At 51.5% G+C, this 68,515-nt stretch overlaps 2 protein-coding genes across 6 annotated transcripts; both read left to right on the top strand.

The window, feature by feature from the left end:
• The first annotated feature begins 5,705 nt into the window (after positions 1 to 5,705).
• APOBEC3A (apolipoprotein B mRNA editing enzyme catalytic subunit 3A) lies at positions 5,706 to 24,658 on the top strand. Of its 2 annotated transcripts, XM_078344548.1 has the most exons (6): positions 5,706 to 5,960; positions 15,012 to 18,712; positions 20,142 to 20,298; positions 22,973 to 23,261; positions 23,643 to 23,758; positions 24,045 to 24,658. In XM_078344548.1, the coding sequence occupies exons 2-6, from the start codon at positions 18,684 to 18,686 to the stop codon at positions 24,051 to 24,053; spliced, it is 600 nt and encodes a 199-aa protein (XP_078200674.1). In that variant the 5' UTR covers positions 5,706 to 5,960; positions 15,012 to 18,683; the 3' UTR covers positions 24,054 to 24,658.
• Positions 24,659 to 32,024: 7,366 nt separating this feature from the next.
• LOC118147216 (putative ubiquitin carboxyl-terminal hydrolase 41) lies at positions 32,025 to 51,825 on the top strand. 4 transcript variants are annotated; one of them, XM_078340939.1, is made up of 8 exons: positions 32,025 to 32,946; positions 34,505 to 34,602; positions 35,233 to 35,329; positions 44,579 to 44,725; positions 46,339 to 46,434; positions 47,229 to 47,396; positions 50,195 to 50,326; positions 51,319 to 51,825. In XM_078340939.1, exons 1-8 carry the CDS (start codon positions 32,911 to 32,913, stop codon positions 51,481 to 51,483), a joined length of 939 nt encoding a protein of 312 aa, XP_078197065.1. In that variant the 5' UTR covers positions 32,025 to 32,910; the 3' UTR covers positions 51,484 to 51,825. The 4 variants fall into 4 exon arrangements, with proteins under 4 accessions (XP_078197065.1, XP_035127700.3, XP_054097525.2 ...); XM_035271809.3 differs by lacking the exons at positions 32,025 to 32,946; positions 34,505 to 34,602; positions 35,233 to 35,329 and adding exons at positions 36,150 to 36,383; positions 44,214 to 44,293; XM_054241550.2 differs by lacking the exons at positions 32,025 to 32,946; positions 34,505 to 34,602; positions 35,233 to 35,329 and adding an exon at positions 43,068 to 44,293.
• Positions 51,826 to 68,515: the final 16,690 nt, after the last annotated feature.

Raw genomic sequence — 68,515 nt, forward strand, 5'->3', positions numbered from 1 at the left:
GAACTTAGACTTACAATTTTCATTGATGGCTACATGTATAAAATCATCACCCAAGAACTTGTCTGTCCTTGAATATGTAGTTTTGTGTTTCTTCTCTCTCCTTCGTTCGTTCCTTCCTTCCTTCCTTCCTTCCTTCCTTCCTTCCTTCCTTCCTTCCTTCCCTCCTTCCTCCCTCCCTCCCTCCCTCCTTCCTCCTTCCTTCCTCCCTCCTCCCTCCTTCCTCCTTCCTTCCTTCCTTCCTTCCCTCCTTCCTCCCTCCCTCCCTCCTCCCTCCTTCCTTCCTTCCTTCCTTCCTTCCTTCCTTCCTTCCTTCCTTCCCTCCCTCCTTCCTCCCTCCCTCCCTCCTTCCTCCTTCCTTCCTTCCTTCCCTCCTTCCTCCCTCCCTCCCTCCTTCCTCCATCCTTCCTTCCTTCCTTCCCTCCTCCCTCCCTCCCTCCCTCCCTCCCTCCCTCCTTCCTTCCTTCCTTCCTTCCTTCCTTCCTTCCTTCCTTCCTCTCTCTCTCTCTTTCTTTGTTTTCTTCTTTCCTTTCTTTCTTGAGACAGAGTCTTGCTCTGTCGCCCAGCCTGGAGTGCAGTGGCACAATCTCAGCTCACTGCAACCTCTGCCTCCCAGGCTCAAGTGATTCTCCTGCCTCAGCTTCCCAAGTAGCTGGGATTACAAGCACCTGCAACCATACCCAGCTAATTTTTGTATTTTGAGTAGAGATGGGGTTTCACCTTGTTGGTCAGGCTGGTTTTGAACTCCTGACCTCGTGATCTCCCTAAGGAGATTTAGTTTTCTTAAGAGAATGAGCCAAACATTTCAGGCTAAAACAGTCAACCCTAGATAGATGACAAACAGTAAGATATTTCCCCCGTAACTTGTTTCTTCTCTCACAGCGCTAACATGTCAACAGCATCTGAATAGTGGGAACTGGTGAAAGGATCATTCTTGGACCTGAAAAAAGTTGACATCTATTCCAAAACTTGTTTTATATACTCATAATTTTAATTTATAAATTTCAGATTTAGAGTAGTTTTGTATTGCCCAATAATTATTTTGATAAAATGATTTACTTTGCTTTCTGAGTGGTGGTTGAATAAACCTTTACAATCCTGTGTTCCAAAAAAAAAAAAAAAACACAGGAGAGAATTAGCGGTTGTAAACTCATACCTGCAGGAATGAGGTAGATGCTATCCTGTGTGTTTTATAAACAGGGGACATTTTACCCAGGGCGGAGGTGGGGGGAGTGGGGAGTTGACGTTTAGTGAGTACAGAGTTTCCATTTGGGATGATGAAAAAGTTGAACTGGATGATGGTGATGGTGGCACAATTCTATGAATATACTTAATGGTGAATTTGATGTCTTATGAATCTTACCGCACTTTTTTTTTTTTTTTTCCTGAGATGGAGTCTTGCTCTGTTACCCAGGCTGGAGTGCAGTGGTGCAATCTCAGCTTACTGCAACCTCTGCCTTCTGGGTTCAAGAGATTCTCCTGCCTCAGGCTCCAGAGTAGCTGGGATTACAGGTGCATGCCACCATGTCTGGCTACTCTTTGTATCATTAATAGAGATGGAGTTTCACCATGTTGACCAGCCTGGTCTCGAACACCTGACCTCAAGTGATCCACCCACCTCAGCTTCCCAAAGTGCTGAGATTACAGCATAAGCCACAAAGCCGGCCTGTACCACACTTCTTAAAAAAGGATTTTTGTGTGCTGATTCCGCTGCCTGCTCAGCCCCGTTTCTGCTCCTCTTGGCCCCAAGGCCACCTTCCTGCAGCACCAGCAGGTTGTCATTTCTGGCCTCTCCTCTCCCACACCTGGCTGCTGCTCGGCTCTCATCTCTGCTCAGCTCTACTTCCTGCCTGCCATGCCCTCCTCTTCCTCTTCACCTGCTCATTCCACGCACATCTTTCTGACTTGGGAACTGAACATTTGGGAATCACGTGCCTAAGGAAAACCAGCTGTGGGAGTCATTAACAATCTCAGCCCTTCCCCTTGCTTTCCTTTTCATTTGCAGCCAAGTAGCTATTAAGTCAAAAGGCACCGGGCAGGATCTGGGGACTCTGGAAGTAATTACTGACATTTACCTTGGCTTGGCCCCAGTAGCTTTAATGCAAATGCTCCCCTTCTTGGAAGCCCCATCCCCTGCCCCAAAACCCCCAAGAGCATCTCTCTCTCTCCCTCTTTCTTTCTTTCTTTTCTTTTTCTTTCTTGACAGAGTCTTGCTCTTGTTGCCCAAGCCAGAGTGCCGGGGTGCTATCTCAGCTTACTGTAACTGCTGCCTCCTGGGTTCAAGTGATTCTATCTGCCTCAGCCTCCCTAGTAGTTGGGATTGCAGGTGCCTGCCACCATGCCCTGCTAAATTTTTTGTATATTTAGTAGTGACAGGGTTTTGCCATGTTAGCCAGGCTGGTCTTGAACTCCTGACCTAAGGTGATCTGCCCACCTCAGCCTCCCAAAGTGCTGGGATTACAGGCGTGAGCCACTGCGCCCGGCCCTCAATAATCTTTTCTGATGATAAGAACAACACTCACTCATCATGGGCAATTTGAAAAGCAGAGAAAAGTTGCCAAAGGAAATGATCCCTGTTACTACCTAGAGATGGTGAACACTTGCATTTTTTGTTTAAACTTTGAATTTTATTTCAAGTTCACAGAAAGTTGCATAAAAAGAGGATCCATATAGCCTTTACCCAGATTCACGAGCTGTGAACATTTCCCAGCTTGCTGTAACCTTGTGTTTGTTCCACCAGTCGTTTGTTTCTCATTTGGGTTATAAAACTGACACTTGGCTGAATTCTGGTGTTCCTCAGCTTGGTTTCTTTAACGTTTGGCCGTGATTTTGTGAGAAGGAGCCTGGCCGTGTCCCTGCTGCACCCATTTGTACCATGGGGTGTGATCATCCCCAGCTCCTGGGCTCCGTGCTATGCCAAAATCAGGTGTGACAGTGCCAGGGCCATGGGCAGCCTGCCAACAAGACTGCAGGCTCCACCTCTACCGCAGGGTGTGCACCAGCACGTCACTGTTACTGCCTTCTGCCCTTGTGACCTGACAAGATAAGGGCATTAGGCAAGGAAAGTGCAGGAGAAATGAAGGAGATGTGAATGAAATAGTACGGTTTGGGTAGATCTGGGCATCGCCAGGCCCAAGGAAAGGCGTGTTTTCACCGATAAAGGAAACCATATTTTTGTTTGTTTGAGACAGAGTCTTACTCTGTCACCCAGCCTGAAGTGCAGTGGCACAATCTCGACTCACTGCAACCTCCACCTCCCAGGTTCAAGTGGTTCTCCTGCCTCAGCCTCCTGAGTAGCTGGGATTACAGGTGCACGCCACTACGTGGGGCTAATTTTTAAATTTGTTTGTGTAGAGACAAGATCTCGCTATGTTGCCCAGGCTGCTCTCAAACTCCTGGGCTCAAGCAGTCCACCTGCCTCCACCTCCAAAAGTGCCGGGATTACCAGTGTGAGCCACTCTGCCCAGCCCTCCCCCTACTTTATTTATTCAATGGTTTATTAATTTAGTCTTTAGACTCACATTAACTGAGCACCTAATGTGTGGTAGGGGTGGTTCAAGGCACTGAGGGAGCAAAGTCAAGTAAGATGCAGGGAGCTCCAGACCTCAGGGGGATTATAGTGGAGGAAGACAAAGGAAATTCTAACATATAGGAATGGGTCAAGCAACCTCAGATTGAGGCAATTGTGAAGGAAGTAAAGAAGGTAGAGACTGACTAGAGGCCAGGGGGCTATTTAAATAGGGTGGTCAGAGCAGATGACTTCTGCACTGACATAGGAGGAATGAGGAGTCACCACGGAAGACCTTGGGAGAAGAGCTTCCTAGGCAGAGGTAAGCCAAGTGCAAAGGCCCAGGGCATGAAGGAGCTTGGTGTGTGGGGAAGCAGAAAAGAGAAGTGTGTCTGCGGAGCAAGGCGTGGGGGCGTGGGCACAGGCAAGAGTGTAGATTCTTTACTATGTGCAAGACGGTGTGTGCATGTGTGTGTGTGCATGTGTGTATGTATGTGCATGTGTGTATGCATGTGCCGTGTGCACATGGATGTGTGCATGTGGGTTTGTGCATGTGTGTGGGTGTGCATATGTCTGCATGTGTGTATGTGTGTGTGCATGTGTGGACACGTGTGACTGCATGTGTGTATGCACGTGCATGTGTGCACGTGTGTGCATGTGTGTATGTAGGTGTGTATATGTGTGGATTGTGCATGTGAGTGCATGTGTGTGCACTTGGGTGTGTGCATGTGTATGCATATGGGGGTGTGTTGAGGTGTGTGCAAGCATATGCATGTGTGGGGTGTGAATGTGTATATGCAAGTGTGTATGTGGGTGTATGCATGTGTGTTAGTATGTGCATGTGCATGCATGTGTCGTGTGTGCATGTGTGTGAGTGTGTGCATGTGTGTGTCTGTATGTGTGCATGTGGGTTTGTGCATGTGTGTGAGTGTGCATGTGTCTGCATGTGTGTATGTGTGTGTGCATGTGTGGACATGTGTCACTGCATGTGTGTATGCACGTGCATGTGTGTATGTAGGTGTGTACATGTGTGGATGTGTGCATGTGAGTGCATATGTGTGCATTTGGGTGTGTGCATGTGTATGCATATGGGGGTATGCTGGGGTGTGTGCAAGCACATGCATGTGTGGGGTGTGAATGTGCATATGCAAGTGTGTATATGGGTGTATGCATGTGTGTGAGTGCATGCATCTGTGTGTCTGTATGTATGCATGTGTGTGTATGCATGTGTGTGGGTGTATGCATGCGTGTGAGTGCGTGCATGTGTGTGTCTGTATGTGTGCATGTGTGTGTATGCATGTATTGAGGGGTTGGGAAGTCTAGTCAAGGGAGGGACATGTCTTGGTCCTGTTAAAAGGCTTCCTGCAGCATCTCCGCAGACACTGATTATAGGGAGAAGATTGGGAGTCAGAAGGTTTTCCAGCATCCCAGTGAGAGGTGCAGGCTGTGGGGGTAAGTACGGAGGTGGCACTGGCAGGACTTGGTGATGAACTGGATGTCAGGAGAAAGAAGAATTCTGGTAACTCCTTGGGCTTGGGCTTAAGCTCGCTGGGTGAATGCTGGTGTCCTGTGTCACGTTGGTGAAGTCTGAAGAAAATACATGTTTGGGGGAAACTCACAAGAAGTCAGGAATGTGAATGATGATGCCCATCAGACGTCCAGCATAGATGCCCAGTAGGTAGCAGGTGTCTGAGTCTACGGCTCAGGCGAGCCCCAGGACTGGAGAGGTGAGTGGTGTGCATGTGGGGCAGGCTGAGGTCTCCTGGGAGAAGGTGGGAGACACAAGCAGGGAGGACCCCAAGTCTGGTGCCGGTGTTTACAGATCCTGGAGAAGAGGAGGAGCTACTGAGTGAGCAGAAGAGGGAAAGCTGAGGGACAGGGGTGTCACCAACAATGAGAAAGGAGGGGGCTCTGCCAGGTCATCTGCTGCCGGGTGGGGACAAGATGAGAACTGAAAAATAGTCCTTTCTCCTGGCAACCTGGAAGTCACTGGTGATGTGGCCAAGAGCAGTTTTCTTGGAGTGGTGGGCACCGGAGCCAGATTGCAGGGGGATGAAAGTGAACAGGAGGCAGGAGGCTGGGACAGAACATGTACAAAGATTTTATATCTATAAATCATAGATAATTTGTTTCTATGAAGGGATGGCAAGAATGGAGGAAAATGTGGTTCCAGAGGGTGGCGATCTCAGTCCATGTGGCTGGCTGATGGGAAGGAATCTCCAGTAGGGGAGATGGTGTGGAAAGCTGCAGAGAGAAACCCACTGAAAGAGAGGCTGAGCCCTGAGCAGGGGCAGACTGTGGCAGGCCGTGGAGTCAGGAATTGTGTCTGTTTTTGTTTGAGTCTGTATCCAGCTCCTAGAATAGCCCCTGGCACATGGTGGCTGCTCAGTAGAATAAATACTGCGTGAATGAATATGGACACCAAAGGAGGCAGCTTTTCAGAGGTGGAGTGAAGGTGAGTGTGGTCCTTCCTGCTGCTTGATGCTCACTGCCGGGTGAGGTGGGGTCGCCGGCAGAGGACTGGGAGGGGATGGGCAGGGAACTGGTGGCTGCAGGAGCAGCAGGAGAGAGGAGCTGCACTCACCGAGCCCCGGGAATACCATACATTTCTCATCCCCTGGGCAACTCCAGCTGAATCGAGGCCCATCTTTCCAGCCCTGAATTGCAGCCCCACCTTGCTCATTTACCAGCTTCTGTTTGTGTATGGCGTCTCCTCACGCCGTTCCTACTCTTGGTGTATCTTCTACTCTTTCGATTACAGTGGCTTTATCGCTCTCCTAGTATCTTTTCTTTTCTTTCTTTCTTTTTTTTTTTAGACAGAGTCTTACTTTGTTGCCCAGGCTGGAGTGCAGTGGCGCAATATTGGCTCACTGCCACCTCCACTTCCCAGGTTCAAGCAATTCTCCTGCCTCAGCCTCCCAAGTAGATGGGACTACAGGTGCATGCCAGGACGCCTGGCTAATTTTTGTGTATTTAGTAGAGACAGGGTTTTATCATGGTGGCCAGGCTGGTCTCAAACTCCTGACATCAGGTTATCCCCCAACCTCCCAAAGTGCTGAGATTACAGGTGTGAGCCACCGCGCCCCATCAGCTTTTCTAGTTTCTGATTATTCTAAGTACCCCCTCATTTCCTCCGATCACAACTACTCTATCACTTGGCCTTAATTAACCCATTTACTACTTTTTAAAAAGGAAAGAAAGCTAAGAGCAATCATGGCGATCCTGTTTGCATTTGTATGGTATTTCTATCAATGTATTTGGTACATTTTATGTCCGTTAGTAAAACTTCCCTTCTTTAAAATACAGGCTTTGTTACTTTCTTATTTTCTTTCAAAAATTTTTATATTGGAGTATAATTTAGAGTTAACTGCAAAAGCTGAGGTTTGCAGCTGATGTAACCACCAGCCAGATGGGGTGAAGGCTCTCTCCAGAATCCTGGTTGGCTACTGCCTGTCCCCAACTTGTTCCCCCTCCATGGGAAATTGGTGTTCTGACTTCTTTTTTTTTTTTTTTTGAGATGGAGTTTCGCTGTTGTGTTACCCAGGCTGGAGTGCAATGGCGTGATCTCGGCTCACTGCAACCTCCGCCTTCTGGGTTCAAGCAATTCTCCTGCCTCAGCCTCCCGAGTAGCTGGGACTACACCACCATGCCCAGCTAATTTTTGTATTTTTTTAGTAGAGATGGGGTTTCACCTTGTTGACCAGGATGGTCTCGATCTCTTGACCTCGTGATCCACCCACCTCGGCCTCCCAAAGTGCTCCCATGAGCCACCACGCCCGGCCTGTGTTCTGACTTCTATTATCATAGATTGATTTTGCCTGTTTTTGAACTTCATATAAAGTTCATATAAATTATACAGTAGGAATTATTTTATGTGTCACTTCTTTTGTTCAATATTTCATTTGTTGGGTTCACTCATATTTTATATGCCAGGAGTTCACTCATTTTTATGGCTGTGTAGAATTCCACTGATGGAGAGAGTACAATATATTGACCATGTGTAACATATTCACAATATGTTTTAATATACATTTTAAAATATATTAAAATTACATCATAGATAATTTATATATTAAAATAATTTAAGATAATATAATTTTAATATATGCCATTGTTGCTGGACAGACTGAATTATTTTGAGTTTTTGGCTATCATGAATAAAGTTCTGTGAACATTCTTTTTTTAGACAGTCTCACTCTGTTGCCCAGGCTGGAGTGCAGTGGTGTGATCTGTGCTCACTGCAACCTCCACCTCCTAGGTTCAAGTGGTTCTCCTGTCTCAGCCTCTTGAGTAGCTGGAATTACAGGTGCATGCCACCATGCCTGGCTAATATTTGTATTTTTTTAGTGGAGACGAAGTTTCGCCATGTTGGCCAGGCTGGTCTCAAACTCCTGACCTCAGGTGATCCGCCTGCCTCATCCTCCCAAAGTGCTGGGATTACAGGCGGGAGCCACCGCGTAGGGCCTGTGGACGTTCTTATCCATGCCTTTTGGTGGACATAGCATCCATTTCAGTCGGATATTATAATACCTAGGAGTGGCACTGCTAGGTCACGGAGTACATGTTTGTTTCGCTTTAGTAGCTGCAACTAGACATTTTTCCGAGGCGTTTGTCCCATTTTCTGCTGCCATCAGCAATGTAAGAGAGTTCCATCCTGGACAATCTTTGGTGTTGTCAGTCTTTTGGATTTTGGCCATCCTGATGGGGAGAGGGTAGTGGTATCTCGCTGTGATTTTACATTTTTTTTTTCTTTTGATTAACGATGTTGACCACCTTTTCATGGGTTCACAGGCCGTTCGATATTCACTGTTGTAAGCTGCTCCTTTGAGATTTTTGCCTATTTTATAATGGACTCTTTTTCTTACTGATTTTCTGGATCTCCTTATATATTTGGGAGATGAACGCTTTGATAGTAGATGTAGTGAAGACATCTTTCCCAGTCTCTGATAGGCCCTTTTACTCCGTTCATGGGGCTTTCTGATGAAAGTCTGTGCTTTTCTTACGAATTCCTGGTTATCCTATCGTTATATTTCACACTGTGGATGAGGTTAAAAGTTGCTAATAAGGGGGCCGGGCGCGGTGGCTCACGCCTGTAATCCCAGCACTTTGGGAGGCCGAGGCGGGTGGATCACAAGGTCAAGAGATTGAGACCATCCAGGTCAACATGGTGAAACCCCGTCTCTACTAAAAATACAAAAAATTAGCTGGGCATGGTGGCACGTGCCTGTAATCCCAGCTACTTAGGAGGCTGAGGCAGGAGAATTGCCTGAACCCAGGAGGCGGAGGTTGCAGTGAGCCGAGATCGCACCATTGCACTCCAGCCTGGGTAACAAGAGCGAAACTCCGTCTCAAAAAAAAAAAAAGTTGCTAATATAACACACACACGGTTAGGACGACATCGCGGAGAAGGGAACGTGAGCGCAGCGCGGAGGATTTTGCCCTCTAGGCTGCTTCTGGCTTCGGAGGGAATCATACTGACCCTCTGGTTTTACTTCTTTTGGCGGTTTCCTCTGGGAACCACTATCTCTTGATTTACTAGCTCTCGATGGTATCTACTGCCTTCCTGCCACAAATATGAGAGTGTAGCATTTATAGCTCTCCAGAACTTCCCCTCTCCTCCCTCCCCTCCCCATGAAGCTGTATCACTGCCCTCGGGACCCCACGGGAAACTCCCCCAGCTTCCAAGCAGCTGCTCCTGTTCCATGAAACTCAACTAGAGGCAGAATCACTTGACTCAACCTTGTGAATCAGCTGCTGACACTTCGCTGCCCCCTCTTCCAGCCTTCCTCCTCATTCTGTCTCCTGAACTCTCTCACTTTTGCCTTCACATTACTAAGGCTCAGAATGTTTGTGTTAATTCTGTGAACACATCTCAGCCTCCCATGTCCTGTCTATAGATTGAATCTAAATGTTGAAAACCCAGTGTTTGGGCGTTTACATCATTGTACTTAGAGGAACGTGCATCTCACCAAGCCCAGCCATGATTCCCCTCTTTTTCTTTTCTTTTCTTTTTTTTTTTTTTTTTTTGGGGGGGTCTCACACTGTCGCCCAGGTTGGAGTGCAGTGGCACTATCTTGGCTCACTGCAACCTCCTCCGCTTATAGGGTTCAAGCTATTCTCCTGCCTCGGCCTCCCAAGTAGCTGGGACTACAGGCATGCGCCACCACGCCGAGCTAATTTTGGTATTTTTAGTAGAGACAGGGTTTCACCATGTTGGCCAGGCTGGTCTTGAACTTCTGACCTCAGGTGATCCACCTGCCTCGGCCTCCCAAAGTTCTGGGATTACAGGCCTGAGCCACCGTGCCCGGCCGGAAATAGACATCTTGCAATAGACATGCATGAAACCGCTGCAGTTTGGGGGTTATTTGTTCCCTACACAGTGCCTCTTACCTCACCAGCACCCAGCCTACCAGAGAGCCTGAGCTCTGAACATCTTGTGTAGCTGAACAGAGGGACTAGGACGTGACACCACTTTTTGCAAGTCTCCCTCACTGAGTCATTCAGTCCTCATTCATGCAATGCTCATAAGCCGAGTACCTGGCACTGATGATGCAGAGATGACACTGCCTGGATCTAACAGAAGCCACAGCTCAGTGGGGAGAACAGGGGGAAAGTCCAACAGCCATGCCCCCTCTCTCTACTCACATTCCCCCAAGGGCTTCGGAGCTGATGTTTCTAGAGAGTTGAGGGAGATGTTCCAAGCTGAGCAGGTGAAAGGGACAGTTCCAGGGTGAGGGCTGTTGGCCAGAGAGGTCAGCGGCAGGTGGGAGCAGGGATGTGTCACAGGTGGAGGAGAGACGTTGGTCTTGGGGCTGCTAGGGACTGAAGTGCCGATGTTAACTGCCAGGATCACTGTCAGCCAGTCGGGGCTGCCATGTACAGTTGCTCAGCCTGGCACTGCACAAGGAGGATGAGTAGAGGCTGGCACCTGGGGAAATATGTCTGTTTTTGTTTTTGTTTCTGTTTTTGTTTTTTTGAGATGGAATCTCACTCTGTCCCCCAGGCTGAAGTGCAGTGGTGCGATCTTGGTTCACTGCAACCTCTGCCGCCCAGGTTCCAGCAATTCTCTTGCCTCAGTCTCCTGAGTAGCTGGGATTACAGGCACCCACCACCACGCCTGGCTAATTTTTGTAGTTTTTCTAGTAGAGACAAAGTTTAGCCATGTTGTCCAGGCTGGTCTCAAACTCCTGACCTCAAGTGATCCACCCGCCTCAGCCTCCCAAAGTACTGGGATTATAGGCATGAGCCACCATGCCCAGCCTGAGAAATGTGCCTGTACAGAGCGAGGGTGCTTTTCTCTGACTGTCACAAGGTGCCAAATGAATCAGGTACCCTGATGCCAGTGAACTCAGTGTCAGCACTTGAACTCATTGCTTACTAGTGATGAGAGTTCCCAGAGGCGGGGGTGAGAAATGGGGTTGGGGGTAGGAGAAATAATGGAGGCGCTTCTGCTGCTGCACCTGAGTAGCATCTTCTCGCTTAAGCCTCTTGGCCCCGCTGTGAGCCAGAGGTTCTTCTGGTGCAGGGGAGGGAGTTCAGGTTAGGTGGCGTGCCCAGGTCTATACTGGGGAATCTCAGAGCCTCAAGCTCCGGGTCCATGTAATAGTAATTGATAGGCTCCCTATGAATAGGGTGAACCTGTGTCCCTTTTGCCCTGGATGGGGCTGTTCTAAGCCTGCCGTCCCCTGCCATGGGTGACAGGACTCCTATAACTCTCAAAAGGGTCCTGGTCCTCATGAAAAATGCCACAGTGGCCCTACTTCCAAGGCAAAGTATGAGGCTAGAAAGTTTCTTATGATCAATTGCCAGAAAGATCTTGCCAGGTGTTGGAAATAGATGCTTGGTGCCACAAAGAGAAAAGAGCACCCACGAGGATACTTTTGTGGCAAGGTGGCTGTTGAGAGTCCCCTTCCTGCCATCCAGTAGGTAAAAACTGCATTGCTGAAAGATCCTTTATCTCAGTGATAATTCTTTGAGGCACCGATCATCTAGTTCCAACACTAGGGCAAAGGCATCCCCTGGCGATGTAGTCAGGGAGGACAGAGCCTGGGAGGGAGGTGCTGGGGCTACCTGGGGAGGCATCTATCCAGGAAGCTGCACAGAAGGGGCTGAGGGTGCAGCAATCACATGGATGTCCCCAGAGGTGGGTGAGGGGCCCACATGCCCTTTGCCACTTCCTCCCGTGTGTCCTTGGCCAGGGGACATCCCCTGCCTGAGCCTCAACATCGTCATCCGGAAGTGGGGGATAATGAGAGTTGCTCACCTAGGGGGATGGGGGGAAGATTAAGCAACATTCTGCTGCCAAGGTCCCCGGGTTTGCCCCCAGCTTCTCACAGCCTCCCTCTCTCTCCCACCTCCCTCGTCCTCCCTCCTCTCCCGTCATTGTCCCTGTCCCCAGGCCTCCTCCATGTGTTCTCTTTCCATTATCTCGCCCCCTGCTCCATTCAATTCCCCTTCTCTTCCAGAATCAGGGAAACTGATGGATGGGATTTGGCCTCAAAGGAAGGCAGAGACCTGGACTGAGCAGCCAAATAAAAGCTTTTCTTCCAAGGAATGCAAACAGCCCGTTCACCACCGTCTCCAGCTGATCACAGATGCCAGCAAAGCAATGTGCTCCTGACAAGTAGATTCTTTTAAAAATTAGAATGAATTACTTTTAATTAAAAATTTATCTTACGTTTTGGTCAGGAGTGGTGACTCACGCCTGCAAACCCAGCACTTTGGGAGGCCGAGGCAGGTGGATCACATGAGGTCAGGAATTCAAGACCCCCTTCCTTCCCATTGGAATCTGGGCTGGCCCAGTTCTCATTCTTTCTGGAAGCCCCAAGTCCTTCTTCCACTTCCAGCCACCCTCCTTGCCCTCCCCAGGCCCCTGTCTCCTGACCTGTCCTCTCTCTTCCCATAGACCCCAAAGTCAGGCCCAGAGTATAGCCCTCACCTCTGCAGGCAGCAGACCAAGGCCTCTCCCCCAGGGATGCCTGCCCTCCCCACTTTCTAGTAACTCCCCAGGGCCCTCTCCTGCCCTGGCTGACCCCACCCCACTCCAGGCTTCCATTCTTCTCTATGGCAGCCATGGTGGAGATTTGGGCCCCAGCTCCCTGCAGCATGTGCAGTGTCTCCTCAGTATTCAGCGGTAATCATATATGTGGGCAGGGAAGATGCGAAGGCTCCTGTCTGCTCTCCCGAAGGAACACAGTGCCTTCCTCTGCACAGTTGAAGCAGGGGCCAGGAGATGGAGCCAGGAGATGGGCCAGGTTCCCCTGTCAAGGAGTGGATGATCCAGCCTGGGCCACCCCAGCAGCCCCCAGGACTCCCAGCCCCAGGCCGTGCTCATGACCGGGGCTAGATACCTAGCAGCCCAAGATGGACTTGGCATCACATGGGGGTGGTGAAGGCTGCTCTGGGGATGCTCCAAGCCTGGCCACCATCAGGTGCCCGGAGGGGAAGCACACCCTCCTTCCTTAAGCTCCCACGGTGTGCCCAGCCCTTGATGGAAGTCCCAATTTAATTATAAATGCAGCCTTGATGTTGGTAGCATCAATTATACCCAGCTGATCTATAAATGAATGAAATCATATTAAAAATGTTGATAAGGCTTTACTGGAGCCTGACAAGCTGGTCATTGCACTCATAGAACTTGGATTCACTCATTTGATTTTGAAAACTACGAAAGATAAGGAGAGTTGAGGTCCAAAGGTCAATACATGACCAGGCGCGGTGGCTCACACCTGTAATCCCAGCACTTTGGGAAGCCGAGGCAGGTGGATCACCTGAGGTCAGGCATTCAAGACAAGCCTGGTCAACATGGTGAAAACCCATCTCTACTAAAAATGCAAAAATTAGCCTGGTGTGGTGGCTCATGCCTGTAATCCCAGGTACTCAGGAGGCTGAGGCAGGAGAATCACTGGAACCCGGGAGGTAGAGGTTGCAATGAGCCAAGATTGCACCACTGCACTCCAGCCTGGGTGACAGTGCCAGACTGTATCTCAATTAAAAAAAAATCAATATGATTTTAAAGTTACAGAATCATAAATGTGAGCATGGGGGGTGCAAAGTCTCAATACAATTATAAAGCGATAGCAGTCGGAAGCGTGTGTGTGGATGGGTGGACGGATACTCACACGGAAGCTGTAAAGCCACAGGGAGAAATTTCTCCCCCTTTGGATTGGACGTGGGCTGTGCCCTGGCAGACAGCACAATGCAAGGCGATGGCATTCTTGCCCACTTGGGAGCCATTGAGGGAGATCATATTACCTATGAGTAGCAATTTAAAAAATCTCATTAGAGAATGCCTGCTTAAATTCTTTATTTCTGGGCCACCCGGGTGCTTCTTCGTTAGTAAGGAGGAGAATTGGGTGAAGCTCATGGTTGTGGATTGGTGCAGTTTGCGCAGACTTTTAAAAAAGCTTCAGTGGCCGGGCGTGGTGGCTCACACCTGTAATCACAGCACTTTGGAAGGCCGAGGCAGGCGGATCATGAGGTCAGGAGTTCAAGATGGGTCTGGCCAGCCAACGTAGTGAAACCCTGTCTCTACTAAAAATGCAAAAAATTAGCCAGGTGTGGTGATGTGCACCTGTAATCCCAGCTACTTGGGAGGCTGAGGCACGAGAATCACTTGAACCTGGGAGACGGTGGTTGCAGTGAGCCAAGATTGTACCATTGCACTCTAACCTGGGTGACAGTGTGAGACTCTGTCTCAAAACAAAACAAAACACTGGGGCTTTCATGCTGGTATTGAAAGAGTGGGCATTGGCAAAGACCGTGGCTGAAGAGGACAAAAAGAAGAGCACAGAAAAGCAAACTGTCAGACACCCTTCATGGCCCGTGAATTCTAACATGTGTCCCAAGGAATGTTAGGAGACCCCAGCAGTTTTACAGTTGGTGCATTGAACAGGGTACATTAGTGTGAGTTTTTCATCCAATACTGAACACCCACCTGTGCACGGCACGCTTTCCCAGGGGAGGGCAGGGCTGTGTTCCTGCTGTATGCCCGGGAGGGAGGCAGACGCATGGGCTGTCATGGGAGAAGCTGGGCTCCAACAGCTCGTGGAAAGTGAGCCACGCACAGGCACAAAAGCCCTGGGGAGGACACCAGCTTGGTGCCCCTGAGAGAGCATCACCTACTTGGCTCAACAAAGGTTTGGTGGGGTGTGTGTGTGTGTGTTTGTGCATGTGGGTCTCACACGTGTATTTATTGACATATGCAAGAGGATTGGAGGAAATACAGGAAAACACTTTTGCCATCCTGCGATTGAGAAAGCTGGCATGAGCAAGGCACACAATGCCAACACTATGGCCCCCAGGCCTCCCTGCCACGGGGATGCCACCTTTTTTGCACCGAGTGTTTCCACGGAGCTGGCATGCAGTCTTCCCTGGAGAAGCGACATACCGTAGAGGCAGGTAAGAATTTCTACACGTAGGAAGGTCACAACCATGACCTAGGCATGAGCCCAAAGGAAGAGAGTGTGATATATTTGACTGGATTGTAATTGAAATTTCTGTGCAGCGGAAGACACCATACAGTCAACACAGGAGCGGCGAGAGAACCTCTGCCCAGCACAAGTGAACAGCCGAGTGACATGGGTGACACTGTGAGCTTGGTGCCCTCTCCATCCAGAGCCAGAGGCGGAAGACAGGCCCTCTTCCCAGCCCAGACTCCTACACCCCCCACTTGAGCCATCGTGCACATGCTGGGCACCGGACTGTGTGCACAGCAGAGGGAGCTGAGAAGCATCCAGAAACGGACCCAGGAGCTCACAGAGCCAAGGCCCCAGTCTCCACCCCTGGAGGAGGGTGGTGCCGAGAGCAGGGCCTCCGGCTCTCACTGGCCCAGAGCTCACCATGCAGGGGCAGTCCAGGCCCTCTGGGGATGGCATGGCGTGTTGGAGGCCGAGGAGCAGAAACAGCTGGGGATGCTTCCCTTGGAGGACTGGGTGGGGTCAGGACTGCCAGGACCTGCCCACCGCCTTCTCTATGGGGCATCTGGCAGTGTCTGAGAGTTTCCTGTGAGAGGGTCCCTTTTTACCATGTGGGATCAGTGGTCCAGACTGGTCGGGAGGGCAAGGATACCAGGCATGTCAAGTAGGCTCTTCCAGAAGGTTCTCCCTGCATCCAGGAGGGAGTGGATGGGCTGGTCAAGTGAATGACGTGAATGTCAATTACATGCATTGACAGTCAGTGCTCGTTCTGCGCTGAGGGTCCCCTGTGAATACGTGGCTCACCAGTGTCCCACCCCATAGGGAATGTGGAGGGCAGGCCCTGGCAACCAGGGCTGGAGCAGGAGGAGGCTGACCAGGAGCATGGGGGTGGGGAGGGAGAGAGGGACCCCGCTGTGCCACCCCAGCACAAGGGACACTGGTCTCTCCGATTCCTGGGCTTCCACAAGGCGAGATGTCCTTCCTCCTTCTCTGGGTTCCTTCTCTGCCCTGAGGGGTGGTGGATACAGTGGGGGGCTTCCGCCTCAGGCCCTCAGGACCTGCATATGTGGTACACAGTGGGCCTCCCCAACAGCTGCTCATGAGCAAACAGGCCCAATCCCTCCTTGTGGCCAAGGCACAGACACACACAGACAGTGACAGGACAGAAAGGAACCTTCCGCGGAGTTCCCCAGACACACCCAGATGCCTGCTTCAGCTCTGCCCCAAGTCTGAGGATTTCAGCAATTCGTACGGGTCAGAGCGCCGGGGAAACCACGTCATCAAGCTGATCCTTTAGTTTTCATTTCTGGGTTCTGACAACAGCCCCAGCACCACCCTTTGAAGCAAGTGACTGGAAAATGACCCAAATGTAGTCACTCTGGGCAAAGAGGCCACTGCACTCATGTCTGGGCTGCAGATGCCCAAACAGTGGCTGCCCCTGCCCACCCTCGGCCAGGGAAGGTCCTGGCCTCCCTCTCTGCTGGTGGAGATCCCCCAACACCCTCTCTTCTCTCCTCTCTGGAGCCCTGCATGGGTGCGTGGCTTGTACAGTGAGGCACAGGAGACACGGAGACAGAGGGCCTCACCCTGGGAGAACAGCACTGTCCCCTGTCCAAGGGCAGGTGCAGCCACCCCCTCCACCTCCCTACTCCCCCACCCTATGTACCCCCACCAACTTGGCCCCTTTGCCTGGAGCAATCTTCTGGCTTTTGAGGTCACTTGCTTCTAGGATGAGGAGGGCGGGGCTGTTGTCAGAGCCCAGAATCAAAGCCAGAGGAGCAGGTGGATGCGGAAGCACTCCCCTCACCCTGCTCCACGGGCAGTGTTGAAGTGGGCATCTGGGTGTGTCTGGGGTATCCCAAGGAAGGGTCCCTTTTGTTGTGTCACCCTGTGGGGGGAAGGGGGGACACAGGAGCAGGGATCCCTTTCTGTCCTGAGCTCCTCAGACTCCTAGCTTCCCTGGACCTCACTTCAGAGCTTTGCCCATGACCTGGGAGCCCTGTGGGTCCTGGGGAGGGGACTGGATGCAGCCCCATGACACTAGTGGGACCTGGGTGGGGAACTGGCATCCTGTGGTCCATCCGGGATGTAGCGGGGTGGGCCCCATTGTGTGGCAGAGCCAGGACCTCATACACAGCAGCATGGTGGACTCCAGACCTGAATGGCACCTCCATTCTGGTCCCAGGGTGATGCAGGCTGAGTGGCCCAGCAATCAGGGACCGCCTCAGGGTCCCTCCGCCCTGGTCTGTCCCTCTCACCCAGTCTGGACCCCTGTGGGGCACCTGCCCTGTTCCCAATTTTCCTTACAGGGACCTGGGCAAATCCCAGGGAAGCCTGCACCTGTTAAGGAGGCCATTCTCCTGCGTCCCCCTTGGGGACCCTGTTTCTTCCTCTCCCCTCAGACCTTCCCCAGGCTCCTGTGGAAACTCCAGCAAGACCTGGGATTTTATCACATTTTCCACCTAAGAGTGATTGTTCAGCCAACGTTCCAGGGAGAGAGATGGAGGAGGGGCTGTCCTTCCCCAGGAAAGGGTGGACTCTCCTTCCATCTTCCTCACAGTTGGGCTAGGGAAGGTGCATGCTCTCAACCACCTCTGGCCTCCCCTGATGCCTTACAGACGCTGCCCTGTCCTGGCCGCAGGAGGACCAGGAAGGGGCCAGTTGTGTCTGGGACATTGCTGTCCAGAGAAAGTCGGGCCCTAGTGCACGAAAGGTTGTGGATGTGGACAGTGTGGGCAGTGGTGGTGGTGGGGGTACATAAGTCCCTGGGGAGCTCACCCAGAGGTTCCAGGTTGTGGCCCTTATGGAAGTTCCGGGGTCCAGGGGCTGGAGTGAAACTGGTCCCCCCGCTCAAGTGTGCTGGGCCAAAGTGAAACTGGTCCTCACTCAAGCTGTGCTGGGTGCAGCAGGGGGACCTGGGAGAGAACAGGGCCAGATCTGCCTCTGGGACTCAGGGGCTTACTTGGGGCACAGTGTCCCTCACATTTCTGCATGGCTCGGAGGTGGGAGGAAGGGCACAGGGTGGCCCTTCTGAGTAGGGGTGTGTCCCTGCTGGGGACTCTGTTCGCTGGGAGGGCCTGGGCAAGTCTCGGTATCTTTCAGAGCCTTTATTATCTCCTCTGGGTAATGGGGGTGAAAACACCCCTCACTCTAGTTTGCAATTATTAGATACACTGATGCATAGGAGCATGCAGAACTTCCTGGTCTCTCATCCGCAGCCAGGGAGGAAGACACAGGAACCTAACAGAGAGCCCAGGATGCAGCAGGTGCCAGGGAGCCTGGACCAGGCACGTCCTGCACTGGCTGCAGAGGGGGACAGGGCTGGCTGCCCTGGAGGCTGCTCTCTGGGAATGCTGAGTCTTATTGAGGACCTTGCCCGTCCTCCCACCTGTCCCCTGCCCTCCTGCTTTCCAGATTCCTGCAGCTCAAAGGGAGCAAAGTGTGGCTGGGTCTATATCCTATTGTCACTCCACAGTGTCCGGTGGGTGGGTCTGTTGTCAGAGGGGGGACATCAAAACCAAAGCTTGCCCGAAGGCATGGCAGAGAACTTCCTTGTTCTGATGCTGACATGGGTGGCATGCGCGGCCTGGGTTGGAGCAGGGGTGGGGCAGAGTACCAGTGACTAAGCAGCGTCCAGGTTGCTCTGACGATATTAAGCCTCCCAAGTCCTAAGAGAACATTGGTGAAGCTCTCAACACCGCAGCTTGAGCAAGTCTCAGGAGCGAGAGGACACAAATCAGGAACTGAGAAGGGACAAGGACATGGAGGCCAGCCCAGCATCCAGGCCCAGGTATGGGAGGCCTCAGCCTCCTCTTTGAGCTTTTCTGATGAGTGCTCACCTCTCACCCTCAAACCCCTGGGGCCTCTGTTTTCCTCCTGACCCTCTCTGTGGACCTGGCCTTTTTGGTCTGGGTTTCCAGTTTTGGTCCCAGCGCTGGTCTCTCCACCAATGGTACCAATTCCAGGTATCCTTCCACCTCCTGGGGCAGGTGCACAGGGAGCCTGAAAACCCCGCTAGATAATGGTGCTGTGCCCCAGCCAGTGAAGATGGTCGGAGCGGGGATTCTGCTTGCTTGACTTCACATGAGCGTCTACTATTTCTTACAAATGTACCCTGTCTCTGGACCTAAACCCTTTTCATGTTCAGTGTCATCTCATTCTCCCTAATTTTAAGAAAAGGGGGTTGGTTGTAGGACCACTTTGCTATGAGGAAGTCTTGCTTCCTTTCCTTGAGAACACAAAGCGAGGGAGGGGTAGAGCCCAGATTTGTCCCCAGGTCTACTCAAAACAGTAGTGAACAGATTCTGTTCCTTCCTTCCCTCCCTCCTTCCTTCCTTCCCTCCCTCCCTCCTTCCTTCCCTCCCTCCCTCCTTCCTTCCTTTCTTCCTTTCTTCCTTCCTTCCTTTCTCTCTTTCTCCTTCTTTCCATTCCTCCCTCCCTACCTCTTCCCTCCCTCCCTTCCCTCTTCACCCCCTCCTCCTCCTTTTCTTCCTTCCTTCCTTCCCTCCTTTCCGTCCCTCCCTCCCTCCCTCCCTCCCTCCCTCCCTCCCTCCCTCCCTCCTTCCTTCCATCCTTCCTTCCTTTGTCTCTCTCTCTCTCTGTTTCTTTTGCTGCTGTCTCCAAACAGAGATTTCTCTAATTCTGATTATGTCGGGATGCATTGAGAGGGTCTGGGAAAGGCCTTCAGGTGGGGCTGGTGTCCTGAGCTACCCCAGCTGACCTGAGAGGCACATTTGGGAGACCTCAGGGCATCTTAAGGGATGCGGAAAATCCTATGAATTACCCTAAAAGAAGTCCCTAGCAGGCTCCTCTCCCCAGTGATGCCACTCAGGAGTGTCTCTGCCCTGATGCTGGGTGTGGTAGTGTTAACCCAGCAGGCAGGAGGGAAGCCCCAGCTGGTCCACTTCCAGCAGGGGCTGAGGACAAGCAGTGCCAGCAGCGAGGGGTGCATGGTGAGGCCAGGGAAGGAGACCCCAAGGAGAGGGCCTGAGGACACTGAGCTGACCCTGGGAGACCCTGACAAGGCCTAGACAGGTTCAGGGCTGTGCTGACTTCCTGATAATCCCCCAGAAGGGGTCAGAGAGAGAGGATCAGTGGCCCCCACAAAGGGTGTGGTAGCCCCTCCTCTGACAAGTGCCTCGGTATATGGGGAGCACAGGTAGGAGTGGGGGGTGCAGGGGAGGAGTGAGCAGCTGAGTTTCCCCCGCCTTTGTCCACAGACCCCTGATGGATCCACGTATGTTCACTGGAAACTTTGCCAATAACCCTGGGGTCTTCGGACGGCACCAGACATACTTGTGCTATGAGGTGAAGCGCCAGGGTCCCGATGGCACCAGGGACTCGGTGAATGAGCAGAGGGACTTTCTATGCAATCAGGTGAGCAACCCAGCCACTCGCATCTAGGCAGCGCCCTCCCAGTCCAAGGACTTTCACAAGTAGAAGGTTCTCGGTGGTACACGTGGTGTCCCGCAGAGTGTCTGTCACCTGTGCTTTCTGCAGCACCTGCTGCTGCAGACCCCATGGTTGGGGGGGACTTCAGCTTCAGTCACCCTCCACGGCCAGGTGGGGTCGAGTCTGCCCAATCGCAAGGTGCTCCCTGAGGAGCCGCCCAGGATACCCTCCTCACAGACGCAGCTCTCCCCAGGAATGATTCAGAAAGGTGGGATTCCAGGACTCAGGGCCTCCCTGACCTCACAAGGCCAAGATTCCCCAGTATTTGCTTCTGGGCTTTAATCCTGTGGGGAGAGAGACTGAGGCAGGAGAGGCCGACCAGGGATTCTGTCCTGACCAGGATGGGGCCCACAGCAAGGCTAGAACAGGCCCACATCAGGATGCAGGGATGGCCAGCATTTGGGGAGGAGCCGGGACAGGCCAGGCTAAGGGGTCCTGAGCCTGAGCCAGGGAAGATCTCTTCCCTGGACCCTGCCCAGCATAGCCCCTGGTTAGAGAGGCCAAGTTCTGCTTGGCTCTGGTGCTGGAAACTGGGGGCTACTCTGGGCTCTGTGAGCAAATGTGGGCCTTGCTGGACTCACACACACTGCTTGAAATGTCTGGGTTTTTGTTGTTGTTGTTGTTTTGAGGTAGAGTCTCACTCTATCACCCAGGCTGGATGCAGAGGCACGATCTCAGCTCACTGCCATCTCCACCTCCTGGGTTCAAGTGATACTCCTGCCTCAGCCTCCCAAGTGGCTGGGACTATAGGTGCACACCACCATACACCGCTAATTTTTGTATTTTTAGTAGAGACAGGGTTTCACAATGTTGGCCAGGCTGCTCTTGAACTCCCAACCTTATGATCCACCTGACTTGGTCTCCCAAAGTGCTGGGATAACAGGCATGAGCCACCGTGCCCAGCCTGGAATGTCCGTTCCAGGGCTCCAGTCCCCATAACTGCCTAATCAATGGGACTCCTCCAGGAATGTCCCCCAGCCCCTTCTCAGCACAAAGCATGTCATCCACTCCACCTTGTGTCCTCTCTGAATGGAGTCCTTCCCTGTCCTTGTCCCCAACACAATCACAGTCCTTGCTGCCCCGCTGTCCCCAGCTTGACAAGTTTCTAGTCTTAGTGGAAAGTCCTTTTCTCTGAAGTTTGGAGCAAATACCATATTTCTCTAAGTCACGACAATGACAATTCTCCCATGACTCAGGGACCTTCCCACTTTGGAGTAAGTCCTGCTGGTCTTCCCCACAACTTTTGTGGAATCCCCTTTGGCCTAAGTCTATATCACATTTGGGCTCAGCACATGTTGTGGCACAGAATAGAAGCTTCTAGATTTATGGGCCGCAGATGGGATGGAGGTAGGGGAGTTGATGAGTAGAGCTGGTCCATCTCCCCTTGAAGGAACCACACTCACTCAGGGGCATCAGGCCAAGGATCCTGGGGCTCAGCTGGCCCCTCCTCCCCATTCCCATCTCTATAGCTACCCCCTGCAGGACTGGGCCTGGAGTGAGGGTGTTGAAAGCTCTGACCTTGGGTATGACATTGAAGGGGGCTTCAAATGCTCAGTAATTAGAGAAAACACATTTTAATTTAATAATTAATGCAGTATTTTTTTTTTTTTGAGACAGAGTTTCGCTCTTGTTACCCAGGCTGGAGTGCAATGGCGCGATCTTGGCTCACCGAAACCTCCGCCTCCTGGGTTCAGGCAATTCTCCTGCCTCAGCCTCCCGAGTAGCTGGGATTACAGTCACGCGCCACCATGCCCAGCTGATTTTTTGTATTTTTAGTAGAGACAGGGTTTCACCATGTTGACCAGGATGGTCTCGATCTCTTGACCTCGTGATCCACCTGCCTCGGCCTCCCAAAGTGCTGGGATTACAGGCGTGAGCCACCGCACCCGGCCCAATGCAGTATTTTTAAAAGCAAATTTAATGTACTTCTCCAAAGTGGGAAGGTACCTGGGTCATGGGATACTAAGGTGAATAAAAACGAAGATTTTAAATAGAGACAGGAGAGTGCTGTCCTGTGTATATCGGAGCTGGGGCGAATTAAAACATCATTGCTCCTGATCTGGGTTATTTATTTTATTTATTTTTTGAGATGGAGTTTTGCTCTTGTTGCCCAGGCGGGAGTGCAAGGGTGAGATCTCGGCTCACCGCAACCTCCACCTCCCAGGTTCAAGCGATTCTCCTGCCTCAGCCTCCCGAGTAGCTGGGATTACAAGCATGCGCCACCATGCCCGGCTAATTTTTGTATTTTTAGTAGAGATGGAGTTTCACTATGTAGGCCAGGCTGGTCTCAAACTCCTGACCTCAGGTGAGCCACCTGTCTAAGCCTCCCAAAGTGCTGGGATTATAGGCATGTGGGCATGAGCTACCACACCCTGGCTCGATTTGTTTGTATTTAAATAGACAATATTTTGCTTATCTTGGGACCTTTGCATAACATTTGATACTTTGAATATTGCACAGAAAATCATTCATCCTAATAACGGGTTTTGATGACCCCTCTAATTTTGTCCTGGAGGCCCCTGCCTCCCCAGCCGTACGTGGTCCAGGCCCTCCCTCCCTGTTCACAACGTATGACCTCACACTTGGTTTCCTTTTCTAGGCTAAGAATCATCTCAGTGGCTCTGAAGGCCGCCATGCAGAGAGGTGTTTCCTGGACCGGATTCCTTCTTGGCAGCTGGACCCGGCCCAGACCTACAGGGTCACCTGCTTCATCTCCTGGAGCCCCTGCTTCAGCTGTGCCCAGGAGGTGGCTGAATTCCTTCAAGAGAACCCGCACGTGAACCTGCGCATCTTCGCTGCCCGCATCTATGATTATCTCCCACGATATGAGGAGGGGCTGCAAATGCTGAAGAATGCTGGGGCCCAAGTCTCCATCATGACCTCTGAGGGTGAGAAGGGAAGGTTCCAGTGGGGTGGGTGGGGGCAGGAGAGGTTCATGAGAATAGGAGAAAGGCCTTGGGCTGTTGCTTGCAGAGGTGAGGGCTGCACTCTGTGCCTGACTTTGGGGTCTACGGGAAGAGAGAGGCCCGGCCAGGAGATGGGGGCCTGGGAAGGGTGGGGAAGGTGGCTGGAAGTGGAGGAAGGACTTGGGGTGTCCCAGATTCCAATGGGAAGGAAGTCCCTGATGAAGGAGGGAAGTCCCTGGGGGAGGCGGAGGGAAAGGAGGAACTGAAACCAGCATGTGGGAGGTCTGTCCTGAGAGTCAGGGACCTCGGTGCCTCCCCTTCCCAACAGCAGGAGTGTGACTTATCTCCTCTGTCCCTTTTCAGAGTTTAGGCACTGCTGGGACACCTTTGTGGATCACCAGGGACACCCCTTCCAGCCCTGGGAGGGCCTAGATGAGCACAGCCAAGCCCTGAGTGGGAGGCTGCAGGCCATTCTCCAGGTGAGGGCTTCCTCCCTCTGCCCAGTGCCCCATGGGCCTCCCCACCTCCCCTCTCCCCTTGGGCTTTGCCTTCCGCTCTGCTCAGAGCCTCCTCTGGGTTCCCTGCTCCCCCCAGGGCACCCAACTCTGTCTCTCCCTTGCCTCCTCACAGCCTCCCTCTCTCCCCCACCTCCTCCATCCCCCTCTCCTCTCCCGTCATTGTCCCTGTCCCCAGGCCTCCTCCTGTGCCCTCTTTCCACTCTCTCACCCCCTGCCCCATTCAACTCCCCTGCTCTTCCTGAATCAGGGAAACTGATGGATGATCCTCAGTCTCTAAGGAAGGCAGAGACCTGGGCTGAGCAGCGGAATAAAAGATCTTCTTCCAAGAAATACAAATGGTCTATTCACTGCCATCTCCAGCTGATCACAGACGCCAGCAAAGCAATGCGCTCCTGACAAGTAGATTCTTTAAAAAATCAGAGTGAATTAGTTTTAATTGAGGCGGGGCTCCATGGCCCACACCAGTTAATCCCAGCACTTCGGGAGGATCACAAGGTCAGGAGATGGAGACCATCCTGGCCAACATGGTGAAATCTCGTCAATACTAAAAACACAAAAATTAACTGGGCCTGGTGGCGCCTGCCTGTAATCCCAGCTATTCGGGAGGCTGGCACAGCAGAATTGCTGGAACCTGGGAGGCAGAGGTTGCAGGGAGCCGAGATTGCTCACTCCAGCTAGCAACAGATCTAGACTGTCTTGAAAAAAAAAATTAATTGAAAATGTCTCTGTGTTCCAAACATATAATAGTACAATTATGCTCAATATTCTTAGAATAGTTTTTAATTAATTAATTCAAGTTATCAATGAAATGATTAATTGGCTTCATATCTACAGTAATAAAACATGAAGAATCTTCCGTAACTGCTTTGGCTCAGCAATTGTATCACGAATTGCAAGTGTTTACATCAACACCAGCAAATGGGTAGCTGTCTTTCCTTTCGTAGTGGACCTGCAGTGGGGCAAGGGTCACACTACTTCCCTCTAGGGCCAGAAAACTCAGCTAAACCTCACAGGAGAGGAACCTAAATGCAGACCCCACCCTCACTCACTGCCTGTGAGCTGATTGGAAGGGACAGGCCCCACAGGAAGAGGACAGCAGCCTGTTTCCCTGTAGAAAAGGGACCCACATGTGCAGTCAGGGGCCATCGGGAGCAGCCCTGTGCCCACCCCTTCCTGATTCCACCCCTCTAGAGAGGGAGCCCAGGGGAGGCCATGGCTGAGCGCAGGACAGGGCCAGGCAGGGGAAGGAGCTCAGGGAGGGTGCAGGTGTCCAGGCTGGGGTCCGGGGAGCAGCCCGGGAGGCAGAGCCCAGCTATGGAGGGGAGGGGAGCTGAGCCCTGGGGACAGGAGGCTCCGGAGGCAGTGAGGGAGCCCAGGGTCAGGGCGGCAGGTGTCAAGGTTGTGACTTCACTTCAGGGTCTGTCCCAGGCCTTCTGTGCTGGTTCCCAACTCTGGGACATGTGACTTCTGTGCTTGATTACAGCAGGCGGCTCCCACCTCACAATTTCTGGAAAGTCCTCAGAAGCCACAAAAATGACCAAGAACCGGCCTCACAGGCAGCTGCTCCTGGGCAGAAATGACTCACTGCTTCTCTGGCCTAGACACACACACACAACACACACACAACACATGCACACACACCACATACAACACATGCACACACACCACATACAACACATGCACACACACCACACACAACACACACACATGCACAGACACCACACACAACACATGCACACACACCACACACAACACACACACAACACATGCACAGACACCACACACAACACATGCACACACACCACACACAACACACACACACATGCACAGACACCACACACAACACATGCACACACACCACACACAACACACACACAACACATGCACAGACACCACACACAACACATGCACACACACCACACACAACACACAAACACATGCACAGACACCACACACAACACATGCACACACACCACACACAACACACACACAACACATGCACAGACACCACACACAACACATGCACACACACCACACATGCACACACACCACACATGCACACACACAACACATGCACATACACCACACAACACGCACAACACATGCACACACACAACACACACAACACATACACACACAACACACATGCACACACACAACACATGCACATACACCACACACAACACACATGCACACACAACACACATGCGCACACACAACACATGCACACACAACACACATACACACATGCTCACACATACACACACAACATACACAACACACATGCACACACACACAACACATGCACACACAACACACAGCACAACACACATGCACACACACACCACACATACACACACAACACACATGCACACACACAACACACACAACACATGCACACACAACACACAGCACAACACACATGCACACATACAACACACACAACACACATGCACACACACAACACATGCGCATACACCACACACAACACACACAACACATGCACACACAACACACAGCACAAAACATATGCACAAACACACAACACACACATACACACATGCTCACACATACACACACAACATATACAACACACATGCACACATACACACACATAGTGACAGAGTCTTGACAGAAAGAAACCTCCTCCAGCTGCCCCAGGGCACTTCGAGGCGCACCTCAGTCCCACCCTGAGCAGAGGGCTTTGGTGTTTCCCACGCAGGGGCTGGCACAGGAGGGACCTGGTTGGCAAAGCTGCCCTTTGCTTGTGTGTCTGGGTTTCATAGCAGCCCTGACTCCACTCATTAGAAGCAAGAGATAAAAAATGTGCGGTCATTCTGGGCAAAGGGGCCAGCGTAAGGGAGGCCAGAGGGCCTGACCCTGGTGAAAGAACCCCACTGTTAGTCATGTCACAGGGCAGGTCCCAGGGAGACCTTCCCTGTCCTCCAGAACCCAACCTCCCCAGGGCCCAGGCCCCTGTTCCCTGGGCCTCAACTCACAGCTTTGCCCATGACCTGGGAGCCCTATGGGTCCTGGGGAGGGGACTGGACACAGCCCCATGACACTGCTGAGAGCTGGGCTGGGAACTGGCAGCTTGTGATCCTCTGGGTTGTAGGGGGTCGGGGCCCCATAGTGGTAGCAAAGCAGGGACCTCGGTACAGGGCAGCAAGGACTCCAGACCCCAGCGGGGCCTCCATTCTGGTCCCAGGGTGACCTGGGCTGTGTATCCCAGCACCTGCCCAGGGTCCCTCTGCTCTGGTCTGTCTCTCAATAGTCTGAACCCCTGCTGGGCACCTGCCTCCTCCCCGCTTACAGGGGACCAGGGTGAATCTCAGTCAATGCCTGCACCTGTGAAGGCGGCCATTCTCCCTGCACCCATCCCTGCTGCCCACAAGGGGAACCAGCTCCTTCCTGTCCCTGGGGACCTTTCCTGGGCTCTGGCGGAAACTCCAGGGGGATGTGGGGTCTTTCATCTTCACTCAGTGTTGCCGAGGCCAAAATGGGGGAGCAGCTGTCGGTCCGCAGAAAGGGGCACAGTCTGCTTTCTTCTTCCCTGCAGTTGGCCGAGGGATGGTGCACACTCTTACCCCCATCACTCTGAGGACTGCAGCACTGATATGAGCCTAGAGTCTTCCCGGGGTTCTGTGGATGCCTTTCACACTGTCCTGACCTGACCTCAAGAGGACCAGGAAGGGGCCAGCTGTCACTGGATTTTTGCTGTCCTGAGAGAGACAGGCTTCAGGGCACAGAGGAATGTGGGTGTGCAGGGTGGGGCACTGGCAGGTGGCACGGCAGTCCCAGGGAACTCACCCTGCTGTGCCACGTTGTGGCACTTATGAATGTTCCTGGGTCCAGGGACTGGAGGCAAGTAGTTCCCACTCACATCTGAGCCACCCTGGGCTGGCTCGTGGGAGGCAGAAGTCCAGGCAGCGGCTCCCCCTGTCCACCCTTGGCCAGGGAGGGTCCTGGCTTCCCTCTGTGCTGGTGGGGGCCCCACCCACCCTCTTGTCTCTCCTCTTTGGCGGCCCTGCCCACTCTACGGCTTGTACAATTTGCTACTGAGAGTTTAACTTTAGATAACATTTTTGCCCCAATTTGCTGTAAACATTTGGGTCTGAGGCCATCTTTGTCGTCAGACGAAATGGTTTACAGATGTAAAATCGTTGTGTGTAGTCTAACATTTCTGGTTTGTAGACCGTCAGTGATGGGCTCCCAGCGCTCCCGGCTGCCAGTGAGGCCAGTGAGTTTCTGTTGAGAATGAAGACTGGGCTCCCAGTTAGAGCAACTGGTCCCTCACACTGCTCCTTACACCCCTACCGTCCAGATCCCAGCCAAGCCCCCTCCACCCAGCACACCCCAGTGTCCCTGCATCCAGTTACTATCTCAGAGTGGACATCTTTGCAGAGACCTGGCTGGGGAGGGAGGTCACAGTAAAGACACAGCCTGGCTCCTGTGGGCCCCCTGTGGGCAGGACCCCTGCACACACACTCTGGGCCTTTCTCTCCCTCTTCCAGGCTTGTCCTTGGATGTCCTCCAGGTCACTCTTGCTCAGGACCAAGCAGACGGACTGGGGACGGACTGGGGACAGCAGATATAACTGAAGAAGGGGATTCTATAAGGACTCCCGTTGGGGAGCAGGTGTTGGGGTGGGGACTGAGGAGCAGGTAAGGACTGGCTGGGAGCTAGGATGGCAGCTGACAGCCCAGAGTTCCTGGATCCGGGCTGAGGCTGGGTCCCAGACCCCAGGACAGCCCTGCAGACCCCAGAATCAGAGACAGGAGTCAGAGACAGACAGGAGACGCTCCTGGGCAAGCCCAGCAAAGCCTGTCCTCTGTGTGTGGCTCTTCTGGGTGTTCCCACAGAAGGCTCAGTGAGGGCTGTCGTGGCCATTGGTGACCTGGGCACATTTGTTCTGGTGAGAGGCCATTGCTCTGGGCAGTAGAAGCCACCCAGGAAGGGTTGGAGGAGGGCAGGGGCTCTGCCTCCGAGGGTCCTACAGGGCACAGACCTTGCAAAGCAGGAATCCCACAACTCCTTGTGCCCCACTCCCACTGTAGCTCAGAGCTCTGTGCTAAGGACAGCCTCAGTCACACCCTTGGGGGATTCAGAGGCACTTTGTGGGGCTGAGTGACCAAACATTTGGGGCAGGCAGCAGAGCTGGCTGGATCAGTACAACACCCCCTCCAGGAAGGGCAGGTCTGTGGTGGGGATGTGGGCAGGGACCACAGCCGGTCTGTGTCTGGGAGCCCCAGTGCTGGTACAGGTACAGGCTCTGCCTAGGCGGGCTGTGGGAACCGCAGGGCACCACGCTGTGTGTGCCTCAAGTGTGAACTGGGATGGGTGGGCTCTGGTCAGACTCACACAATGCATCAAGATGAGCTCACACCAGACTCAAATGGGAGCTGACAACTCCCAGGGTACGTCCTCTTGACTCAAGGAGTCCAAAGTCTATGGACAAATAGGACTGGAAGGGTCCTGATGGCAGAGGGCAGGGTCTCCTCTGGTCTGTCCATGAGGAGTGATGCCCACCAAGCTGGCAGGGACACTGTGCTGAGGAGGGAGGATCTTCTTCTTCTGAGGTTTCCACCTCAGCAAGAGCCGGCCAGCCTGAGAGGACGAAGAGCTGTGCTCGGTCCAGGTGGCCAGGGCGAGACTGGCCCCAGGACGTGGACTGCACCGCATGAGACAGCTGGCCAGGGACAGGGAGCCTTAGAAGAGCCAGGACAGGGGAATCAGTGGGACAGAGGGCAGCCCCCAGGCCCACAGGGCCAGCACCCTCCAGGGGCAGCTGTGCTGGGTGCAGCAGGTGGACCTGGGAAAGGATGAAGCCAGGCCTGCTGCCAGGACTCAGGGGCTCACTTGGGGCAGAAGCACAGCTTCCCCACATTTCTGCAGGGCCTGGAGGTGAGAGAAAGGGCACAGGGTGACTCTTCTGATGGGGTTTGTGTCCCCGAATCACTGTTCTCTGGGAGGACCTGGGCAGGTCTAGGTAAATTTCAGAGCCTTTAGCATCTCCTCAAGAGGGGGCATGGGGATGAAAGCACTCCTTGCTCCAGTTTGCAATAATTAGATGGACTGACACAAACAAGAGCTTGGCGTGTTTGTCTCCTTACTTTTCCAGGGCCTGGGCTCAAGGCATAGGACACACTCTGCTCTCCGCACTGCGTGCCCTGCACAGCCCTGGATGCAGCAGGCGTGCCCTGTGCTGGCCACAGTGGGGATGTAGGGGTGGCTGCCCTGGAGCCTACTCTCTGGGGGTGCAGGGTCTTATTCAAGGCCTTTCTCCAGGGTGTGGACACCTGTCCTCCCACCTGTCCCCTGTGCTTCTGCTTTCCTGGTCCCTGCTCCCCAGAGTGGCTGAAGTGTGGCCAAGGCAGGCTTTCCCCATTGGCAGTCCACAGCGTCCACGTAGGGCTGTTGTCAGAGCAGGGAATCAAAACCAAACCTTGCGGGAAGACACAGCAGAGAACTTCCTTATTCTGTGACACTGATGTGGGTAGTGTGGGTGGCCTGAGTTCAGGAAGGGATGGGGCAGGTCACTCTGAAGCTACGTGAGCTCCTGCGTCCTAAGGGCAACCAGGGAAGGACCACAGGAGCACATGCTGTGACCATCGCAGGAGGAGGAGGACCCTGAACCATGAACAGATTAGGACATGGGGGCCAGTCCGGTGCTGAGATCCAGGTCCAGGTCCTGCAGCCTTTCAGAGCCTCTGCTCCCGAGCCGCCTCCTCCGGTTCCTTGACGGCCATTTGCCTTCTGTCCTCCAGGGGCTCCTTTTGGTTCCCTTGTGGACTGTCCCCTCCTCTTGACCCTCTCTGGACCTGGCTTCTGCTCTAGGCTCCCAGCTCTGGTCCCAGCCCTGGTCTCTAGTCTGATGCTCTCCATTGAGTCTCCTCCCCTTCCTGGGGCAGGTGTGTGGGGCGGGGGGAGGGGGGCAGCAAGTCCCAGGTAACAGCGTTGTGCCCAGGGAGCCAAGATGGTTGGAGAGAAGATTCTCCTCACTCGCCTTTGGATTAGCACCCACCATTTCCGGCAAATGCACCCCGTCTCCTACCTGGGCTCAGCTCTTTTCATGCACAATCCCACCCTATCTTACCTAATATTAGGAAGAGGGGATTGCTCCTGACACCGTTGTGCTATGAGGAAAAGCCGTTCTTTCCTTTTCCTGTGAACACACAGAGAGTAATGGTAGAGCCCAGATTCACACCCGGGTCCATGCAAACCCACAGCCAGCGCTGAGGCCAGCACTGAGGTTTCCCTGAGGCCAGGCTCAGGGTTATGTGGGCTGCACAGGGAGAGTCCTGCAAAGCCCCATAGGTGTTTCCAGCTCAAGAGTCCCGAAGCGCCCTACCTGGCCGGAGAAGTATGGATGTTTCTTGTCTGGGAACACACAGGACTGTTGTGGGATTCTTCATTGCCGTTTTCATGTATATAACTTAAATTTTAAAATTAAAGAAAAGAGGCCAGGCGCAGTGGCTCATGCCTGTAATCCCAGTACTTTGAGAGGCTGAGGCAGGTGGATTACCTGAGGTCAGGAGTTTGAGACCAGCCTGGCCAACGTGGTAAAACCCCATCTCTACTAAAAATACAAAAATTCGCTGGGCATGGAGGCAGGCACCTGTAATTCTAGCTACTTGGCAGGCTGAGGCAGGAGAATTGCTGGAACCTGGGAGGCAGAGGTTGCACTGAGCCAAGATCACGCCATTGCACCCCAGCCTGGGCGACAGGAGTGAAACTCCATCTTAACAAAATAAAACAAAATAAATAAACAAAACAGCCAAAATCAGGGCAGTTAGCATATCTATCACCTCACACGTTTATTATTTATCTGTGGTAAGAATATTCAAAACTCTCTTCCAGCTATTTTGAAATACACCTTATTGTTAACTATAGTCTCCAATGGAACACCTGCACTGTTTCCTCCTAATTTTAACTTTGTATACGTTGAAGGTCTCTCCTAGCCCACTTCTCCAGCCCTCCCCAGACTCTGCTAAGCACTGTTTACTCTCTTCCTTTATGAAATCAAGGAATTTAGCTCCCACCTGTGAGTGGGAACATGTGGTCTTTGCCTTTCTGTGCCTGGTTTATTTCATTTAACATCCTGTCCTCCAGTTCCATCGATGTTGCTACAAATGGCAGAATGTTGCTACTTTTTATGGCTGAATAATATTCCACTGTGTATATATACCAGTTTTTCTTTTTCTTCTTTTTTTGAATCAGAGTCTCACTGTCACCAGGCTGGAGTACAATGGCATGATCTTGGCTCACTGCAACCTCCGCCTCCAGGGCTCAAGCGATTTTCCTGCCTCAGCCTCCTGAGTAGCTGGGACTACAGGCACGCCCCACCATGCCTGGCTGTTTTTTTTTTTTTTTTAATTTTTGATAGAGACGGTTAGGGTTTCACCATGTTGGCCAGGATGGTCTCGATCTCTTGACTTTGTGATCCGCCCGCCTCGGCCTCCCAAAGTGCTGGAATTACAGGCATGTGCCACCACGTCTGGCTAATTTTGTATTTTTAGTAGAGACAGGGTTTTGCCATGTTGGTCAGGCTGGTCTCGAGCCCCTGACCTCAGGTGATCCACCCGCCTCGGCCTCCCAAAGTGCTGGGATTACAGGTGTGAGTCACCGCGCCCGGCCTGTGCCACAGTTTATCCATTCCCCTCTGATGGACATTGAGGTCGATTCTGTGTCTTGGGTCTTGTGAAGAATGCTGCAGTAAACACGAAAGTGCAGATACCCCTTGGATGCGCTCATTTCCTTCCTCTGGGGTATAAATCCAGCCGTGAGATCGCGGGATCGGATGGTATACCTACTTTTGGTTTTTCAAGGGACCTCCATGCTGTTTTCCATAGTCGTGTTACTGGGAGAGGGCAGGGTCCTCCGTTCTTGTTTTCTTGGAAGAAAGAACGCAGCCGAGAGGCACAAGGGCCAAGTAGCATTTTACTGGAGGAAGATAAAGCACGTTTGGAGAAGGAGCAGCTGGCGTGGATGGAAGGCGGCGGCAGTCGCAGCCCCGAGGTTTATTCAGACACAGCACACTCTGGAAGGCAGGCGGAGCTGCTTATGTTGAACTGTCCTCGAATCCCGTAACGGCTCCCACTCGGTCACCATGGATGACGGATGACGTAGCTGTGGGATTTGGCTTCGTGGTACTATGTTGAGGATTTTCCTGTCTGTTCATCAGGGGACTGGCCTGTAGTTTTCTTTTTTCATCGTTGACTTGTCTGGTTTTGGTATCAGAGTAATGCTGGCCTTACGAGTTTGAAAATGTTCTCCCCTCTTCAATTATTTGGAAAAGTTTGAATAGAAGTGGTATTAGTTCGTTAAATGTGTGGTCGAATTCGGCAGTAAGGCGATCAGGTCCTGAGCTTTTTTTGCTGGGAGACTTTAAATTACTGCCACAGCCTCCTTACTCAGGTTTTCCGTTTCTTCATGGCACAATCGGAATAGATTCTGTGTGTCCAGGAATTTATTCCTTTCTTCTGGGTTTTCCAGGTGTTTGACATTTGGTTGTTCATGATATCATCATAGTTTCTAACAATCCCTTTTTTTTTTTTTAATTGAGAAGGAATTTCACTCTGTTGCCAGGCTGGAGTGCGGTGGTGGTGCGATCTCAGCTCACTGCAACCTCCACCTCCTGGGTTCAAGTGATTCTCCTGCTTCAGCTTTCCAAGTAGCTGGGTTTACAGGCGTGCACCAGCATGCCTGCTAATTTTTTATTTTTATTTTTAGTAGATATGGGGTTCCACTGTGTTGGCCAGGCTGGTCTCAAACTCCTGACCTCAGTGATCCACCTGCCTCAGCCTCCCAAAGTGCTGGGATTACAAGAGTCAGCCACTGAGCCTGGCCTGTTTTTTTTTTTGTTTTGTTTTGTTTTTTGAAATGGAGTCTCTCTCTGTCGTCCAGACTGGAGTGCAGTGGTGCGATCTTGGCTCACTGCAACCTCTGCCTTCCGGGTTCAAGTGATTCTCTTGCCGCAGCCTCCCAAGTAGCTGGGACCACAGGCATGTGCCACCACTGTTACGGTTAGATAGGAGGAACAAGGGCAGGTGTTCTGTCAGAGACTGTAGTTTACAATACTGTATATTTCAAAATAGCTAGAAGAGAGTTTTGAATGTTCTTACCACAAATCAATAATAAATGTGTGAGGTGACAGAGACGCTCACTGCCCTGATTTGGTGGCTGTTTTTGTTTTGTTTTGTTTTGTGTTTTGAGATGGAGTTTTACTCTTGTTGCCTAGGCTAGAGTGCAATGGTGCTATCTTGGCTCAGTGCAACCTCCGCCTCCTGAGTTCTAGTAATTCTCATGCCTCAGCCTCCCGAGTAGCTGGGATTACAGGTGTGTGCCACCATGCCCAGCTAATTTTTGGGTTTTTAGTAAAGATGGACAGACACTTAGGTTTCACCATGTTGGCCAGGCTGGTCTTGAACTCCTGACCTCAGGTGATCCACTCACCTTGGCCTCCCAAAGTGTTGGGATAACAGGTATGACCCACCAAGCCTAGCCTCTAATAATTCTTTGTACTTCTGTGGTATCAGGTGTAATTTCTCCTTTTTGCCTCTAATTTTATTTATTTGAGTGTTTTTCTCTTCTTAGTTTAACTAAAGAGTTTTCAATTTTGTTTATCTTTTCAAAAAACCAACTTTTTGTTTTGTTGGTCTTTTGATTTTTTTTTTTTTTGAGACAGAGTGTCTCTCTGTCTCCCAGGCTGGAGTGCAATGGCGTGATACTGGCTCACTGCAATCTCCTCCTCCCAGATTCAAGCAATTCTCCTGCCTCAGTCTCCCAACTAGCTGGGATTATAGGTATGTGCCACCATGCCCCGGCTAATTTTTGTATTTTTAGTAGAGATGGAGTTTCACCATATTGGCCAGGCTGGTCTCGAACTCCGACCTCAGGTGATCTGCCTGCCTCTGCCTCCCAACGTGCTGGGATTACAGGTGTGAGCCACTGCGCCTGGCCGGTGTTATCTTCTGTTCAATTTGTTTGCAAGCTCCTGAGTGAACGCTTTGTACCTCTAAGAGAACTTTACGGGATTTCATGTCCTTAGTAGATTTAGGAAAAACATTTGATTTTTGTCAACTTTTTTTTTTTGAGACGGAGTTCTACTGTTGTTGCCCAGGCTGGAGTGCAGTGGTGCAGTCTTGGCTCACTGGAACGTCCGCCTGCCAGGTTCAAGCCATTCTCCTGCCTCAGCCTCCCGAGTGGCTGGGATTACAGGCACCTGCCTTGACGCCCAGCTGATTTTTGTATTTTTAGTAGAGACCGGGTTTTCACCATGTTGGCCAGGCTGGTCTTGAACTCCTGACCTCAGGTGATCCGCCTGCCTCGGCCTCCCAAAGTGCTGGGATTACAGGTGTGAGCCACCGCACCCAGCCTTGTCAACTTCTTTACCTAGGGCTTGCCCTCAGCATTTTTTCCTCTTCCCCTTACAGGCCTGGTTGGTTTACACAACATTGGACAGATCTGCTGGCTGAACTCCTTAATTCAGGTGTTTGTAATGAACCGGGACTTCACCAGGATGCTGAAGAGGTAAGACTCCTCTGCAGGCTGGTAAGCCTGTGTATTAATTCATTTTTAACATGTTTCCTTATTCACAGTGACTTGGACTTTTTGAGATCTCTCAAAAGAAGGCAGAGGAAAGATCTGTTTCTGCATATTCTGGACTACACATTATTTCTAAAACTTCTTAGGTTGGTCTGGGGTGGGGCCCGGGTATTGGCACTTTTTAAAAGCACTCCTTGGGTGATTTTAAAGTGCAGCCAGGATTGATGGCCACTGACTTGGTTAAGAGAGAGAGTTGGAACTAGACCAATGTCGGGAAGGAGTCAGTGGGCAGGACACCCCTCCCTTCCCCCAACACTCACACAATGCGCGATCTCTCTCTCTCTCTCTCTCTCTCTCTCTCTCTCTCTCTCTCTCTCTCTCTCTCTCTCTCTCTCTCTCTCTCCCTCCCCCTCCTTTCCTGCCCCCTGCTCTCTCCTTTGTCCCATCCAGGTAGTGCCTGTAAGTAAATGAATCATTGCCAAACCACACGGACAGTGCTTCATGCTGCCCCTTCTTCCCAGGACCTACCCCAGCATGTGCCTCTGCAGCTGGGAGAGCTTTAGGTTGAACGTTTTGCTTCTTGCCTGAGATGTGGAGCCAGGACCTTGGGCAGGGTGCAGAGGGGCCGAGGCAGCAGTTGTGCTGATCCCCCTCTCCAGAGGGTCCCCTGTACAGCAGAGCCACTCACGTGGTGCTTTTCAACCTTGGTCACACATTGAAATAGTCTGGGGAACTGAAACATTCTGGTAACCGGGCCCCACCCCCCAGAATTCTGGTATAATTTGTATGGGAGTGGCCTGGATCGGGAGATTTAAAATTTTTCCCAAGTGATTGCAGCGTGCACCTAGCTTCAAGAGCTACGCGTAAGGTTTCTGGCCATTCTTGTGTGGCAGGATCACGGTGCCCAGGGAAGCTGACGAGCAGAGGAGAAGTGTCCCTTTCCAGCTGCTTCTGCTGTTGGAGAAGATGCAGGACAGCCGGCAGAAAGCAGTGCGGCCCCTGGAGCTGGCCTACTGCCTGCAAAAGTACAACGTGCCCCGTAAGACACCCTCGCTGATCCGAAGGGGGTGGGAAGCTTAGGGACAGAGAGGAACTGACGCCAGGGAAGCAACAAGAAGCAAGTGAGGCAGCCTGGACCTCACGGATGAGACATTTGTGTAAGAGGCACACATTTTTGGAGGTGCAGAGTTGATATCACTTATGGACATTTTATTTTCATATCACCCTTTTTCTGCTTCTCAGTGGAGTAAGCGAAGGCATCTCCTCCAAGCTTATTCAGCCATAGTTAAGGAATGGCAGGAAAACAGAATAAAGGAGTAAAAGACAGAATGTTCTGCAAAATAATTCATAAATAGGTGTTTTTTTAGATGCTGTATTGAGATGTGCATCACATACTGTAAAATCCATCCATTTAAAAACCTACAATTCAGAGGTTTGTAGTGTATTCACAGAGATGTGCCTCCGTCATCATGATCTGTGTTCATGACATTTTCCTCACTCCCAAAAGGAATCCCACACTTAGGGCTTTCCCTTGGGTGTAACACAGTGCTTTTCTCTCGCTGCTTCCAGAAGTCTTTAACTTTTGAAACTGATTATGATGTGGCTTGGTGTGGGCTGCTTGAGATCAGTCTTATGGTGTCCTTTGGGCTTCCTGGATGTGGATTTCTATTTCCTTCCCTGGGTTGGGAAGTTTTCAGTCATTACAGTTATGTGTTGCTTAGCAATGGAGATATGTTCTGAAAAAGGCATCAGTAGGTGATTTTGTCATTGTGTGAACATCGTGGAGCGGACTTCAGTAACCTAGATGGGGCAGCGTACTAAACGCCTCGGCTGTGTGCCGTGGCCACTGAGCTTCTGTGTTCTGCCATTGACCGAAATGTTAATCTCCACCCATGACTGTTACTTCCTTTGGATAAGCTTTCTGTCTCTTCTCACTCTCCTCCTTCTGGCACTCTGATAATGCCTGTTTTAGTCTGCTCAATGTCCCATAAGTCTCTTGAAGATCTCTCCACTCTTTTTCATTCATTTTTATTTTTGATTCTCTGAATGATTTCCAGCGGCCCGTCTTCCAGTTTGCTAATCCTTTCTTCTGCTTGATTTAGTCTGTTGAGCTTCTTTAGTGGACTCGCATTTCAGTGATTGTATTCTCCAGCTCTATTATTTCTGTTTGGTACTTCGAACTTTTTTCTGTCTCTGCTGAAATTCTTACTTTATTCAGGCTTTGCTCTTCTAGACCTGCTGTGCGTCTTCATGGTCATTATTTTGAATAGTCTATAAGGTAAGTCCCTTATCTTCATTTTACCGGGGCATTTTCCAGAGATTTATCTTGTTCTTTTGCTAGGAACGTATTTCTCTGTTTCTTCATTGTTCTTGATTCTGCTATTTCTGCACATTAGATAAGAAAAATACCTCTCCCAGTCTTGTCCCACGGACCTTGTAGAGAAGACGAACTTACCAAGTAGCCTGCTAGAGACTCGGAGCACCTCTGGACCCTTCGTCTTGTCTAAACTGCCATCTGTGTTCTCAGCGGCCCTCAGGAGATTAGAACGTGTCACGTCCTGACAGTGCCCCGGACAGGGGAGACAGAAGCCAGCCCGTTGAGATGCAGCTGGAGACACTGGGGGTAGTACATGTGTGTTTCAGTTTATTCTATCCCCGGAAAAGCTGGGAGCCTGAGTTTATCCCCCGCTGGCTCTGTGATAAGCCGGACGGAGGATCTGTGGCAAGTGCCTGCGCTCCCGTTGAAGCTGCACACTCCTTTGATGCATTGCTTGGCTCTGTCACCCCGGGAGCCTAGCAAATGCTGCCTCCTGTCCGCTTAGAGACGGACAGGTTAGTTGGAAGCTTGGTGCTATCTGTGGAGCAAACCAGTGGGAGCAGCTGTGGCAGTGCTCACCTACCGGTTCAGGGTCTCCGAGGAGTCGTGGTTTCCTGCTCTGTCAGCTCCCAGATGCATGGAGACCCCAGGGCAGCAGCTGGACGTGTGCAGACAGATGCCTTCTGGGAAGAAGGTGGGAGCCGGGCATTTCTGCCTGTTTGCGCTGCACTGGGGGTTAGCACTGGAAGTGCGTGCATGCCCATCTCAAAACTGTTCTTCGCTCTCTGCGCACTTGTGGGACTCACAAATACAGAGCCTCGTCAGCTCCCAAAGCTGACTGAGGAGCTAGTCCTTCGTTTGAGAGGGGTAAATGTTGTATACTCAATGTGTGAAGTTAGAGACCTGATTTTATCCTGGAGCAGGGGGTGGGAGAAGGCATGGGCCTTGCCCACGTGCCTGTCCAGGCACCTGGAAATCTATCGTTTACCTGCCTCATTGGCTCCAGGTGCCGGCTAGTTATTAATAGAAGCCCATCCGTCACCTCGGGCAGCAGCTAGGAGAACCTGCAGACATACCCTTGCAGGGAGAAACTGGGAGCCTGGCATTTCTGCCTGTTTGCTGGAAGTGCTCATGTGCCCATTTAAAACTCTCTTTGCCCTCTGTGGTTGCAGAGGGTTCATGACCGCTGACCCATGTCCACTCCCAGAGCTGGGTGACGTAGCAGCCAAGCCCTTGAGTGGGAACTGCAAGAGCCCGGCTATGTGTGGTCCAAACCCTTCACTCTTCAGGAGGAAGGCGGGAGTAGGGATTCCTCCCTCATAGTCAGGTACTGTGTGGAGGGTGCGGCTCGCGGTGGGAGCACGTCTCAGCGGGTCCAGCCCCCGCAATGTGGATGTTTTCTCCATTGCCCCATGTGCGGGACTCTCGGCTAGTTTCTGGGTTTCTTTCAGAACGAGTTGATCTGTGTGTAGGTGGGAGTTTTTCCGAGTGTCCACAGGAGAAGAGAGCACCAGGAGCCCCCTTTCCTGCCATCTCGCTTATGTCACCCTCTGCGATTGTTTTTGTTGAATTTGATTCACTGGTATTTTCTTGAGGAATTTTGCATTTATGTTTATGAGAGATACTGGTGTCTAGGTTTTTTTTTCCTTATCTGTCTGGTCTTGGTATTAGGATAATGCTGACCTCCGAGAAGGTGTTAGGAAGAGTTCTCTCTGCTTCTGTCTTCTGGAAGAGATTGCAGGGAATTGGTATAAGTTTTCCCATAAACGTTTGTTAGAGCCCATCATTCACTAGGGGACCCATCTGCATATAAATGAGCACTCCCAGAGATCGATCCAAGATGGCCGACCACTAACAGCTCAGGATTGTAGCTCCCAGTGAAAGCTCAGAGAACAAGACGACGCCACATCATTAGACGAATTTTCATCACTCACCGATCAGCCGATTCCCAGTGGAGGAGCCCCACGGGTCGCCAGTGCGACTCTTGTGGCTGCCGCAGCGGTTTTGCCGGCGTCTCGGCGCAGCAGCTCTTCATGTAGAGCCAACGGGACTGCTTCCCCTACTGACCGGAGTTTGGAGCTCCAGGAAGTCAGAGCCGCTTGTTGCGGACTCAAGAGGGAAGCCAGACCAGAGATTCCCGGGCAGAAGAGCACCATCAGTCTTATCGCTGCTATTTAGGCTGCCACAGTGTGTTGCTTGGATCCCAGCACTGGGAATCAATAAGTCGGACGTCGATTCAGAAAACTAATTAGAAAGGCGGTTCATCTACAATGAAGGGAAAAAAAACAGCCTAAGAAGGCCGAGTATACTCAGAATCAGAACCCATCAGCAACGGAACAAGCCCTGATGGAAAAGGACTCATCAGCAACCGAACAAGCCCTGATGGAAGAGGACTCATCAGTAACGGAACAAGCCCTGATGGAAAAGGACTGTGTTCCATTATCTGAAGTAGGCTTTAAAAGGTGGATGATAAGAAACTTCTGGGAGTTAAAGGAACTTGTTCTAACCCAATGTAAAGAAACTAAGAACTTGGAAAAAAGGTTCGATGAAATGTTGAAAAGAATAGACAATATAGAGAGGAATACAAATGAACTTATGGAGTTGAAAAATACAACACGAGAACTTAGTGAAATATGTACAAGCTTAAACAGCCGAATGGATCAAGCAGAAGAAAGGGTATCAGAGGTCGAAGACCAACTTAATGAAACAAAACGACAAGACAGGAATAGAGAAAAAAGGATAAAAAGGAATGAGCAAAGTCTCCAAGCAATATGGGACTATGTGAAAAGACCTAATATACGCTTGATTGGTGTACCTGAATGTGACGGAGAGAATGAAGTCAAGCTGGAAAATACTCTCCAGGACATTATCCAGGAAAATTTTCCTAATTTAGCAAAGCAGGACACTATTCAACCCCAGGCAATACAGAGAACACCACAAAGATATTCCTCAAGCAGACCAACCCCAAGGCACATAATCATTAGATTCACCAAGATCGAAACGAAGGAGAAAATATTAAGGGCAGCCAGAGAGAAAGATCAAGTCACCCATAAAGGTAAGCCTATTAGGCTTACAGCAGATCTCTCAACGGAAACCCTACAAGCTAGAAGAGAGTGGGGGCCAATATTCAATATACTTAATCAACAGAACTTTCAGCCCAGAATTTCATATCCTGCCAATTTAAGCTTTACATTTGAAGGAAAAATAAAATCTTTTAGGAACAAGCAAGTACTCAGAGATTTTATTACCACCAGGCCTGCTTTACAAGAACTTCTAAAAGAAGCATTATACACAGAAAGGAACAACCAGTATGACCCTTTCTAAAAATACACCAAAAAGTAAAGAGCATTAACATAAAGAAGAATTTTTATCAACGAAAGGACAAAATAGCCAGTTAATAACAAATGGCAGCAACCCTAAATTTAAATCGACCAAATCTCCCAATCAAAAGATACAGACAAAATCTAACGGTATATCCAAAGATATACATAGACTCAAAATAAAGGGTTGGAAAAAAAAAAAAACAAAAACGTACCAACCAAATGGAGAGCAAAAATAAATAAGAAGCAGGAGTTGCAATTTTCACATTTGACAAAATAGATTTCAAAGCTACAAGGATACAAGGGTAAAAGGAATAATGTAATAATAAGAGATCTTAACACCCAGATACATAAGACCCATAATGAGATTTAGATTCAACGAGACAACAAATTGATAACGATACCCGGGACTGGAACTAAGATCCAGAACAAATAAACTCAATAGAGCTCTCCATTTTAAACACACAAAATATACATTATCCACAAAATCTAACGATATATCTGAAGATATACAAAGACTCAAAACAAGGGGATGGAAAAAAACTCACCAACCAAATGGAGAGCAAAAATAAATAAATAAAAAGCAGGAGTTGCAATTCTCACACTTAATAAAATAGATCTCAAAGCTACAAGCATGCAAGGGTAAAAGGATTAATGTAACAATAAGAGATCTTAACACCCAGATACATAAGACACATAATGAGATTTAGATTCAACAAGACAACAAATTGATAACGATATCCAGGACTTGAACTCAGAGCCAGAACAAATAAACATAATAGAGGTCTCCATTTTAAACACATAAAATATGCATTAACCACTATAAACACTCAAAATATTGATCGGCCATTATTGAAACCCATTTTAGGAATGAAGTAATATTCCTTTTTCCCTCTTTTTCTTTTTTTCCCCTTTTTTCTCTTTTTCTCTCTAAAAAAAAAAAAAAATGAGCACTCCCAGTTTCTAAGACAGTTTGTTTTTCTTATTGTTACTGTCTTTTCACTTCTCCTCTTCCCTCCCCACCCTCCCAATCCCCGTGTTTCCTGTTCGCCCTTTAGAAATATAAATATCTCGCCTTTTACCTCCCCCTCACCAGACATTCCCTGCAGGGCAAAAGAAAGAATCTGTAAACCTGGGGATGGGTTGATTGAGGTGTGATTGAGAACAGGGCACCTTCTTCCAGCTGATCTTTCCTGAGACTTGGCAGATTTGCAGCCCAAAGCATACCCACCAGGCAACTCTCCCTGCCAGGGGTGGCCTCGAAACCCCTCCAGGGGTTTGCCTTTCACCCACTAGGAAGACATGGAGAAAGCATGCTCACTCGACCTCTTTTATAATTTACAATTTCAGCTGCCAGGTACATGGTAATTGCCATTGCTCACTCCCCCCACCCCCACAACACACCTTATGAAAATGCCCCTTTCTCCTACAAAGGAGAAATGGCACATGACAAAGGCAGGATGCATCGTGCTCCTTCCCCAAGCTGGCTTCAGAAATAAATGCATGTGTTTGTATAAAACCTTTTGTGTTCCACTTTTGTGTCAGAGTTAGTTGAACTCTACATGCAGAGAGCAGCTAACCAACTTTTCGGCTGCACGGGCACTACGTTCAGTTTTCCCTCCACGCTCAGTCTAGATAGCCTCAATCAACCTATCTCCAAGTTCATGGATTCTTTCTCTCACCAGCTCTAATCCGCTATTGATGTCCTCTAGTAAATTTTTCATTTTGGTTATCGTACTCCTCAACTCAAGAATTTCTGCCTGGCTGGGCGTGGTGGCTCAAGCCTATAATCCCAGCACTTGGGGAGGCCGAGGCGGGTGGATCATGAGGTCAAGAGATCAAGACCATCCTGGTCAACATGGTGAAATCCATACTCTATTAAAAATAGAAAAAATTAGCTGGGCATGGTGGCGCGTGCCTGTAATCCCAGCTACTCGGGAGGCTGAGACAGGAGAATTGCCTGAACCCAGGAGACGGAGGTTGCGGTGAGCGCCATTGCACTCCAGCCTGGGTAACGAGTGAAACTCCCTCTCAAAAAAAAAAAAAAAAAAAAAAAAAGAATTTCTGCCTGGTTCTTTTTTTACAGCTCTTTCCTTATTGATAGTCTTTATTTGGTGAGACAGCATTTTCGTACTTTCTTCTACTTCTTTTGACATGGTTTTCTGGACGCATTGTAACAGCTGAAGTCTCTGTTTAGTAAGGCCGGCATGTGGGGCTTCTCCTGAAAAGTTCTCCTGACTGCTGTTTTCCTGTGTGGCCCTACACTTCTGCTTTCCCTGTATGTCTTGTCTCTTCTGTTGGAACAGGAACATTATAGGGAAGTAAGGTGGCAACACGACGCCAGAGACCCCACACAGGGTTTGCTGCTGCTGTTCTTGTTCTTGTTGTGGATCATCGTTCAGTGACAACTTCCCTGCACTAACTCTGTTGCATCTAGATTCCTGTAGCGTGTAGCCACTGACTGCTACATTTTGTTACTTTCGTGGTCAGATAATAAGTGGTCAGAAATTTCCTTAAATGCCTGAACCAGTGAGTCCTCCAGTATTTGCGAAGCGGCTCTGTGTGTCTGTTAGGGCACACTTTCAAAGCGCAGACAGTTTATGATTGTGTTTTCGCCTTCATTGCTTCCTTGCACATGGCCTTGCGGTCACCCAGAGGGGAAAGATGGGAGCCCTCTCGGGTCTTACCTGGGCATGTGCATGGGCTCCTAGATCCCCAGGAATATATCAGTGCTGTTCAAAGTCCCCTGTGAACAGCCATTCCCCAGGCTGAGTGCAGTGGTGTAATCACAGCTCACTGTAGCCTCAACAACCTGGGCTCAAGTGATCCTCCTGCCTCAGCCTCCCAAGTAGCTCTGACTACAGGCATGCACCAGCACACTCAACTAATTTTTTAAATTTGTTATAAAGACAGTCTTGCTATGTTGCCCAGGCTGGTCTCAAACTCCTGAGTTCAAGCTATCCTCCCGCCTTCGCCTCCCAAAGTGTTGGGATTATAGGCGTGAGCCACTATACCTGGCACTGGTGCTTGTTTTAAGAGGTTCTCAAAAATCAATACCAAACTTATTGTATGTTTATTGATCACTTCATATGTAGTGCCAGTTTACCCTTTCGGTGGGGTGGGGGGCGAGGAAGAGACAAAGAGGTGAGTGTTTATGTGTGTCTAGGTACCAGGGCATCAGAAGCGACTCTGAAGACCTCACTAATGGGCTGTTCCTTTTTTCTGTGGCCAGTGTTTGTCCAACATGATGCTGCCCAGCTCTACCTCAAAATCTGGAACCTGATAAAGGACCAGATCGCTGATGTGGACTTGGTAAGAACCTAGGACCAGAGCGCCTGGAAGCTTCAGACGCTGCTCATTTAACTCATTCAGCTATTGTCCCTGTCGTGTGTAGAGGGAAAGAGTTAATCCACATACAATGCCTATCACAGTTTCATAATATTGGTACTGGGATTATTTTTCACCTTTGTGAGTGGGACAAAGAGCATTAGTGGCTACCGTTTCTGCAGCTTCTGTCTCTTGGCTCCAACTTCTGGCAGTTGGCCTGGCCTGGCTTATGGTGTTGTTTCTGTCTCACCCCTCTGCTCCCTCTTCCAGGCGGGGAGGCTGCAGGCCCTGTATATGATCCGGATGAAGGACTCTTTGATTTGCCTTGACTGTGCCGTGGAGAGAAGCAGAAACAGCAGCATGCTGACCCTCCCACTTTCTCTTTTCGATGTGAACTCAAGGCCCCTGAAGACGTTGGTAAGGGGATTCTCTCCGTATTTGCTGCTCCCGTATGTGTTAATCCATCATCTGTTGTCACAACTCAATGTCTGAGAGTAGGTAATGTATTTCTTACACTTCTGGAGGCTGGGAAGTCAAGGTTGAGGGGCTGCACCTGGTGATGGCCTGCTTGCTGGTGGGGACTGAGTCCGGAGGCGAGGCGATGCGGGGTATCACCTGACGAGGGGGCCAGGCATGCTAATGTGCCAGCTCAAGTCTCTCTTCCTCTTCCTATGAAGCCACCTGTCCCACTCCCAGGATAACCCATTAATCCATGGGTGGATTAATTCATTCGTGAGGGCTGTGCCCTCATGACCCAATGACCTCCCTCTTTTTTTCTGGAGACGGAGTCTTCCTCTGTCACCTGGGCTGGAGTGCAGTGGCGTGATCTCGGCTCATTGCAGTCTCCACCTCCCGGGTTCAAGCAATTCTCCTGCCTCAGTCTCCTAAGTAGCTGGGATTACAGGTGCCTGCCACCACACCTGGCTAATTTTTGTATTTTTAATAGGGGCGGGTTTCACCACGTTGGCCACACTGGTCTGAAACTCCTGACTTAAGTGATCTGCCTGCCTCGGCCTCCCAAAGTGCCGGGATTACCGGTGTGAGCCACTGTGCCCTCCCCAGTCATCTCTCAAAGGCCCCACCTGTCCATACAGCCACACCGGGGATTCAGTTTCAAGCTGGCTTTTGGGGAGGACAAACACGGAAGCCGTATCAGCACACAGCACAGCTGCCGGTTCCCCCTTGCCTCTTGGGTCTAGCACTGGCCTCTGAGGAGTTGCTTATTTCATGTTCATGGCTCTGCCAATTTCTCCTTTGTTTTGGCAAAAATCTTTTTTCCTCCTACCTCCTCTTCCCTCATACTGCTCACCCAGCAGGAGCCCCCCCACCGTTTCATTCCTCCAGTCAGTAGGTGACCTTTGAGATCCTGCCAAGTGGACCACCCCAGGCCAGGCATTAAGAGGGATATGAAGGGAATCAGAAGAAAAGCTGAAACCCTCAGCTGCAAAGTATGGGGAGGCTGTCCCTGATACAAGTGGGGGTCTGTGTCGCTGCCCAAAAATCTCGTGTTCAGTGGTAATCCTCAATGTTGGCAGTAGGGCCTGATGGGAGGAGATGGTTTGGCACCATCCCCCATGGTACTATCTTTGTGACAGTGAGTTCTTATGAGATCTTGAGTTCTCTCAAGAGCTCACACTTGTTTAAAACTGTGCAGCCAGGCTGGGTGCAGTGGCTCATACCTGTAATCCCAGCACTTTGGGAAGCTGAGGCAGGCGGGTCACCTGAGGTCAGGAGTTTGAGACATTGCACCCCAGCTCCCCACTTGATGTCTTGCACCTGCCCCTCCCAGGTAAGATGCCTGCTCCTGCTTGGTGCTCTGCCATGATTGGGACTTCCTGCGGCCTCCCCGGAAGCAGATGCCACCATTTGTCAGCCTGCAGAGCCATGAGCCAATCAAGCCTTTTTTCTTGATTACCCAGAAATTACCCAGTCTCAGCTATTTCCTCACAGCGGTGTGAGAACAGATGAATACAGTACTCGAGGTGGGAAATGCTAACGCTGCCTTTTCCCTGTTCTCTTTGGTGGGGCAGGAGGATGCCCTGCACTACTTCTTCCAGCCCAGGGAGTTATCGAGCAAAAGCACATGCTTCTGTGACAACTGTGGGAAGAAGACTCGTGGGAAACAGGTACTGATTCCCTAAATCAGACTCAGCTGTCCCTTGGTGCACACAGGGGATTGGTTCTAGGACCCTTGTGTTTACCAAAATCTGCACATACTCAAGTCCCGCAGTCAGCCCCGCGGAATCCACGTATAGGAAAAGTCGGTCCCTCATCTATGCGGTTGTGCATCTGGAGTGTTGTATTTTTGATGAGCGTTTGGTTGCAGATGTGGAACTTGTGCTTATGGGGGAGGGCAGACTGTACTTATTTAAAACAATTTGTGTATTCAGTGGACCCACACAGTCCAACCTTATGCTCTTCAGGGGTCAACCGTCCTTCACTAGTCTGGATTTCCTGATAGAATTGTCAGAGTCCCCAAGGGGACCTCGTGATGGGTGAGAAAAGGAATCTGGGTCTGGCTAGTATCTGGGATCCCGGCGTTCTGATTTCTAGAGCCGTGGATGTGGCTTCTCAGGTCACATCACTGAGAGGGACCGGAGGAGAAGGCCTGAGAGCAGCCGGCAGGGCATTTCCCTCGGGGTGAGACAAGCTCCCTGGAGCAGACGCCGTGGCTTCCTGGGTCTTAGCGCCTCTGCAGAGCCCTGTGCCCTTGTGCCTCTTGTGGGGACCCTGTGATGGTAGAATAGCCATGTTTCGCTTTATTCTCAGAGGAGCTCAGCAGATTCAGTGAACGGTAGCCTTGAACTCTGCGATGTCACCCTGCGTCTTCTTTTGTGGGATGAATGCGCCACTGGTCCTGACATTTCTTTCACGCCCATTCCAAGTGGACTTTATATACAGAGTGATTTTTCTTTTTCAGGTCTTGAAGCTGACCCATTTGCCCCAGACCCTGACAATCCACCTCATGCGATTCTCCATCAGGAATTCACAGATGAGAAAGATCTGCCACTCCCTGTACTTCCCCCAGATCCTGGATTTCAGCCAGGTGCTTCCGATGGCGCGAGAGATCTGTGATGCTGAGGAGCAGGTGAGATGCTTCTGACTCTGTGCCGTCCTGCCTCTCCCCAGATGCTGCATTTTTCCTGTTTTCCCTTCCCTCACCCCCAGTCTGCTAGAAGCCACCCATTCCTCAGAGACTGCCTGGCCTCAAAAAGACTTTCTTCTTTCTAAATATTGGATTTGTGTTCATATGCCTCACAGCACCGAGGGACGGAATCCAGAATTCAGTAGGTTTCTTTGGAAATAACGTGGAATACATGGAAATGCACAGGCAAACATGTCACTGTGGGTGCTTCGTACCAAGCAAACTTTCCTCCTCAAATGGCCTGTGCCCACCTTGAGGATAATCATAAAGTAGCCAGTTGACTGGGCCACATTTAAACAGAGTAAAGTTTAATTCACTTGTCCGGAGACAATAACTGATTGAGAGATTCTGAGAAGAAAAAAAGACACAAGGCCAGGCGATGTGGCTCATGCCTGTAATCCCAGCACCTGGAAAGGCTGAGGCAGGGTGATCACTTGAGCCCAGGCGTTCGAGACCTGCCTGGGCAACATAGTGAGACCCCCATCTCTAAAAAGAAAAACAAAAATTAGCTGGCCGGCAATCCCAGGACTTTGGGAGGCTGAGGGAGGTGGATCATGAGGTCAGGAGTTCAACTCTGTCTCTACTAAAAAATATAAAAATTAGCTGGGCATGGTGGCTCATGCCTGTAATCCCAGCTACTTGGGAGGCTGAGGTAAGAGAATTGCTTGAACCGGGACCTGGGAGGCAGAGGTTGCAGTGAGCCAAGATCACGCCACTGCACTCCAGCCTGGGCTACAGAGTGAGACTCCATCTAAAAAAAAAGAATTAGCTGGGTGTGGTAGCATACACCTGTAGTTCCAGCTACTTGGGAGGCTGAGGTAAGAGAATTGCTTGAACCGGGACCTGGGAGGCAGAGGTTGCAGTGAGCCAAGATCATGCCACTGCACTCCAGCCTGGGCTACAGAGTGAGACTCCATCTAAAAAAAAAGAATTAGCTGGGTGTGGTAGCACACACCTGTAGTTCCAGCTACTTGGGAGGCTGAGGTAAGAGAATTGCTTGAACCGGGACCTGGGAGGCAGAGGTTGCAGTGAGCCAAGATCACGCCACTGCACTCCAGCCTGGGCTACAGAGTGAGACTCCATCTAAAAAAAAAGAATTAGCTGGGTGTGGTAGCACACACCTGTAGTTCCAGCTACTTGGGAGGCTGAGGTGGGAGGATCACCTGAGCCCAGGAGTTTGAGGCTGCAGTGAGCGATGCTCTATCACTGAGCTCCAGCCTGGGCGGCAGCACTAGATCCAGTCTCTAAAAACAAAACAAAACAAGAAAAACTAAAGAGAAAAGCTACAAATATCTTTTCTCCGTAGTTGAAATGCTACGCAGCAAACTTCGTATTCCCATACGTGCGGGTCTGTTTTCGGAGGGTCTCTTCTGTTTCTTTGGTCCGTTTGGCTCTCTATGCTCTGGAGCCGTGGCATTTAGACAATGAAGGCCTGATGGAGCTCCTACTAGAACGTAGTTTCCTTACCTACGTAGGCCATAGACATTTCACGGGATTCTCTTTTTCTTTCATTCTAGCGCTTTCTATTTCTACCTGCACATTCTGCCTGATGAAGTATATTTAAAACTGTTTTTCTCTTCAAAAAGACTTTTTTTGGGGTGCAGTGGGTCATGCCTGTAACCCCAGCTCTTAGGGAGGCCACGAGGATTGCTTGAGTCCAGTAGTTTGAGCCCAGCTGGGCAACAAAACGAGACTCCGTCTTTGCAACAACAAAAGCTTCACTATGGAACGTGCGAATATATTCCAGGGTGTCTAGTGAGGAGTTAGACAGCGAGTCCTCAGCTGCAGCCGTTACAAAACTCACGGCGGGTCCTGCTCTCACTATCAACCACCCTCTTGTCTCATCCAACCCTGTGCTGGATTTTTTTGATGCAAATCCCAGACGCCATCCTGCTTTATTCGTAAACACTTCATTACGGATCCCTAAAGAATAAGCACTAAAGACACAACCAGCTCCATCTGGTAATCCCTTGATGGCATCAAATATCTGGTCAACGTGCAGATGTCCCGACTGTCCTAGAATCGATGTGGTTTGTTTGAATCTAGATCCAAACAGAGCCTACACTTGCATTTGGTTAAGTTCCTTTCTTTTCTTGATTAAGTTCCCTTTAGGTTTCTGTGGCTTTTCTTTTCCTTGCAGTTGATTTGGTTGAAGACGTCTTAAATATGCTAGAACTGGCTGGCTGGGGTCATTCAGTGTGTTAATCTAACCCTTTTATTTCTTGTAAGCTAATACTCAGGTACAGATATCACCAGCGTTTTATAAAGTCCCGCACAAGGTCCGCAAATGGAAATAGGGGATAACTGGAGCCTGCACTGTGGGTGACTCAGCTTTGCGTGTGACGCCCTTGCCCTCTGTCTCCCCTCCCTCTACAAAGAGTCTTTTGGCTACGGTGGCTCAGGTTACAGACACTCCTGGGCTTGTGGAGAAACAGAACTGTGTTCTGATGACCCCCACCCCTCCCAGGGGGAGGTTCTAATCTTGCCTGGCTTTGGGGGCTCTCCATGACCTCCTGGCTTCCATCTCCCATGTGCTCTGCTCTGCCAAGCTGCTGAGCCTTTGCAGTTCAGGATCCACACTCAGGAAAGCCCCTCCTGGAAGGTGCCCGCCGGCCGTGGGGCGGGACTGTTGTCTAGTATTCTGAAGTCCCATAGTCGGGCCCAGGGTGGGCAGGTATAAATGTGTGAGGCAGTTGTGTTTGTGGTGGCGGGTGAAGTGTCTCGTGCCTGTGTCTTTCCAGCCTGGAGGGCAGTATGAGCTCTTCGCTGTGGTTGCGCACGTGGGAAGGGCGGACGCCGGTCATTACTGCACATACATCCGGAACGCTGTGGACGGAAGATGGCTCTGCTTCAATGACTCCAATATTTGCTTGGTGAGAAACATCATCCACAGTCGCCTCCTGCCCGGGATTGGCCACCTGTTATTGAGATCAGAGGTTGGCAGCCTTCCCCTGTAAAGGGCTGGAGAGAAAGTTCTTCAGGCTTCGTGGTCTGTACAGTGTCTGCTACAGCCACTGAACTCTGCCCCGTGGAGCAAAAGCAGCCACAGACAGTACCTGGGCGAATGAGCGTGGCTGGGGCCAGTTAAATTTATTTCCAAAAATGGGCTTGGAGGCTGGGTGTGGGCTCACACCGTTAATTCCAGTAGTTTGGGAGGCCGAGGCGGGAGGATCACTTTCAGCCAGGAGTTCAAGACCAGCCTGGGCAACAAAGCAAGAACCAGCTCTACAAAAAAAATGGAAAGTTACAGCTAGGCATGGTGGTGCACACCTGGAGTCCCGGCTACTCAGGAAGCTAAAGCCGAAGCGGGAGGATCACTTGAGCCCAGGAGTACGAGGCTGCGGTGAGCTGTTACTGTGCCAGTGCTCTCCAGCCTGGTGACAGGGCGAGAACCGGTCTCATCGAAAAACAAACAATGCACATTCTCACTTACAAGTGGGAGCTAAACACTGGCTACTCATTGACTTAAAGATGGCAGCAAGAGACACTGGGAACTGCTGGACGGGGGAGGGACGGGGTGAAAAACTAACTGTGGTGTCCTGTGCTCACACACCCGTGACAAACCCGTACATGTGCCCGCTGAATCTGACATGAAAGTTGAAAGTTTATTTAAAAAGCCCGACGGGGTTGGATTTGGCTTGTGCGCCTGGAGCTTGTTAGCCTCTGCTTTAGATATTAACTAACAGAAACTTAGTGCTAATCTTCCCAGGCCGTCCATTTTGTTCTTCTCCGAGGTGATGTAGAGAAAGGCTTGATCCAGCTGCCTGGATGTTTGCTGACACTTGTCCTGCCATGGGTTAATGAAGCATCCTTTTCTGGTGGAGGCTTCATGCTGCTGTGCTGATGTGTCTTCTCGTCTCTCTAGGCAGGAGACTGCATATCTTCTGCTTTACATGAAGACGGAATGCTAATGACTATGCCCAGAACCTTCAGAGATGGACGCACTATCATTTTCCACTTCCGTCCTGGATCTATGGAGTCTTCTAAGAGATTTCACAATGAGGACAAGCATCGTTTTCCAACTATATAGTTGAGCCTTATTTATAATCAGGGATATTATCAAAATATTTAACACTGAAACCCTGCAGGACCTGATCAGTCAGGATGGACACTTTCACCAGTGGACCTGGCCACGTGGCTGCTGGGTCTTGGGTGCTCCCGGCTGTGGTCAGCCCTTTAGGAGCCTGTGGGAGGTCCAGGTGCTCCACAGAGGACAGCAGTGGCGGTGGGGTCATCTGGATGCTAAGGGTCGGTGGCAGTGGGTATTTCAGTATTTCACAACTGCTGTGCCCAGACTTGTGTGTACTGGCTGAATATCAGTGCTGTTTGTAATTTCTCAGTTTTAGAACCAATATTAATCCATATAAATCAAGTGTTTTGTAACTGTTATTCTTTTATTCAACAAATATTTATTGACAGTCTGTTCTCCATTAGATAGCGTGATAGCACAGTAATGAATCAAGTTCTTTTCCACAAAAGGAGTTTGCAGTTTAATGGGGGATAGCAGGCCTGGTGCTATAGGAATTCAAAGGACAGGGAAGTCACTTCTGTTGTGGGGCCCTGGGAGGAGCCTCCAGGCTGGAAAGGCTTAGGGTGGAGACACCGACAGGGACAGCGTAAGGAGTGGACTGGCTGCAAAAGGCCTTGCTCAGCATTCGGAAACCATCCACACATCCAACTTTTTTCCACCAGGGGTGAGGAAGGCTGGGGGTGGGAAGGCAGGTGGAGCTCAGAACGTGGAGGGTATCCAGCAAGGCTGGGAAGCTTGCCCCTGATCTGGTGGGTGGCGAGGAAGCCCTGAAGGGACGTGAGAAGGAGAGGAGCGTTCAGTTGTGTTCTGCTGACATCGATCTGCTGGAGCTGGGGTTAGAGACAAACGTGGTGGGAATGGAAAGCCATCACAGTCACTAGCGCCATTTTGGGGGAAGAGTGGACGTGACTGGTGAGAGAACAGGGGCCCAGGGAAGAGTCTGGCCCCAACCTGGGAGGTGAGCCCCCTGGGTGTGAGCACCCCCACTTTACAGAAGACGTGATGGAGACATTCAGATGTTTAACTCCTGTTCAAGATTCCACACTTGGTAAGCGGGAGACCAAACTCCCAACTGAAGACGTAGGTCATTTATTTACTATTTTGTTTGTGTTGTTAACAATGAGTGTGTTGAGACAAGAGTCAATTATTGTAAAATCTTCAAACAACGTAGATAAGGAGGGAATCCCTTCCTTGGAGCTTGCCCTTGTCAGACGGCTGGATGAGTGTCCTGGGGCGTCCGTAACTAACTGCCAGGGACTGGGTTGCTTACAATGACAGAAACGCACGGCGTCCCAGCGCCGGAGGCCAGAAGCCCTCATTCGAGGGGTGCAAAGGGCTGGCTCCTGAGGCTCCAGAGGAGGCCTGCTCCCTGCCTCTCAGCTTCTGCTGCTGGCCAGCAGTTGTCATTCATTTGCTTACCGCTGTTTCACTCCAGCCACCGCCTCCATCTGCCCATGGCCTTCTCTTTTCTTTGCAGAGATGAGGTCTTGCTCTGTTGCCCAGGCTGGAGTGCAGTGGTGCGATCACGGCTCACTGCAACCTTGAACTCCTGTGCTCAAGTGATTCTCCTGCCTCAGCTTCCCCAGTAGCTGAGACTATAGGCACAAGGCACCATGCCAGCCTACTTTTAAAATTTATTTTTGTAGAGATGGAATTTCACTATGTTGCCCAGGGTGGTCTTGAACTCCTGGCTTCAAGCAGTCCTCCTGCCTCCATCTTCTGGAGTGCTGGGATTGCAGGTGTGAGCCACCATGCCTGGCCAGTCCTAATTATATCTACACAGGCATCAGTCAGTACTCAGGGCTCAGCAGCCTCCAAGGGCATGATGGATGAGGAAGGACGTGATGGCCCCATCCATGCCAGCCCAGGGTCTAGGACATGTGTGTTCTGAGAACTTCCGGTGGTCACTGGGTCCAGTAGCCCCAAGCCCAGCTCCGCTGAGCAGCTCCGAGTGAGGTTGTCTTCCCTCCAACTGCTTGTTTCAGTCTCTGGGACTGTCCTCTCCCGAAGCTCAGAGGAAGGAGGCCTCCCCTCACCCCAAGGTCATCTGCTGCTCATGCCCAGACTTCAGTGGGCCTGGGGACACTCGGGAATGAGGGACGTTCTCACATGAAGACCCATCCCACAGAGTACTGACGGAGGATCAGGGGTTCATGCAGGGCTGTGTCCCCGCTCTGGGAGCATGGGCCAGCTGAACTGTTCTGGGGCAGGCAGGACCCCTCTTGTGTTGGGGACAGCTCACCTGGTTGGGACTGTCACTGATCATGGTGACAGGATTAGGTTGAGTATCACAGAGGCCTTGGATCCTCAGGTGCGTGGGGAGCTTTCTGAAAGCACAGAGTTCATAACTTTCACCCTTCCCCCTGATTTGGGTGTTCGGGTCCCCTGCAGGGCATTGTCCTCATGGCTGGAGCAGCCTGGCCCTGTCCTCGGGCCTTGTCCTGTGCACGGGTCATTGTGGGAATACTGGGCTCATGCCCATCACAGACGGGACTCCTTTGGGGCCCGGATGCAAACTAGAGCATTCCCAAGGAGGCTGTCGCCATTTTGGTGACACCTTCCAGTGTGGCCCGGTGGTGTCAGGCTCCTGATCAGGAGGGTGAACTTCCCTCTGGCTCAGCCATTTGCCTTGAACTGAGGAAGGCAGGTGGGGTTGACACAGGGGTGACGTCCAATGGATGGAGGGGCTGCATTTATTCCTCAGCCTGAGCCTGTCAAGAAGGATGAGGTCATCGTTGGCGTCTTGATTCCTTGCCCCAGAGGCAAGACAGCAGGAAAGGGGACCAGATCGTCACCCAGAACTAAAACAGGCCCTTAAAATAATGTCCAGAATCTTCAGTTATGGGTGGTAGAATACACTGTTAAGAATTTTAGGTGAATTACTGTAAATTATATTTAGTAAATATGACTGAACTGAGTCTCAGGCTGGGAGAGAGTGTCTGGGGACTTCCTGGTCCTGGTCCTTATTTCTCTGGGCAACTCCAAGCCTTCCGCATTTCTCCAGAGCCCCAATCCTGCCCTGAGGTGCATGCTGTCCTGGTGTGGGCCCCAGCCACCCTGCGCCCTCTCCGGGCTGTGGCTCTGGTGCACACTGGGAGGATGGTGTCCTTGCTCGTCCTCCTCAGGATGGAGGAGTCACAAGAGAAGCGTGACTTTTCTTAAAAATGGTCTCTTGAATAACGTCCCTGTGCATTTTTGTTGATGGGCCCCTGTCCCAGCAAGGGCGAAGATGGGGACAGGTGGGGAGGGTTATGAGGACTGTCTTGCCACGGTGGGATGTGGTGTGTGACAAGAGGGAGAAGAGCCCTCAGGCCCACACGTGGGAGTGGAACCGTGGATGTGTGAACAGTGGCTGGTGAATGGCAGGGACCAGCGGGGCTCTCTGGACCATGGTGGAGTGTGTGGCCCGTGACGGGGAGAGGCACGAGGGATGGTGCTGTGGTCCCTACACAGCTACTCAGTAATGACCATTCACTCCAAGGAGCCAGGGTCTCAGGCTGGGCCCTGGGCTGACTGAAGCGGGGACTTGGCAGCCGGGTCCTTTCTGGCCCAGCAGAGTCCCTGAGCAGGGACCTTTGCATGGTCTTGGCAGGTGCTTCCTCTCAGGGCTCCCCCAATGGATAAAGCAAACCTTCCACCTCCTGGGTCTCCAGCGTGAGCCCAGCCCCAGCCCCAGGGCCCAGGGAGGGCTGGGCAGTCCCAGACGGAAATGCATCTGCAGCAGCCCCTCCTCTGGAGAGGGTGGAAGGAAAGGAGGCCTGGGCACTCCTGCCCCACAGCAGGGTCAGGGGCTGAGTCCTGGGCTCAGCCTGAGGGCCTGGGCTCCTCTCCCTGTGCTCCTCACTCACTGCACTGGCCGGACAGCCCTTGGAGACCAGGTTTCAGTTCCCAGCTTGTGTCAGCTCCTGCGCCTCAGACCCCGTGAGCCTTGTACTAGTGGGTGTCCACACTTACCCGTCTGCACCTGCAGGCTCCTCCTCCTGGCCTGCGCTGACTGTCTGCCCACCACCTGTGTGTCCCTGGGGGTGTCTCAGGCTCCTGCACCCTGTGCTGACTCAGCCACTCCCCACCTGTGCATCCCCGGGGGTGTCTCAGGCTCACCTGCACCCTGTGCTGACCCAGCCACTCCCCACCTGTGCATCCCCGGGGGTGTCTCAGGCTCCTGCACCCTCTGCTGACTCGGCCACTCCCCACCTGTGCATCCCCGGGGTTGTCTCAGGCTCCTGCACCCTCTGCTGACTCAGCCACTCCCCACCTGTGCATCCCCAGGGGTGTCTCAGGCTCCTGCACCCTGTGCTGACTCAGCCACTCCCCACCTGTGCATCCCCGGGGGTGTCTCAGGCTCCTGCACCCTGTGCTGACTCAGCCACTCCCCACCTGTGCATCCCCGGGGATGTCTCAGGCTCCTGCACCCTGTGCTGACCCAGCCACTCCCCACCTTTGCATCCCTGGGGGTTCCTCAGGCTCCTGCACCCTCTGCTGACTCAGCCACTCCCCACCTGTGCATCCCCAGGGGTTGTCTCAGGCTCACCTGCACCCTGTGCTGACTCAAGCCACTCCCCACCTGTGCATCCCCGGGGGTGTCTCAGGCTCCTGCACCCTCTGCTGACTCGGCCACTCCCCACCTGTGCATCCCCGGGGGTGTCTCAGGCTCACCTGCACCCTGTGCTGACGCAGCCACCTGTACATCCCCGGGGACATCTGTTCACCTGCACCCTGAGCAGTGGCTTCCGTGTTGGTGACTATATGACATAAGCACCAGGGCTCCGGCTGAGTCTGATTTTCACTGCGATACTCTCTTGGCAGTGGAAGCTGCTTTAGGTCCTCGCCGTATTCAGACAGAAAGTGTGTAAGACAAAACCCCTGGGCCCAGAGACAGTGGCTGTGAGCGTCTTTCCACTACCTTCTGTGCAGTCCCTCAGGAGCCACCTGCCTCTCAGTGAGACGTGCCCACGAGCAGGAGAGAGACGAGCAAACAGGAGGTGCCTTATCACAAGGCAGCCTCGGGCACCTCAGGAACGCACAGACGGACGGGGCAACACAGCCCAATGCCCAGCCCACAGGATCCGGACTAAATTATTAGGAGTCGGAACTGTTTTCTGTGCCTGGAAATCCCGGTCAGTACAGCCACATCCATCCGCACATGCGCTCAGCAACCGATTCCGCACAGGGAGGCTGGTGTGTCCAGTGATGCGTCCAGGGCTGACGCGTCGGCACTCACCTGCACACGGACACGCTCTCCTCTGTCCCAGCCAGACGACATGTGAGGGGACACGGCCACTAACCACCCTCACTGCTAACAGCCCCTGGACTCGCCCTCCTCTTCTCTCCATGGCCGCTGCCTTCCTCAGGCCAATCGCTCTCTCCTAGGGCCTCTCAGGTCTTAACCCAGCTCCACGTGACCCTGCTCCTGCTGTGGGTTCCCTTCTCCAGGGACTCCTCTCTAAGGATGATCTGCAGACATCAGAGCAGCACACGGCCCTTCACAGCCTGACTCCTCGCAGCCCCATGGCCGGGCTCTCTGCTCCGCACCCTTGGCCAATCTCTTTAATAAGACAGTGAATTCTTGCTGATTTCCTACAAACGCTGTGCTCCTCCAGCCTGAGAGCATTTGCAGATGGAGGCTGTTGATGCATTTCTTCTTTGTTATTTTTCTTTTTTCTCTCTTTTGTCTCCTTTCCAAACAATGAACTAACCTCCCTGGGAGTTGCCTCAGGCCCTGCACAAGGTGAGAACTGAAGCCTCAGCAGGTGGAGGGCGGGCAGCGTCTCCACTGCAGGGCGCTGTTATGTTTTGGCTCCACAGTCAGTTCCCCTAGAACTCCGAGGACAGCACCTCGGCCACACAAACCATTTGGCGCAGGCCCCTGAAGTCTCTTGCACAAGCCCCTTTACAATATAAAAGTAGAGAATCTCTCCTGGTCACCCGGTGAGAGACAGCTGGTGATGGCAGGGCTGTGGGGTGGAGAGCAGGAAGGTGGGTCCGTGAGGTCCCCACTGCCCTGGGCTTCCTGAGACCCGAAGTCCCCACAGCTGTGGGTCTTGCACCTGCAGCCCAGACCTGCCGGGAAGACAGTGGATGGCGTCTGTCCCTCTGCCTGGCCTGGCACTCTGAGGAGGGGGAATTGGTAACATTTGGCTCATCTGCTCGACATTCCTCCTCCCTACTGCAAACATAAACTTCTCCAAGACAGGTCTCACAGAGAAGAACCAGCCCAGAGATGGATGTGCATGGAGAGCTGCCCTCTGGGTGTAGGGAGGTGCTGGGAGGAACGGAGGCCACTCACACCTGCCTTGGAGGGAACGGCTCCCTGAGGCCACAGGGGCATGGTCATTCCTCTCTCCCTCTCTCACCCCACACACCCCTCTCTCCTCTCTGATCGCACACTGTCCTGGACTCTGCAGTTTCCAGCTTCTCTGTCCCTCCAGAAGTCATGTCTCAGCCTGTGCTGACCCAGCGGTCCTCAGGATAAGCCTCCAGGAGGCAGAAGCTCCACCCGAAGGGAACACCAGCAACTGGGGTCCTGCTGCCAGGACAGCCGGGAAGTGCCTCAACATTTGCTCTGCTGGGACAAGCCTGCTCTGAATCCCAGGGCAGGTCTCAGCCCCAGTCAGCAGCTCAGCCTCCCAGAGCTTCCCTGGGCTCCAGTAAGTGCAGGAGGCTGATGATGACACTGACATGGGACAGCAGCCTCAGTGCTGATCACACAGTGCTCGAGACCACGGGAAAGGAAGCCCCCAATTCTCCTGTGCTGTCAGGGCAAGGGCTGTCCCCCACTCCAGCCAGGCTGCACCTCTGCTGAGCTCTTCCACCCCAACCCAGGGTACGAGGCCTGACAGTCCTGAGAAAGCCATCCCCTCTTTTCTCCACCTCTCCATGACTCGGCCACGGGCTGTTTTAATGCAAATAGCGCAGTAGTTCTGTGTCGAAATCAGTGTTACTGAGGCGGGCTTCATACGAAATCATATGTGTCTATATTAAAAGCACAGCTTGTGAGAAATGACTAATACGTAGAAATGGATAAACAGATGTGTGTGTGTGACTGTGTGCATGTGTGTGTGAGAGAGTGTGTATGTGTGTGTGTGTATGTGTGTGTGAGAGAGTGTGTATGTGTGTGTGAGAGAGTGTGTATGTGTGTGTGAGAGTGTGTGTGTGGAGAGAGAGTGAGTGTGTGTGTGAGAGTGTGTGTGTATGTGTGTGTGAGAGTGTGTATGTGTGTGAGAGTGTGTGTGTGGAGAGAGAGTGAGTGTGTGTGTGTGAGAGCGTGTGTATGTGTGTGTGTGAGAGTGTGTGTGTGGAGAGAGTGTGTGTGTGTGTGTGTGTGTGTGTGGAGAGAGAGAGAGAGAGTGTGTGTGTGTGTGTGTAGAGAGAGAGACAGAGAGGGAAAATCCCTTAACTGCTCCACAATGCACGTACAGACTATCCCACCATCCCTGGCCCCAAGCGCCAGGAATTCGCTTTCTGTCACTACAGATGAGATTTCTCTTGTGTAGGATTTCATCCTGGGAGAAACATGTAACACGTCCTCTGTCATACGGACCTTCTAACCTTCAACACGGCAGCTTTGAAATTCACTCGTGATGTTGTGTGTTTATGTCGTGCGGGGCCGCACTGGATGGACGTGTTTTAGTCTCTTCTCCTACTGGCAATCACTTGGGCTGTGTCCAGCTTAACCCATTATGCACAATCCTGCAATGTCCCTTCCTCTGGAAATCATTATGTGGACACACGTTCTTGTTTCTCTTGGGCACTTCACTAAGGCTAGACTGTAATACCTTAGGACGGAGTCTACGTGAGCTCTGGGAAGAGTGAGCAAGCATTTGCAGAGCGGCTGTGCTCCTGGCAGCGGGTAACAGAGGAGCGCCTGTCCATGTCCCGCCAAGAGATCTTCATGCTCCACTACCTCTGGGCCGTCATTGTGTTTGCGTAATGAGACAGCATGATGACTTAATTTCCATTTCAGACTCATGATCTATACATGTTATATGCCCAGTGGGCATCTGCACAGATTCTCTGGCCCAGGGGCCGTGCGGCGCCCTTCACACGTCTCCCTGAGCAGTCCCTCGTGGTTTCGCCAGCATTGCTGCTGCTCTTCTTCCTGTGTCCTCCACGCTGGCCTGCATGGTGCTCACTGGGAACAGGAAAGGCCTGCAGGAGCAAGGGCAGCATCCTCTGCCTCTGGTACCGCAGCTGGCACCTTGGGCCAGGCCCTGCAGAGCAAGGACAGTGGGAAGGCTCCTCCAGGCCCGGGCACCATGAGTCCACAGCGTCTGCTATGCAGCGACTCATCAGTGGAGACTGTCCCATGAGTCCCCTGGAAAGGAGCTGCTGTGTCTGAGCCCCACCCCACAGGGCTCCGGTGTGACCCCAGACACTGGGGCTGGCCCTGCAGGAGTGGGTATAGAATAGCACTGCGTTGGGCCGTCTACACTAAGGCCAGGCTCCTCTCCTGCTCACAGTCCTGGCTGCCTGTGCAGCTTAGGGGAGGGCAGGCAACACTGAGCCTTCCTTCCCCATCTCCCCTCCTGACCTTTTGGTCTTGCATCTGTTTTGAGGAGCTGCCTCCCAGGCTGTGGTGACTCAGGAAGCATCACTGTCCACAGCTCCTGGAGGGCCGCTCACTCCCCTGTGGCTGCAGTGCTGGGGCCGTCATCACCAGCCCTCTGCCCACTGCATCCATCAGAAATGCAGTCTAATCTATTAGCCCAGGGTCTCATAGGTGACACCAGCAACCAGGGCCCAGGGGTCCCCGTCGGATTTTAGGCTCCCTGCTTGGTGACAAGGCTGCCCTGTTGTCACGGGGCCCAGCCTGAGCAGGAGGCCGGGTGTTGCTGTGCTCCGTGGCACAGTGGGCCTCTTCACGTGACGTGGATGGCCCGAGCAGGGCGCTGTGGTAAAGTCCCGTAAACTGGGTGGCGCACACCCAACAGAAATTCACTTTTCACTGTCCCAGAAGCTGGGAAGTAAAACATGGAGGCACTGGGGGGGCGATGCCTGGGGGGGCGATGCCTGCAGGGGCGATGCCTGGGGAGGGCCTGCCTCCTCCTTTGTGGGTGGCTCTTTCTGCTGCCTCCGTGCAGGGCGGGGGTGGGAGAAGCTATGGGAGGCTCTTTCGTTAGGCCTCAGCCCTTATGACCTACTCACTGCATAGAGGCTGTGCTTCCTGAGGCCATTGCACTGGGGCTTGGATATCCACACATGGCTTTTTTTTTTTTTGAGACAGAGTTTCCCTCTTGTTACCCAGGCTGGAGTGCAATGGCGCGATCTTGGCTCACTGCAACCTCCGCCTCCTGGGTTCAGGCAATTCTCCTGCCTCAGCCTCCTGAGTAGCTGGGATTACAGGCACGCACCACCATGCCCAGCTGATTTTTTGTATTTTTAGTAGAGACGGGGTTTCACCATGTTGACCAGGATGGTCTCGATCTCTTGACCTCGTGATTCACCCGCCTCGGCCTCCCAAAGTGCTGGGATTACAGGCGTGAGCCACCACGCCCGGCCTCCACACATGGCTTTGTGGACACATTCAGTGTCCGGCTGGGGCAGCTGGAAGGGCAGTGAAGGAGGAGGACAGTGACCCTCAGTTACCGCTGGAGACCAGCAGGTTCTATGGCTCCTTCCACTGACGACCTCTTGACATATTTTTTTTCTGGGCAAAAAGGCTGAACAGATTCCTGGAGAAACTGCCCCATGAAATGAGCATGTCTAAACAGTGCACCGGGTGGACATTAGTGGGCTTGATGGTGTCCACGCGGTGCCTCTTCAGGGCTGTGTGTGCTTTCCTGAATGCCTGAATACCGCCGGTCATCCAGCGTCATCGGAGATGCCTTATGGGTCTTGCGGTTGGATAAGGGGTCACTCAACTGCACTTCCAGGGACCGCCGGCGCTCCATGACTGAGCTGTGAGCGGTGATGAACCCCTGGCCCCTCACCCAGGTCGGGACTTGGAGGGGCTGTCCCAGCTCCAGAGGTCATCACAGAAGGGGCTGAGTTTGCTAAAACTGCCCCACACTGAGGCCGATTCTTGAAGCTCCACAACCGCAGGCGGGTCGCTAAACCAGGAGTAGGCGGAGGGGCGGAGACGCCAAGTTGCTGCTACTAGACGTGGGAGTGCAGTGCAGATGGAGAGGTCCACTTCCAACCCCCACCTGACGCACTCCGGGAGAGCTCGGTCCCAGGTTCTAGTGTCTGGCAGAGAGCTGTGCCCGTGGATATCCCGCAGTGCGGGCCGGCACCAAGACCCAGCCCAATCGCTCTACGCTCAATTCTCAAGAGATGATAACCAACAAATCCCAAGTGTCTGATATTTGGTGGTGGCAGAGGCAGAAAAGATCAGGTCGTGTGGAGAAGATAATCTGTGAGAAACAAAGCAAGGAAAGATGGTGACAGACGTGACACTCAAAGGCCATAGACATAATCGCTTTTTAAACTGTATCATTAACATTTTACAAATTACACATATTTCCTTTTTTTCTGATTTCACCCCCTCCCCCTTCCTCATCTCTGTAGCAGCAGGCCTGGCTGGGCTGCCCCTGGGAAGCCTCTGTTGGGATTCACTTGGGGTGGCTGGCAAAATATTAGGGAAATATTAGGGAAAGTTATAGATTAGTCTCAAGCCTTTTGGAAGACTGAGAGGTTTTATTGGGACAGGCTGAAGGCAGCCGGTCCATTACGCTGGGGAAAAGCTGGGGATGATGAGAGGCTTTCCCAGTTAGGTGCTGACCCCACATCCCTTTGCCTCTTCTCTTTTCCTCATGTAAACTTTGTGCTGGATGTTCCTCTCAGGGGGAGGTGAAAGGGGAATTACCCGTTAACGGTGTTTGCTCTGGGTCACTCTTTTCACCGTGTTAATTACCCACAAGCATGTTGGCTTAGAACCCCAGTTACTGAATAAATGTGAGGAATTCATACTGAATAAATGTGAGGACGGACAGGGGTCTGGTCCATTGGCTGCAGCCACCCTCTGAAAGCAGCCGACGACCGTCCCGGCCCACTTGAATCACTGAAGCAGGTGTGAGAGGGCATTTATTCACCCATCATTGAGTCAGGGACGCAGACAGACCCCTGCTGGTGGTGACTGACGTCTCAGGCCCCTTCTGTGGTGCCCTCTCTCCAGTGTGTGCATCTACCTGGAGTGTCTTCATTGTCACTGCTGGAATCATGTCTCCTGTGGCCAATCAAGCTCTGGCGACACAAACACCAGCAAGAAAGGTGTCACCCGGAGGAGCTCACAGTCCTGCTTGCCACAGTGGAGGCCACACCAGCTCCCACAGCAACTCCCTGCTCTGTCCTCTGCCTTCGCACAACTGATCTGGGCTCTCTGGCAACAGAGGCCTTCATCAAGTCACTGCTCACATTTGCAAACTTTCCCTTCAAGAGAGGACCCCCTTTCAACCTGCCACTCCCCTGTCCTCTAGGTCATTACAGCTCTCACCACCAGCCTTGTCAATCTGGGGCTCCAACCGCTACGGGCAGGCTTCAGGTCAGTGATCCAACAAACAGACCCTGCACCAGGGCAGAGCCGCTGCGGCAAGACTACCCTGTGCAGACGCGAATGTTCTCTCTGCATTGTGTGCAGGGCTCCTGGGTGCGGAAACAGGCCCAGCGTGATGAGGGACGAGATATTACATTTTTTAAAAAAATTAATTAAAATAGACACCCATGGCTAATGCCTGCCACCCTGGAGAGCAGAGTGCTGGGGATCCGGACCCGTGCGGGACATCACCCCGCCTCCCCTGGTTTTTCCTTGTGGAGCAGCTCTCAATGGACAAGTGCAATCTTCCATGTAGTAGGCACTTCCTGCACACGGGCACACGGACTGGCCACTCTGTGAGGCCCGGGGGTGCTAGAGGGTTCACAGCTCGGGGCAAATTGTAAGCAGAGTCAAGAGCATGGCCCTGCAAACCTGTGCTGGAAAATCAGGGGGCGGCAGCAAAGGGGAGGGACAGCTCACTGTCCCCAGGAGCCCACCCTCATCTCCCCTGGCCCTGGCCAGGGGAGTGTCATGAACTACACACATACAAAGCATACATTTGATAAAATTTAAATAAATAAATATGCAATCATGGAGATGCGAGTTTTTCATTCGGAAACTGAGGATAGTGGCTGGGCTGCCAGGGGCATGTGAATGCAGGGCCTCCCAGACAGCCGCACTCAGAGAGCAGCGGGCACATTCACACGAAGAGCGCCTGCCCCGTACACCAGCCTCCCACCATCTGAAGGGGAGTCCACCTGCTCCCCGAAATGCGCCCATTACTCTGTATCTGGAAAATCAGCTTCCATCACCACTTCCCTGATCCTCACCCCTCATAGGAACCCAGAATCAAGGAGCCTCCCCAGCCAAAGCCGAAAGGAAATTTCCACTTTCCACGTCACCTCCACTTCTTCTCAGCGAGTGAGTGATTCCCGATCAGGCACCACTTTTACTCACTCTCGGGATGATCTGTCACTGAAACGGGAAGGGTCCCCTTGTTCCCCTGCAGGTTTTCTAATATGAGACAAAGTGCGGCATGCCGGTTTGCTGCACCCGTCAACCATCACCTAGGTGTAAGCCCCGCATACATTAGCCCTTTACCCCCATGCTCTGCCTGTCCCGCTTCCCCCGCAGCAGGCCCCCGTGTGTGTTGCTCCCCTCTCTAACACTGTGCACATTCTAATATGACTCCCTTCCTAGTGACGAATCTAAGAGATGAGTAAGGGAAATTCTCTTGCTTTTGTCTGGAGAAGCTCCCTGGCTTCAGGTGCCTGATAGGCGTGAGGATCTGGGGTGTGGTGTGAGAAACAGATGGCTCCGTGAAGAACTGTGATGATCCACTGAGGTCCCCGTAAATAGCCGTATCTCTTAGCTGGTGTGGGGCTGTGTGCAGGAGGGCTGGGAGGTAAGTAGGAGTGAGCTAATATGTAGTGATTGTGAATGTGTCTGTCAATGTGCTTCTTTTTTCCTGAAAATGTGGACTCACATGCACAGCACAGTGCAAGTGTCACTTTTTTTGAATTCCTGACCTATCCTGTCCCCTCAGCCTCCCGAGTCATGTCATTCATCCAATAAAAAGGAAGGAAAAAACCCACAACGGCCTACACTTCATATAAATCACCTCTTTCCTCTTTCCCCGTAGCTGTACCTGAAGGCCAGTTTAATATCCTACTTCGTTACTGTGGGATGGGAAGGGTACAGAAAGGAATGAACCCACATTTTGACCTCCTGAATGAAAGAGGAAAACATGAACCCAGAAATGGGTCCCAATGTTGATGCTCTGTGTTATTCAACTGTGCCACTCAGGCATGGGTTAAGGTGTCCCCACACCAGGGAGTTCCAGCACTTATGTACACCTGGAACTGTCATGACGTATGAGCATGCCAAACATTGCCCATCATCAAACAGGGCCTCAGTGGTCACATAACTCAGGGTAGCAAAAGGCATATGGAAAAACAGGCCATTAACGTGGACGTTACTGTGAAGTACACATGGAAAGCCCAAGGCTTCTGGTCAGCTCAGAGATTCTGAGAAGTAAGGGAACCACACAGAACAGTGTATGCCAACGTGTGTTAGTGCTGGGGTCACTCCTCAGCACTTAGTGAAAACAGGGAAAAGTCAGGAAGATACTGTATTGTATTGAAGAGCATGACCACCTCAAGCCTCAGAATTGCTTTAATCTGTGGCAGACAGACAAGAGCCAGTGCCACGTGAAAATGCAGAGGACAACATGTTGTTAGCCTGGTGCCCATCACCAGGTACAGCAGGTTCTGGGAGCTCGGCCTGTTGAATGAAGCCTGATGTTTAGGGAATCTCCTCAGGGAGAGTGACACAGAAGCTGCTTTGGCCCCCGATTACAGGGGCACAAAAATGTGTGTGCAACCATGGTTCCAAACGAAGACTTTAAAAAAGAGAAATCATGTTGATCTTTAATCGTAGCTTTTAGTATCAAATTTTTTCCTGACCTATATGAAAAAGAATGTGTGATAAATAACTTGGCTAAAATGGAATCAATTTCGCCCATAAAGTGGGCCTTTAATGAAGTAATAAATTCTTCAAAAGAGATGATAGATGTAGTACCAGCATGGTAGGGTCCTGAGTACTGACACGGTCTTGAACACATTCAGAAAATGCACTGGTTTAGAAGAGCTTCAAAAACATGTGAGAGGGAGAGAGGCCCTTTTCCACTGAACCTTAGTGTGCCTTTCAGTTTCCATTTTCGGCTGACTCCTTTGTGCTGCTGCCTGACTCTAGTACAGGGCAGAGACCTCCATGTCTCATCTCCTTCCTGCTGCCCTCCCTTGCCAGCCCTCTTCCACCCAGGGGGACGGTCCAGCATCAACTCAGTCCGTGCTTGATAATCCCCCACCTCCATACCCCACATCCAGCAAAGCTCCCTGAGTAATTCACAGCCACCAACCACCAGGGTGCTGAGCTTTCCTCTGGGTCCTTTCAGTGTCTTCAGACAACTATGCCAGCATTCTGAGCCTAAAATTGTGGGAGGAAGAAGATGATGAAAACTATATGAATCTGATTCAGGGATCCGGCTGGGAAGGAGGATTGGGGGTCTCCTGAGAGAAAGTGATTTAGCCAATATAGAACTCCATGGAGAGAGGCTGTAGGAAGGTTTATCAACTCAGAACAAAGACCAGGGAATGAGGTATGAGGCCGCATGGCTTCAGCTGGGGGTAGAGGAGGGGGTGAGTCACTCTTTCTAATGACTTGACCTGATTTTTATTTTTATTTTTTGATACAGAGTCTCACTCTGTCACTGAGGCTGGAGTGCAATGGCACGATCTTGGCTTCCTGCAACCTCCGCCTCCTGGGTTCAAGTGATTTTCCACCTTAGCTTCTGAGGTAGCTGAGACCACAGGTACGCACCACCAGGACCAGATCACTACTGTATCGTTAGTAGAGACTGGGTTTCACTATATTGGCAAGACGGATCACAAATGTCTGAGCATGTGATCCGCCCACCTTAGCTTCTCAAAGTGCTGGGATCACAGCTGTGAGCCACTGCGCCTGGCCTGAATCTATTTTCCTAACAATGCTGAGGTTAAGTTTCTCCCAATATTCTTTCTGCTTCTAAAGGACAGTGCCTTTCTGTACTAACCAGTCTTAAGGTGACTATTTTCACACTAACAAGGTAGTCACAGCCACAAAGCCAGGGCTCTTTCGTTTCTTTCTGCCCCTCTCCTTTGCCTTCCTTCAGCACCAAGGAGAGTGGTCCAGCAGCAGCTCAGTCCATGCAGGTCAACTGCCCAGCTCCACACACTCCAGCCCCCGTCCACGTTCCCCAAAGCCCTTGTGGGATGCCTTAGCAGCACCAGTGCACTGACTGTCTCTCTGTGTTCTCCTAGGTCCTGTTCAGATCTTACAGGATTTCATCTTAGAAGATATTGAAGACGATGAGATGCCCTCTGACCTGATAAGATGTATTTCTTCGTCTCAAAAATAATGCCTTTGTCTGGGGCTTCTAGAATATCAAGTGAATATCCTTTTTGACTGCCATTGTGAATCAGGCCCCAGTTGCTCATGGGCTCCAGTGACTGTCACTGGAGTTTGGGAGTGTCATCCCAACTAATACGTGATGATACACTGGGAGGGCTTTAAACGACAGCATGGATTATCCGCTGTAACACACCGATTCTCAATGTCAGTCGAAACACGGCACCACTGGCAAACTGTCTGAGAGCGAGCGCATTTCTCAGTAGCAACTTTTTCTTCTTGAAAAATAATTTTGTGTTTCTCAGCTGACAGGGACACTTGCTAACTACTCCGAGAAAACCACTGCTTCTCCACAGGCATCCTCTATGCTTCATTTGGGGGCCAGTGACTTGATCGCTGTTTGATGTCTGGTTTTCTAACGTCACCACATGAATAAAAGTCCCGTGGAATCAGGAGCCAGCATGATACCATGCTCGTTGTTTATGTTTTTCTTTTTTTTCTCTTATTGCAGGAAAATTCTATTTCCGAACAAGAGTAATGTATGTATCCTTTTTAAAAAAAAAAAACAAAAACAGCTTTATTGAGATGTAGTTGACACGCAAACCAGTTCACCCATTTAAAGTCGGTGATCGAAGGGTCAGTGTTTTACTATATTTACAGGGTACTGCAAGCATTTTTCACTCTAATTTTAGAACATTTTCATCCCCCCCTCAAAGAAACCCTGTCAGTAGTCACTCCCGTTTTCCCCAACCCCCACACTCCTGGTTCTAGGCAGCCCTAATTTACGTCCTGCTTCTGTGTTAACCAGTTCTTAGGCTATTTGCCATTGATGAGGTGGCCCTATCTAGAAAAGCCAAGGCTGTTTAATTTCTTTCTGCCCTTCCCTTTGCCTTTCTTCGCACCAAAGAGAATGGTCCAGCAGCAGCTTAGTCAAAACTACTATTCACTTGATATTCTAGAAGCTTGACAACCACCATGCTTATCAACCGCCCAGCTCCACACAATCCAGCCCCATCCACATTCCCCGAGCCTCCTCGTGGGATTCCTCAGCAGCACCAATGCACTGACTGTCCCTCTCTGTTCTCCTAGCTCTGGTTCAAGACCTGGGGATGTGTGCACGTGACAAACTGAAGGAAGAGATGTCATCAAACACAGGAAGCTGCATTTCCTTGTCTGGAAGAAAAATGGTTACTTCCAAAGGCTTCCAGCGTAGTCAGTGCATATCAGTTTTCACTGACACCGTGAATCAGGCCTCATTTGTTCATGGACTCTAGCAACCGGTCCCTAGAGTTTGGAAGTGTCTTCCCAACTAATACGTAATACACCGGGAGGTTTCTAAATAACAGCATCCATTATCCGCTGTAATGCATTGATTGACAATGTCAGTCAAACACGGCCTCACTGACAGACTGTCTGAGAGTGAGCATATTTCTCTGTAGCAACTTTTTCTTCTTGAAAAATAATTTTGTGTTTCTCAGCCGCCAGGGACACTTGCTAAATACTCTGAGAAAACCCACTGCCTTTTCCACAGGCATCCTCTATGCTTCATTTGGGGGCCAGTGACTTGATCACTGTTTGACGTCTGGTTTTCTAATGTCACCAAGTGAATAAAAG

Source organism: Callithrix jacchus, chromosome 1 (assembly GCF_049354715.1).
Source record: "Callithrix jacchus isolate 240 chromosome 1, calJac240_pri, whole genome shotgun sequence".
In the NCBI taxonomy this organism is placed as follows: domain Eukaryota; kingdom Metazoa; phylum Chordata; class Mammalia; order Primates; family Cebidae; genus Callithrix; species Callithrix jacchus.

Bases quoted from the DNA above. Each gene is read 5' to 3' on its own strand.
- LOC118147216 (XM_054241550.2), top strand. From the start codon at position 44,051: ATGTTTATTGATCACTTCATATGTAGTGCCAGTTTACCCTTTCGGTGG. The intron at 44,294-44,578 runs GTAAGAACCTAG...TCCCTCTTCCAG, and splicing joins AGATCGCTGATGTGGACTTG to GCGGGGAGGCTGCAGGCCCT. The intron at 44,726-46,338 runs GTAAGGGGATTC...TTGGTGGGGCAG, and splicing joins CAAGGCCCCTGAAGACGTTG to GAGGATGCCCTGCACTACTT.
- APOBEC3A (XM_078344548.1), top strand. From the start codon at position 18,684: ATGGAGGCCAGCCCAGCATCCAGGCCCAG. The intron at 20,299-22,972 runs GTGAGCAACCCA...TTCCTTTTCTAG, and splicing joins GGGACTTTCTATGCAATCAG to GCTAAGAATCATCTCAGTGG. The intron at 23,262-23,642 runs GTGAGAAGGGAA...GTCCCTTTTCAG, and splicing joins CTCCATCATGACCTCTGAGG to AGTTTAGGCACTGCTGGGAC.